Source organism: Siniperca chuatsi, linkage group LG21 (genome assembly GCF_020085105.1).
Source record: "Siniperca chuatsi isolate FFG_IHB_CAS linkage group LG21, ASM2008510v1, whole genome shotgun sequence".
Taxonomy (NCBI): domain Eukaryota; kingdom Metazoa; phylum Chordata; class Actinopteri; order Centrarchiformes; family Sinipercidae; genus Siniperca; species Siniperca chuatsi.
In genome coordinates this window covers 10,772,707-10,832,810 of record NC_058062.1, presented here as the reverse complement: position 1 = coordinate 10,832,810, position 60,104 = coordinate 10,772,707, and the positions used below count along the sequence as shown (strand labels likewise).

General features: G+C 40.4%; 3 protein-coding genes across 12 annotated transcripts; 2 read left to right on the top strand and 1 right to left on the bottom strand.

Moving 5' to 3' along the window:
* Window positions 1-13,260: 13,260 nt before the first annotated feature.
* arhgap44a (Rho GTPase activating protein 44a) lies at window positions 13,261-41,334 on the top strand. 9 transcript variants are annotated; one of them, XM_044181784.1, is made up of 23 exons: window positions 13,261-13,587; window positions 23,606-23,645; window positions 24,831-24,950; window positions 25,100-25,176; window positions 25,359-25,470; window positions 25,676-25,752; window positions 25,869-25,983; window positions 26,164-26,232; window positions 26,436-26,517; window positions 26,950-27,077; window positions 27,636-27,747; window positions 28,233-28,314; window positions 28,485-28,565; window positions 29,157-29,270; window positions 29,382-29,473; window positions 30,474-30,657; window positions 31,634-31,651; window positions 31,751-31,939; window positions 33,106-33,618; window positions 35,740-35,885; window positions 35,993-36,067; window positions 37,032-37,083; window positions 38,144-38,275. In XM_044181784.1, exons 1-22 carry the CDS (start codon window positions 13,535-13,537, stop codon window positions 37,037-37,039), a joined length of 2,487 nt encoding a protein of 828 aa, XP_044037719.1. In that variant the 5' UTR covers window positions 13,261-13,534; the 3' UTR covers window positions 37,040-37,083; window positions 38,144-38,275. The 9 variants fall into 9 exon arrangements, 8 of the variants coding, with proteins under 8 accessions (XP_044037719.1, XP_044037715.1, XP_044037716.1 ...); XM_044181780.1 differs by having other exon boundaries at window positions 35,993-36,394; XR_006376255.1 differs by having other exon boundaries at window positions 35,993-37,083.
* A 2,150-nt stretch (window positions 41,335-43,484) lies between these two features.
* Window positions 43,485-44,459, bottom strand: LOC122869130 (RING finger protein 222). Its single transcript, XM_044181786.1, has one exon. The coding sequence runs from the start codon at window positions 44,256-44,258 to the stop codon at window positions 43,635-43,637; it is 624 nt and encodes a 207-aa protein (XP_044037721.1). The 5' UTR covers window positions 44,259-44,459; the 3' UTR covers window positions 43,485-43,634.
* A 1,839-nt stretch (window positions 44,460-46,298) lies between these two features.
* ndel1b (nudE neurodevelopment protein 1-like 1b) lies at window positions 46,299-56,178 on the top strand. 2 transcript variants are annotated; one of them, XM_044181862.1, is made up of 9 exons: window positions 46,305-46,461; window positions 49,305-49,401; window positions 51,495-51,648; window positions 52,236-52,384; window positions 53,395-53,531; window positions 53,641-53,808; window positions 53,900-53,991; window positions 54,167-54,312; window positions 54,470-56,178. In XM_044181862.1, the coding sequence occupies exons 2-9, from the start codon at window positions 49,316-49,318 to the stop codon at window positions 54,558-54,560; spliced, it is 1,023 nt and encodes a 340-aa protein (XP_044037797.1). In that variant the 5' UTR covers window positions 46,305-46,461; window positions 49,305-49,315; the 3' UTR covers window positions 54,561-56,178. The 2 variants fall into 2 exon arrangements, with proteins under 2 accessions (XP_044037798.1, XP_044037797.1); XM_044181863.1 differs by lacking the exon at window positions 49,305-49,401 and having other exon boundaries at window positions 46,299-46,461.
* Window positions 56,179-60,104: the final 3,926 nt, after the last annotated feature.

The window sequence follows — 60,104 nt, the reverse complement described above, 5'->3', positions numbered from 1 at the left end:
CTGCCAGTGGAGCTGAAGAATCCCTCCATCCTGAACAGATTACAGCTGTTTTAATGTCAAACACTGGATGGCATTACAAACCAAGTCCTTGTCAGAGGTAAAAATGTGTCACAGTTCAGGAGCTGTTACTTATTACAGTAAAACTAAACAGTTGTTTGAAATGTAAGAACTTAAAATCATTCAGTCAGTCTCAAAATATAGTGGATACTCTTCAGGCTGTTTTTATATTAACTTCTATTTCATTGAAAGCCCCAAGTTCTCCTCTGTCCCAAATGACCTGTCAAGTAATTTGGGCTTGATAGCATATACCTGTGATTAAAATTCTGGCGGACCCTTGAATCACAACATATGTAGATATTAAACAAATACATAAAGGATAGTGCTCTCTCCGTGCTCTCTCCGTGCTCTTAAAAATATACACAAAGTATCCCACGCTCAAATTTGCATGAAAACTTTCACATGTTTACTTGTTTGCATGTTTACAACTTTACATGTGTTCTTCTATCATTTGAACTGTATTCAAACGTCAGCTTTAGACACCAGCAGACAAAACAAGTGACATGAGTGAAAATATGTGTCACGGATCAGCTGTTTCTTTAACAGCTTCACACTTTTCCTGTTACTGTGCATGGTCCAGTGAGTCCGAGTTAATTGGCCTCATAATCCTTCCTAATTGCCTTTTGTAATCATTCCAAACAACACTAACATGCCGTTCTACATAAACAAATCATTATCAGCATATTTTAGGGTTTTATAAAAATTAATAATTTACTCTTTAGGGATGCGGTGGTGCAGCCACATGATGATGTGAGATTATGAATTCTCAAATACCACCAGAAGTTTGGTCTGTGTGTGTTGGCACCTCCTCTTGATGCAGGGTCAAAGGCCTCCAGTCCCACTGCACCCCTGAGCTAGCAGACGATTAGCAGGATTAGCCCAGAGCTGCCATGTCAGTCAGAGTTTCACCAGAGACAACCCTGCCCCCTTCATAAGCCCCTTATCTCATCTCTCAGACACTGCTATATATGATATATGTGGTGTGTGTGTGTGTGTGTGTGTGTGTGTGTGTGTGTGTGTGTGTGTGTGTGTGTGTGTGTGTGTGTGTGTGTGTGTGTTTTCTAATCCTAACCACTGCATTTCCACAGTGCATGAGTCCAAAATAACCTGTTTGCGAAAATGTGTGCATCAAGGGGTTTGGTTAGAGCTACACAGTCAAGGTTTGCCCTCTCCGCTCTGTGGACAGACCATGTTTGTCTTTGCACTGTCTACTTGTAACTCTCTGGGTGGAAGTTGAATGGTTGAGTTCAAGTGTTGTTAGAGTATTTACTTTATATTTACGCTAAAGTCCGAAAAACTCTTTCTTGTGTTGGGCAAATGGAAGACGATAAAGCCACTTATAGGTGGCCATATCTTTGACAGATAGTCTTCCACAACACTTTATTCCACACGCAGAGCTCCCAGTATGAGACAACTATCAGTAAATATAACTATGAGGAAATCACTACACATCTGTCTTGAAAGAGTTACAATATGTTTGTCTAACTTGGCCTTTTTATGTCAAAGTATTATTCACAACTGTTCTTGCCAAGTGCAACCACACTAGAACACACTTATGGAGTACAGCCAGATGAACAGAGTAATAATGGTATGAACAAGTGATGTCTCCTTAATAGTTCTAATAATATTATGTCTGGAAATGCTGCGATTGACAGAACTTTGAATGTAAGTCTGAATTAAACAAATCAGTTTATCATTACATCACATCATCCTTAAACAATCTAGTATCTTTTGTGAAAACATTCTTACAGGAGTAATATTATCATCCTACTAGAGACTTTTTTCACAAGCTAGTTGCTGACTTTTCTGCTTTTTGATGTTGGGCAGGTATGATACAATAGGTTAATCTTAAATCTTAGGTTGAGAGCTTTCTTGCTGAAAACAGCAAAATGATTTAACCCAATATTAAAACGATTAAGGGCCCCATGATTAAAACGTATCAAAGCATATAATATAGTTTCCTTTCTTAAAAATATTCAGAGATATTTTATCATACAGCACATCAATATTGCAAATTATTTATAAATTAAGGTTAAAGTCATTATTAAAGCACTTGTACGACTTCAATGAAGGTGCTGTAAAAAGCAACTGGTCATTTGAAAGACGATTTTTAAATTGATTTATTGATTGATGTGATTTCCCATTTGATGTTCACACACGCTATAAAAAGGGGGCATGGGCCTTATTTTTGCCTTTTTCTGAGGTTTCAATTTTGTCTGCATGGAGGGGATTGACAGACTTCAAAGTAGAGCACAGTCATGGAAGGATGAGACTTAGAGTAAGAACAAGACACCTGCGGGAGGATACACACACACACACACACACATGTGCACTCTATGTTATCTCACAAGGACTCATGAGAGGTAAACCGAACACACTAAAGAGAGTGCTTGACTTGTTCTACACATCCTCAATACGATTACACTAACTCAACCATGTTAACACACTCCTCTTCTGCAGCCTAAACAGATAACATACACAGCATCCAGCTCATACATGAAAGCCAGACAGTTAAACTAAACCCTGCATCAGGACACACACTGATACTGTATTCAGGCATGTCTGTGAGTTTCATCTTCCGCACCATGTAGCTACAGTATAAACAAATGCAACCTGATCTAAACCTTGTGTATTTGAGTTGTCAGTCTGCCATTATGGTGCCATTTTCTAATTTAACTTTCACACCACAGAAGGCTGTTGTTGCTTCAGAAGAAAGCCTGAAGCTGTGTCTTTCTACCTAACAACAACATTTGGCGTCCCACACATATGCCAGCACAATATAGCTATAATGGCGTGGTAACAATGTGAGCTTGCTTATCACCTTGTCCTGTCAACATGTTTTCAAAACTCACTTTTAAGCATTCCTGCAAATGTGTGAATGAAATGGGAAACAGGTGATACAGGGCCTTTTGTGTATTCTTGTGTGAATGTGTGTGAATGTTGTTCCAATCTATGGTGTTATCTAATGTGCATATATAGTCAAATGCACAAATAAACATCACGTTGCACTGAAGTCACTGTTGGAGCAACCTCCAGATGTCAGAGATCTGAGCCCATTACAGGGTAAAGAGGACTGGTGGATGATCTCATCTTCCCCTCCATCCAAGAAAGAACAAACAAATGCAAATAACAGTAGGACCGACCGAGGTCTTACACATGCAAAGCTCTTAATCTAATGACAGGGTTATTAGGTGAGCCGAGAAGCAGATCAAGACACTGCTCTTGCTCCTTAAGTCCTCCTTCAAGGTCTTCAACTCTGGCTAAGGCCATTTAAAATGTCTATAAATTCTTTGGAGCTGTGCTAAAAAACATTTTATCTTCTGTTAAGGAATAACTGTAGCCTGAGCGGATTTCCTCACTTGATCCTGTTGAAAAGGTCTTATCCCTCACTGCTGTCCTCCTGGACACGGGAGCAGCCCTGTGGCAGGTTAGAGGGCTCAAGCAGACTTTCTGGTCCTGCCAAGTCTTGCACAAGCTAAAAACTCCTGTAATGCTGTTAGATCTTTTATCATAGGTGAGTGTAAAACAGTGGATCTACTATGTTAACAGAATTAAAGATGCACTGACTTTCATAGTTTTGGCATTTGCATCTGAATGCAATGCCTCGAAAACATTCAGCAGGATCTGTTTCCTTTCCTCAAACTGCTTATGTGGCACATCAATTTACTTTAAAAGCATTCATCCAGTCCTCAAAAGACTATGAACTCAACAACAAACAGATATCAACAAGCACTTACAAAAAAAAGGTATTGAGATAACTGAAGCTGTCTCAAAAGTAATTTCAAAAGTATCAAAACAGCTTGCGTATTCCTGTATTCATATGAGTTGTCTGAGCTGTCTTTTTCACAATTCACAGATGGTTCACAAGTTTATTATCAAAGTTGCACTAGATGCATCAGATATGATACAACTTTATCACCCAATTTTCAGGTCTGATTTTTTTAGTTTTATCTGCTTCCTTTTTCAAAAGAAACACATGTACTTTCTGGTAATCATTTTCAAAGTTAAATAATTAAACTGTGGTAAAAGTGGTCCATCTCGGAGCATGGGGGTAACAGTAACTTCGTGTCATAGGAAGACATTTCAGTCAAATATTAGTGTTCTGCCATTATATGCTTTTTAGCTATTCTGTCTTGTACTTCTGATTGTATTTCTGATTCTGAAAAAAAAAGAGTTTTCCCTCGGGGATCAATAATGTATTTCTGATTTCTGATTCTGATACATCATAATGGTATAATGTGATTTAGGTTCTACAGTAAAGACGTGACAGTCAGGTGATTTTTAAATGTCAGGAGTTTTCAGGTGCCATCTTGAGAGAGAAGCAAATCCTAGTTTACAGCTGTCAGTTTCTGAGTCTGACTTTACTGCTTTAGGTGTTACTTCTCCTGAGAGACGGTAATCACTGCCAAAGTAGCTCACAAGGACATGGCCTGATTATCAATAGAAAGCTATGGGTTTAGAAAATGAAATGTCTTAGATATCTGGTGGAGTTGTGTTATGTACCGAAATATACTGTAACTTTTATTCATCCCTTCGTTGTCTTTCTTTACAACCTTATTCAGAAAGACAATGTGTGTTTTTCAACCCCCCACCACTGCTTTATTGTCATATATACAGATAATAACTTCAAAAGATAACATGGCCTGACCATTTGACCATTTCCAAAAACAGATCCTACCAGTCAAAGAAAACATGTTGACTGGTAGTGTTCAAAAGGTTGCTGGGAACATTCACTGGCAATGGCGGCAACAAGATACCCTCAAGTCGAAGGCTTGGAGGCTGGGCGTCCCTCAGGGAGTATATCCTGGATAAAAATGTAGCCCATTATTCAAGCTGAGAACAGGTGCTTTCAACAAAGAACCCTGCATCATTATGGCCCTGTGGGAAATGAGGGAAAATATCAAGGTCCAGGAATTTACGATGTGGCCTTTAGAAAGTAAAGCAGATCAGATGCCTGGGTTGTGAGTCAGAGAAGCCATTTATAGAATAAAGATGGAAAAACATGGAAAGCTTCTTCAAATTAAGCAGTAATGGAAGAGAGTTTTCTTAACCAGCATTCAGCAGGTTAATTGGACACACACATGAAAATTATGAGTTGGTCAAAAAGCTATTTTGAATCTGCCATGTATGATGGATTGCATTCATTATTGTAATGATCATGTATGACACATAAACACATAAAACATTGTGCGATTATTTTATATTTTAACATCTAATCCAAATGATATAAATAAAAACACTTTGAATACTAATGGAGTTCTCGCCAAGCTCTCTAAATCCTCTCATCTACTTTTTTTATTCTACTTAGAAGCATAAAACAAAGAGAGCTGAACATACTGCAGCACAGTTCATAAACCATTTTCTTCAGGTTTGTGTCTTAATTATTTGATTTTTTTATTCTCAGCCAGTGTTTATTGTTCAGTGGAGAGACCTTGCATGTCAGCAATACTCTGAGGTCACAGGAAAGCAGGAGCTGAGGCCAAGAAAAATTTCTCACTGAAGCGCCGTCTGGGTGGAGGTTCTCTAAAGACGCATTATGCTCCACATTTCCACCACATCTCCTTCACCATGCTTTTGTTTCAACATTCCTGACATGCTTCTTCTCTCACTTCTCTTTCATTTCACTCATCTCTCCAGATTACTAGTATTTACCAATCTCACTTCCCTATTCGGATATCTTGAGCATCTCTTGAGCAAAGTTAGAAGAACCAGGTGCAGACCATCGCCTTTAAAGCTTCCTCACCCAGGGTAACATATACAGATACTCTGCCTCTTGCCACCCATGGTGTTGATCAAGCTCTGCTCTCTAGCTCCATGCTCACTATAGCCTTCATCAAGGGCCTAGGCTCCTGTCAGACCAGAGCAGGGCCCCTTTGATCTGGGCTGAGATGACAAGGCTGTGTGGTCCCAGTGCCCCAGGCCTCCTCTGTCACCAGAGGCAGACTATGACATGGTCACTTAGGGGAGGGCCGAGGTAAGACACACATGATCTCCAATCTATCTGTATGACTGGGTGGAGGGAACATGGCTAAAGACCAAGGGCCCCAAGCTGAGGCAGGGAACCCAATGTGTTTGCATTAAAATACTTTTTGAGGTCATCAAATGTGTATTTACAAATATTATATAATATATGTATTTAATCCGATTTTGAAAGTGCAAACCAATAAAACCTTTGTAAGTATGATATAACAGCAACAATATATTCTAATATCAGGTAGAATGAGTTGAACAAAACAAATAACACAAACAGTGAACTACTAATGATAGATTACTATGAAAGCCAGGCACTGTCAAAAGAGTGCCCAAAATATAGCAATTAAAATGTGTTCATTGATTGGATTAGTAAATAATCTGTCAGGAATATTTAAATTTCCCAAACAGGTTGCAGTGTAATATTCATGATGCTCATTGTTCCTTATGTATAAGGAAAGGTGGTCTGTTGACATTTGGTACAAACCTAAATTATGAACATATTATCTGATGAAAAACAACTACAGTGGAGAGCCTTAGAAGTGGAATTTAACTAAAAGTTAAAGATCTTTGTGTGCACAGTTACACACAGTTAGTATTCAAGTACATCTTGTTCCTGTCTCAACCATGTAAAGCATTTTGTAACTTTGTTTTGAAAAGTGCTGTATAAATAAAGTTTTTTGTTATTTAGTATATTATTATTATGAGTATCTATAGAAACAGGCAGGTTTACTGGTCTCCCTGAAGAGGAAAGACTTTGTTTGTTCTGTTATTTAGGTTAATATTGAAGATGAAGTTGTTCTATTGTTCATTATATGATAATTTAAGGGCTACTCTTTTTAGTAAAATGTTCATTTCTGATTAGTTCTTCTGGATTGATGTTTATAAAAAAAACTGAGCTATGTTTTGGAGGGGAACAAAATTATTTGTTTGCAATGTAATATTATATGAAGAAGTTATGTTCATGTCTGACAAATGTTTCACCACTGCAACCCATGTGGGATAGGCACTTCTGTGTGCATGACAATAAATAACAGAACTAACTAACTATAGTTGTACTAAACTGCATGTAGTGGAGTGGATATTGTTTGTAATTCCTTGTGAACAGTAAACAATCCTTGGAGGCTCAGTGTGCAAAGTTCAAAGTTTAAAGCTTAGTAAGAATGCAATCGCTGCTCTGATTTAAAGTTACTAACTCAAGACATTTCCAGCAAAGCACTTAAATAATTCAGTAATAGCTCAAACACATGCTGTTTGTCTCTGAACTACACTCATTAGAAATGTACAAAGTCTTTTTTCAGTCTTCTAGTTGTATTTTCAATCAGTCACGCAGTTGTCGTATTCGTTAGATTTATTCTCTGTGGAAAGCCAGCTGAAATGAAGTAAAGCTGGTCTGTGGGCAAGTACTCAACCCCCTGAGGAAGACACAAGACAAACATGATAAGAGGCTGTTGGTAAAATTACAGACTGCAGGCAGCCCTTAATGGAGTTCAGCTCAGGGTTGAGGGAAGTCAGGTCAGTCAGTCATCGAAGCTCCTACGCTGACGTTGATGCCTCCTACATTCCTGAACACCAATGTCAACAGGAAAAGAGGCTGATTATGACATTAAGTTCAAGCTTTTGAACACAAATCCTGAGACGTTTAACATGCAAACTTAACTTTATTGTACTTCATGTCCACAACAAACACTCATTTTAATGATATTATACTGATCCCACATTAACAAAGCATAAAGAAGTTGTATGAAGCCAATACAAACAGTGCATTGACGATTATGAACTCTCTCTGCACAGCTAACCACGCTCATTAGCATTGGATAAACACACTGCTGCTAGAAACCTGTTTAGTGCATGCATATTTCATAAGGGTTGTGACAGTCCATTGAAAATTCAACCCCTTCCAGATTTACAGTACATACTACAGCAGTAAGGGTGGGCAAATGCCATAAACCACATAAACCACATAAATTTGGTATACATTTTTCTGAGGTTCCTGAGGTCACGATCAAGATTTTGAGCAGTTTTGCCAAATGTACACTACACAGGTCTTAACTCAGGGATGCAGAGCTCTCTGAACATTTGATTTATCGACCCATTTAGTGTTCAGTTTGTCTCTAAAGCTTTAAGTTAGAACAAGTGCTGTGGGATCCAGCCCTCTAATTCAGTTTTCAAGCCCGCTGAAAGGATATGGTATTTGCGTGCTCCATGTCCATTTAACTTTTCCCATGGTCTATGAGCAATCAGCTATAATATCCTGTCTGTAAATCTCTCTATCATTCTAGTGGCTGCCAGCCCGGCGAGGGGTTGGCTTGTCCCTCAGGTTGCTCGCCTCACATCATAAATCCTGGACCATCTGAGCTCAATCTGTCTTTCAGATCCATGAAATGCCAAGGCTACCTCAAGGCCTTGGTTTCCACAAGTGTTGGTCTCATATCAAATGTGCAGTGTGTGGGTATTTCCAGCTACACCTGCAACAATATTAAGATGTGGAGTTAACACACATACAGTAACAATATTACTGAATATCATTAACCTTTTTCAATTGTTGGAACACTGATTAGTGTTACAGTGAGCTGTTAATTTATAATCTTTGCATTGCATTTTTTGTCGTAGTATTGTGAATTGCCATCTTGAGTGAGGTCATCTTAAAATACAAGCATCACACAGGTACAGTAACATCTATACATCTATAGGGAGTGTATAAAAAAAATATAAAACTATATTTTAAAAAGTCTATTTTTAAAAATATATAGAAAAAAGTATATAGAATAAAGACGGTGTAGTCCCTCATTCGTCCAGGAGTGTTCTATCGTAGAAAAGGTTTCAGTCGTAGTCATCTGGACACTGTTTTCAGAATCAAGACGTTTCGGCTCCCATCCGGATCCCAATTGAGAATGACTTCCGGATGGGAGCCAAACGTCTTGATTCTGAAAACAGTGTCCAGATGACTATGACTGAAACCTTTTCTACGATATATAGAATAAATCAATGCCACTTATCACAGCATTTATAGCTTAAGCTAGTTTGCAATGCCTGTTCCTGGATCGGCCTTTATAATATATAATAAAATACAATAAATATAATCATATAGTAAAAACCATAACCATAAAACACAATGACAGGTACCTGATCATTCATGATGACTGATCCCTCTTTAAAAGTGTATCAACTTGAGTTTAAAAGGATCCATTTTAAGCTCTGTTCTACATATCGATCCCCCAAACAGAAAAAGGCATTTTTTCTCACAGACATCTGTTCTCTATTCATGCTCTCTTTCAAGCAAAACCTACCATTTATTACGTGTGTGTGCTTGCGTGTATGTACACGCTCTGTCTCTGAACACAAATATATTCACAATTCACTGCAGCTGTAGCTCACCACACCCCAGCAAACAGTTATTGAGTTGGTATTCAAGAAGAGGTGGCAGAGAGTAGCATGCTAGGAACGTAGTATTATCATAAGACTCAATGCATCAATGAGTTTGCCACAGGCTAATACCTGTCATTCTTGTGAACTCCTTACTGTTTATATGCTAAAGGCTGATAAACATAATGAAGGCTCTTTATGTAATGTAGAGTTGTTATAACTGACACTCGGGCCATGAAACTCACACCATGAGGAGTTTAGTGAGGTCATACTGAAGGTTAACTCTGTCAAGGTTAACTCTGTTTCACAGTGCCCATGGATATACTGTATTAGATTAGACCATGTAAATGATACATCTATGAGGGAATAGCTTTCCCCAAACCATCAGATTAGTTAAATTAGTTGACATTTTTTACAACTTCTCTAAAACAACTTCTTACTTGATCTGATGTGTTGTATATATACTGTTAGCACATCTTTAAATTGCTGTTGGTGTCCCATGTTCTACTTCCTTCTTTATTTGTACTTTTGTATCACAATGGCAATGTATCTCAAAGCAATAAAAATAAAGTTGACTTGACCATAGATGTACTTGGTTTATAGAGCACGACAGTGCTTCAGTGGTTCAGCTTTAGCTGCACAGGTTATAACAGTGTTCACATCATGTGATTGTTTATCTTTGTTTGCCTTATGGTGAAGCAGCAGCACCTTCCAGCCTTCAAACCCAAAGCATACTGCAATAGGTTTCTGACAGATTTGGAGAATATTTGAGAATGATTTAATCTTAGTTGTATCTTCAGGGTAAATTGAAGGTAATAAAAATGTTTTCCGTTGTCTTTAACAATCTAATTGCTCCTTCTTTCTACATATTGAGCTCTCAGCTACTATTACCACCTATTACAGTAAGTGTGCATCCTAGAAGTGATGAAAGGTGTGCTGTGGAAGGTGACACCTTGATAGCTGACATGAAAGCACCATCTTCTCAGTTGAACGTCCAGACCTTATGAATAGAACCCATGAGTTATCCTGTTAAAGTGTTGAAGCCACCGTCGTCTTCTCCTTTGTCCAGAGAATGAAGCAGTTTCATGTTTTATTTACATCTCTTGGTTGTTTATTTGCAGATGCTGAGTGTCCAACATGCCATCAGTGTTTAGTGCTCAGCTCATGTCTCTCAACTCCAGGCGGACTTGCCGGCAGACCTGCATTTAGTGTCTGAAAGGTGTTTGTGATAACCATAATTTTCTTTTGATGCATGTTAAAAGCCCCCGTAGTTTAGACCTGTAATATCTTTCCCCCTCAGATGTCACAGCGTTTTCATTAGGCCTGGCGCTGGGCTTGCTGGGGCTCATTATGGCCCTAGATAACCCTTTAAAGACACACCACAAAGTCTGGCCTCAGTGCTCAGGCTTTCCTAAAAGGCTGGCGTTAATGCCTATGGTGAGCTTTGTCTCTCCACACCCAGCCTTCAAGAGACAAGAACTTTATCAACTACAAAGAGAAGCATACCTCTATGCTTGTTGCAAGTTGTCTGACTCAAATTGTAACATCAGTGATTGATCCCTGATTATATTGGATGTGGATTTAACATACATTTATATGGATTAAAAGCAGGACTATGAGTTATAGCCAGAGGGTGTACAACTCGTGGTGCTTGCCTGTTGCCTTGCACACACCTCCTTGATGAATGTGTCACACTTTTCTTTAATGACAGACCAAAGGCTTGTAGCAACCCACCCCTCACACCCAGACTGAAGGATCTGGGTAATACAATGCTGCGTGTCTGAAGACAAAACACAAGCATAATGTATGTGGCGATCCCACCAATCTTCCCCTCTGTTGACTGGGCAGCTTTTAACCTGAGCGCATAACGTGCCATTAGGTCCTTCCTAATGCCCTACCCTTGTTTGTTTTGAGCAAAGCTAACACTTGATGCACCAACATTTTGTTTCCACCAAGACCTAACCCATCTAATGGCTGCATGCAAAGGTCTTGTAAGTTTTGCTCTGCAGGAATGACTGTAATACCACACCTCAGTGCTGGAACCATGGGGCATCTGTCTGACCAGGTCACTGTCAAAGTGCAGCCCACATATCAGTATCAGCAATGGCTCATCAGGTGGGGAGGGTATGACTTGAGAGAAGGCTTCATTAGGTGAACTGGGGAGCCAATTAGTCCCCTGCTACCCAGTAGAGGAGCATTAGAGTGAGAGGAAGAACATTTAGTCATCCCACTCACTGACAGGAACGGCAGGAGACCAGATGAAGAATTGTCGTTCAGATGTATTTCTTGTTGTGCTCTCAAGAGATGCACCCTACAAACTGATTTTAAACATGGGAAGTTTTTAATGATATTTATGAGTTGAAATCCACCTCACAATTCCCTTGTAGTTTGACTTTATGTTCACCCCTGCTGTTTCTCTACACGAGGGCATATTGATCAGTGTGGAGGGATTACCAGTGAGAGAGTTTCTGAAACAGGCCAGCGGATGTGAAGAATCATCCCTGCTGATTCAGAAGTGTCCAGAGACACACTAGAGCAGTTGGTTTTGGGGGTTGGGATTAGAGTCGGGAAGACCCCTGCAGATTCTTTCAAAAATGTTCCTGTGTTTTTTTTTTTTTTTTTTTGGGGTGGACTGGCCAGTTCGTCTCAGTGGGGACTAATGAAAACAAATGATCTGACAAGGTCGAAAGGTTGAGATCAAGGCTGAAGGATCCTCCGGCCCCCTCTCAATTTCCAACTTGTGAGATTAATGAGGGCAGAGAACAGCCATTTCTCTGTATCATTTACTCCCTTAGGCCTCTGAATCCTATGACAGTGGTGTGCCCACCTGTTGGCCTATTAAGGCCGTATGACACTGAGCCAGAAGGCAGCACTCCTGACTCGGGGCTGTAACTGCTCTGTCCTGTTCACAGCACAGACAGGAGCATGTTGTGTGGTCATGGCTCTACTCAAAGCCTCCAAGTCTTGTGTCAATTTTCAAGCTGCTTTGGAATTTGCCGTGTGACTAGAAGATGCTTTTAAATTTCACAGATGTTGAAAATACTTTGATGTACTCAGTAGATAAAATACACCAAGACAAGCACAGTCATTGCATTTTATGTGGCATGTCACTTGTGTTTGAACATATTTCATGGTAACAGACATGATGCCAAAGCTGGTGCTTCACACTGTAGTGTGATTTATAAGACAAGACTGCTCCCTTCTGGACAGCTAACCTAAAAGCAGCACAGAGTCCACATCTAATCACAACAAAGTCAGAACTTACCAACACTTTTAACTCTATGAAAGGAAAAAACTAAAATGAAGGACCCTTTCATACTTCACATTTTCAGCAATACACACGCACCAACATACAATTATGATAAGAAAGAAAAATGTATTTAAAAATGTATTTAATATTCTTATTATAATAAATGGTCACATTAAGAACACTACAACTTTAACCAAAGTATAGAATATTTAATTTGTTCTTTAACTTGTTCTATGAAATTAAGAATTAGTTAAGTACCACTTTGTATCCTTTAGCTGCATTGGCACATAAAAGACACTAGATGGAGGTGTTAGCTAGACTGACTCGCAGCAATGACGGTTTTAGTGTACACTTGTATAATTTTACAGGGGCGTGAAATGATAGAATAGCAAATTATAACACATTAGTGTAATCACAGAAAACATATAAAAAGAAAAATGCCTCTCTATGCAGGTATAAGTATTAAACATAATTTTTTTAATTATTTCCCTTTTGATGACCATTTATGACCACAGAAAACACGCCTCATAGACCTCTGGGAACTGGCAAGATTGGCTTCTTTATTGAGCATTAGCCTTGATTTACTACATTTCCCACACTGCATTGCTGCGCAGCCGCTACTTGTCACGGCTGTCGCTATCTGCCTGTGAGTGCCCGCGGTGAATTGGTCCAGCATCCCTGCGCAGGCATTGGGGCAAATGTAGATGAAAAAAATATCATTTGAAAATATGTAATCGTGGAATAAGTTTTCGGCGTTGGCAGTTTGCGATGAGGGAAGGAAAATATGGCAGATTGGATTTTGTGTTGCGCCTCTGTGGAACACGGACCGTTATATTGAGAGAAATAATGCGGAATATTTCCCCCTGTAGGTGTTAACGCAGAAAATACAAGATGAAGAAGCAATTTAATCGGATGCGACAGCTCGCCAACCAAACGGTGGGAAGGTAAGCAAACCCTTTCCGTGCGCTGTTCTCGCCTGGCCAAGTCAAAGGGAAGAGAAACCCCCTGTATGGCCCCAATAGGATGTGAATCACATACATGCAAATATGATTTCTGTTATATGTTATCAGGAGGAATATATGGAAAAGACAATGGTCAGTGCAATCGTACTAATTCAGAGGAACAAAAGAATACCTCATGTTCAAAACGCCTTTGGTGCTCCTATGCGTAATGTCCATAGGAGGAGGCTACCGCATAGGCAGCGTGTAGGCGCATTGCCCCATGTACAATCTGCCCACGGAAATACCTTAAATATAGACTTTCGCAGAAAGTCACGGAAACGACCCTCTCTTTAAGACAAGGTATCACCCCTGGATTATGTAAAACAAGCAATTGTGAAGTTATGGTGTGATTAAATATACCTCCTGTCACAGAACCTATCAGTAGGTGAAAGTGATGCAGACGGATGCGGTGTGGGCTGCGACGTGAGGGAAAATGGAAAAAGGCGCAATGTTTTCATTACGCAGTAATATCAGCTGTGAGGAGGAAAGCACCTTCTAGGCGTGGGTTATCAAGTGCGTGAATTCCTGAAGGTCGTATTCCGCATCTGGCATTTATCTAAAACACTTTTTGTTTTAATTTTGTTTGTATTTGCCCTGCAGCTGGTTGGCTCTGAACCCCCCTGCCGTTTGCTCACCTCACAGGGAGGCAGAGCAGCTTGACAAGCAGCACTGAACCAGGAGGTGTTCTCTGCTTGGGGGGTGTGGGTCATTATTTTTACAAGGCTGTGTGAGTGGCATGCACTCAGAAGGGAGGGGACACACCTTGCAGGCTCTGTTTGTGCTATCATTGTCAGTTGCCCCTTGGTTCAGCCTGCCTTTTCTAGCTCCAGTCTTTTTATAATCATTTCTGTGTGACTCATTAGTGTGTGTGCGTGTCTTTGTTCACTTATACAGCCTTATTTGACTGCACTCCCCACATGCCGGTGCTGATGTGAGTATAATATTCTTCTCACACTCTGCTGTTTTCTGAAGCTTAAGCGCAGCAACAGCAACCTGCTGGGGTGGTCTGTCTGAGGTGTACCACCAAGCCATAATGAGCAACAGCATTCCCCCTGAACAGCCCTGGCCCCCTGCTAATGGTACCTATTGTTCACAGCCAGGACTGCCACTCTCAAACCCTCATATCAAAGCATAATCAGAAATCCACAGCTCTACACTGTCCGTTGCCTCATACTAAGTGGAGCTTCTGTTAGATGACATTTGATTTATGCTTTGGATCAGGGCAAGGTGTATCAGGTCTGACCCTCTGGTGATCTTGAGCAGCGTCAAACACTGGTGGTGTCATACAGGGAGAGATGAGAAAAAAGGGATAGTCAAAGCTGTACCATCTCTAACAACCTGGGCCAGCTAGGCAAGTTGAATGCCAAGGAATGAAGCAAGACCACACATCATTACACACAATCATGGTACCATAAGGTGCAGCAAAAGTGTTTTTATGTTGCTAAGAAAATAACAATCTGCAGGAGTATGTGCTCCCTAAAGGTCAGCCTGCTGTTTATTGCCATCTTGTTTTGCATGTGTTTGAAGACTTTGACACTTTCTCCTGTATTGATTGAGTTAAAGAGGTGTTGTGCTGAGGCATGGTTCATGTATGTGGCTAGTTTTGAATGGCTCTTTTTTATGTTTGCATCCTAACCATGGTAATGTCCCTTGATAGTACCACCCATAGAGGACAAATGTGTGAGTGTGTGTGAGTATATTATGTTGTGACATTGTGTTTGGATCCATGTGTCCTTGCACACACGTCTTGGTGTGTTAGTGCAGGATCAGCAGGTGGGGTCAGACAAATGTGTGTATGTGCAGATAAATGAGGCATCTTAATGTAAACACATTCACACACCAAACATTCCTGTCATGCTACAATTCTACCACTCTCCCTGTCCTTGCTTCACACAGCACTTGAGTTCATTTTCTGCGAGGGAGGGAGATTTTAATGGTTGCTGAACACACTCCATGGAGATGGTGTGTAGATAACAAGAATCGGTGTGCGTATTAGCAGGAGTATGTCTCCATTAATTATTATTATTAACGAGTAAGCTTTTATATCTGCAGACCTTTAATCTACTCAGCTCTTTCTGGCATGTATTATCATGTCTGTAATGGCGAGGCTTTCAGCATTGACAGTATTGCCTGGAGTATTTTTTATGTGTGTCTTATATGTAATGGAGATTGAAGGTCTTCTTTTTCAGTGGGGGGTTGGCGATCAGGTGTGCTGTGTCAGCATTCCTCTGGCTCTCCGAGGCTGCTGCTGCTGCCGCCGCTTGCCTGGGTGAGATCCATGTCATGATATTACCAGCTAGACCAATCACCTCTCTGGAGCAAGACTTCACACTGGAGGATGTGCAGCCATGCATACGCTATAGCTAAAAGAAATGTGTTATGGTACAGTGGAAGAGACAAAAGGGTGTCGCAGAAATTATGCCTGATTTTTTTTTTGTTTATTTTTGTTATTTTCTTATGTTTTTATTAACTTAAGCTATCATTTTTGGTAGTTGGTAGTTCAGCCTTTATTGAGGCCTCATTTACAAGTATTTGAGTTTGTCTTTAATATGCATTAGAATTTTTGATGCTCTCACACACACCAAACAAGCCAGGAAAAGCTTACTTCGGTTCAGCCAGCTTCCACCCTCCATTTCTCTTGACCTATTTCTCTATTCCCAACTCACTGCCCTATCTAGGTCTAGGACAGCCTGGTAAAATATGCCATGATACAAGTCTGTAAGTCTGTATGTCATGCTGTATAATAAGTGAATTTCACACATGAAAGAAAGGGGGAAAACAGCTTTTTTTCCATTTTATACCTGAAAAGGGCACCACTGTCTCCAGCCCTAACCTCCTGACAAACTGCCTCTCAACCCCCACCCATCTTCACACTCTGCATCACTCACCTGTATGATGTTCACCAATATCACTAGTGTCTGGTAATAGCATTCTTCTTGCTCATGCCTTTAGGGTAGGCTTTAGCTCACCACTCCACAGTGCAATTACCAGAAAATGGCTGCCATTTGTGGTCTGGCAGATGAGTTGTAGATGCTTTCTCTCTCCCGCATTGTCTCTCACTCTTACTCTATTTCTCTTTCTCTTCCATCTGACAATGTGACGCAGTAGGTGAATGCGTTACCAGTGAGCTTGCATGCTGGCCTCTCATAGATTAGATAGAAGACAAGTGTCCAAAGAAGAGTGAAACATAGGGAGAGAAAGACAGACACAAGGCAAACATTATGAAATGTCTCTGTGCATGTTTGTGTATACTTTACTTTGCATGTTAATGTGTATGCACTTTGAGTACTTGCAGTACTCCTTTACTCTAATGCTGACAAAAGGACAGAAAAGAAAAGATTATGCTGAATCATCAATGTATCCCTTAACATATTAATCTCATAAACACACTTCTGTTAGCATAAAAAATAACCTCTTTGCCTGTTTTTACGTTTAATGCAGCATATGCACATGCACCTCTTGGCAAAAATGTGTGCGGGACTCTAAAAGAGCATATGGTAGCTGACAGGTAACATGACATGTAAGAGGCATCCCTGTTGCATGCCAATGTGACATCTCCTTCTCTCCTCTCTCTTTCCCTCCACCTCGTTGCCTTGATTTACTGGCTTATCAGATGAGGACACACTGTGGAGATCTTAGAGCGAGTGGCCTTCACAGGGCAGATGATTCACTGCTCTTCTGGGTTCACTTTTGTATAGTTTCTGGCTAATCACATTTGCTAAATCTTGACTGGAAAGTACACTCTCAGCATATTATTTAACAAGTCAAGGCCCTTTTTGGCAGGAGTTTTATGTAGTTTTGAGGCAGTAGCCATCAGCAAGCAGAAATTAGTCATTACTTGTGTTTCAGATCATGTATCTTTATTTAAAGCACAAGCTATTGTTGTAATTGTATAGTGCCATTCAGTGCTAGTATCAGATGTCCATGTTGATAACCCTCCCATAACCCCGTCAGTGCCTCTCAGAGACAGCTTACTACAGGGTAGAGTTAGTGATAAAGAGCCTTTGTCAAGGGGCCATTTTGGCCATCAAAAGAGAGATGATGTAATATCAGACTGAAGCGCTGTTTCTCCCTTTCTATGTCGCTGATTCCCTCAAAAAACTAACCTCTTAAAGATCCCCCATTCTGGTGAGCCACTACAATCTCAGCAATAGTGTATTATAAAAGCACGTATGGAAGAAACAACATGGCACACAAACAGCTTTGGACGGCTGCTCGCTCCCAACAGACTCTCATTTGCACTTTACTTTTTGTCTTTATTGACCTGCTGCATATTAAAGTGGGTTTGATCACGACCACCCTGTATCACGGGTGTCGAGGTTGACCCAGTCTGTTGCTCATGATCTCATCTCCAACAGGAAGTGACCTCAGGGCCTGACTGAAATGCAGCAAATGAATCAGATGCAATTCAAGCTGTGAGGCATTCAGGAAAAAGACAGGGTCTAAAGAGGATTTAATGCACTACACATAGATACTGTAAGCCTTCCTTTTGACAAATAACTTTCCAAGTGGTACTGTTAAAGTAACATAATGTCCCATTCTTTTATTTCACTAACATTTTTGTTCATCATTAGGTTAAATTTATGTTTATTAGATTGAATTGTATATATATATATATATACAATTCAATCTAATAAACATACATTTTATTATATTTATATATATATATAAAAAATAAAAGCTTTACTGATTTTCTCACTGAACATATAACATAGGGGTCTGTGCACTGCTTATAAGTCTAATTGATTTTTAGTGGTGTACAACCCAAGGCCTTAGCTACTGTACATTCATTTAGCTACTGCATTATTCTAAGAATAACAGCTATAAGTAAGAGTAGCTACAGTAGAGTGGCATTGTTGTTAGAAATAACTAAGTTCTCCTAAGGAGCCGGGTGACTCCCTATCAGCATGCCCACTTCCTTCCATTCAGGAATGCCAATAGGCTCAAAACAGGAAGCACTAATCCACTAATAACAATTTTCGGTTTTGTTTACCTCTCGTTGATTTTACAATAGAGTTTCTTTTTTACATGTAAAATTTTGCTTCTCAATTATAGAAGATGATTCTCCATCTCCATTTTCTATACAGTAGATGTGAAATTTTACGTTTGCTTTGGTTTCCTAGAAACGCTCATTTGGTATTAGCTGTTTCATCACATTCATTTGGCTTTGCCAATCCACTTGAATGACGGCTTGTGACAATGTTTTCATTTATGGCCTGGGTGGCAATATAGCACTTTATTGTCTATTTGGTGCTCTCTGCTGGACATTTGACATTGTTTAGGTGCAGCGTGTGTGTGCTCGGGCAGTGTAAAAACACAGTTCAGTCACAGAGCAGAGTACTTCTTGTGGAGATTATTCACCATAAATAAAGTTATTAGAGATAACTCACTGCTTGTGTTTCCAGTGAAACATTGCTGAATGCTGCAGGGTCTCTCTCTCTCTCTCTCTTTCTCTCTCATTCACTCCCTCTCTGGACATGTGTGTGTTTCTTGTGTACGCATGTGCACACTTGTGTGCATGTGTGTATACACTCCTCTCACAGTTATTCTTGCATACTTAACAGAACTGTGACCTAGTTTGCTGGACAACTACAGTAAGTGGGTTTTTCTGTTTTAGTAACCTTGTATCCAGCCCGCCGCCTTGTCATCTGGGAGGAAACGGAGTGAGCCTCTAGATGCATTTGCACAGCAAAGGTCTGGGGAAAAAAAACATTAAATGGAGAAAGATTCAGAGAGAATCTCTACCATGAACACTGCTGTGTGTGTGTGTGTGTGTGTGTGTGTGTGTGTGTGTGTGTGTGTGTGTGTGTGTGTGTGTGTGTGTGTGTGTGTGTGTGTGTGTGTGTGTGTGTTTGTGTATGTATGTGTGTGTTTGTGTGTGTGGCTGACTGTGGATCCCATGCCAGTGCTCCAGGCCGTGTGGTGCCCTGTTGAGGCCCAGGGCCACCATTCTGCTCCACTACCCTCCCCTTGCAGCAGAGAACCTAGCATCTAGCACAGCTCCTCCAGGCCCCAGAGTAAGAGCTTTTAGCTTAGCCAGGCTAACAGTGTGAGCAAACCAGAGTTTGACCACTTTCTTTTTGTTCAGACAAATCTTGTTGACCTGTAAACTGAAAATGTTGTGGCTGACGGTTGGCTAGCTACGGGTATTATTTTATTCACATTTTGAAGATGTCCACATGGATTATTCAGGCTTTCATAAACTATGCACAGCGCAGGGGGGCTGAGCCCAAGGGTTTCTAACATTAACATAGAAATATTTATTATATACATACATATAGACATATTTGTATGGAATGTGCAGCCGAAGTAGTCAGCTGGGTATTTGGTACATTTTACTTCCAACTTTATGGAATTACAATGACTTGGAATGTCTAAGGTCCCTGGGAAAATATGCAAAATAAAATTACATTTCTCTTTGGCCAGCTTTAAATACACAAGCCCAAATGTCCTCAACAGATTCAGACCCTCCTTCTTATCAACACTTTGTTCATGTTAATACCAGAGGTGGAAGGGAGTTATTCAAAGTCTGTCAGTTGATCTCTCTGTGTAAATATTGTCTCAACTAATTCATCTTCCTTTAGTTTCTGCATGTTTGTACTGCACAGATTTGTAGTTCTTTCAGATTTGTCAGCTTTTGAAAGTATTTTGTATGTGTTGGTCTGGAAGCTTTTGATACATTTCAGCATTTTGACTTTAGTTAATTAATCTGTATATTTATAGATGTGTGTGCACATGTGTGTGTGTCTGTGAGTGTGTATCCATGTTTGTATTTGTTAGCAGCTCCAGGTAAAGGAATGCCTGCGAAGTGGCAGATGGTTGACAATGAGCACACCGCCCACACGGCTGCCAACTCTCCCACGTGTTTACTTTCCTCCCAGGACTCATTCTGCACACTATTTGCTGAGAGGAATTTCTCTCCTCACCTCCAAAATCTCGAGCGAGTTAGCTTTACATCAGGTTCTATAGGACCAAGCAACCCCAGTCCCCCCTGTATTCCAGCGTATGCAATGCTATTTTGCCCCTGTGTCTTCGCAGGCCGATTATGTACGATACTGCTTTCCTAAGAGGAAATACCACTGTCTGAAAACAAACAAGCTCAAAGAACAAGACGGTCTGCTGTCTTTGAAGATAGGCTACAATCTGTTTGAAGTCTAGGTTATAATGGCCACATCAGTGAGAATGCCAGATGTCTGTGTTTATATTCCCTTGTTTTAAACAGCAAATGCAACTAACTAAGTGTGTTTTTCACCCACCCTTTTGGTTTGCATTGTATCTACATTCCCTCCGTCAAGTCAAGCCTTCAAGAATAACACTCAGACACTCACACAAACACACACTGGAGACAAACAGAGAGAGTGATATGAATAGGATGGTCCCCCACTATTAAAACTTTCTAGCATACGCAGCTGTCATATTGTTGAGAAAGTTTGATGGTTTAACTTATCAGTAGAGCTCCTGACAGCCAGGCAAGAGAGCCTTACAGGTTGTCCATGTATCTCTGCCAGCTCTTGTCCCATCTGTGCTCTTGGGCCCCTATTAGGGTCCCTCAGCTGCCAGATTCTCCCAAGGGACACTTCAACAAGCCAATCTGAGGCCAGAAAGACATTGACAAGCTCACAGCCACATCCCAGACCTCCAGGCTACACACTTGGCATGGAATACATGTGACAATCTTTCCCGCAAGGTCTTTTATAGAACATGGAGTTTTAGAGATTTTTAAGAGTGTTGCTGCAAAACCGAGCCAAACTTTAGTGCACTGCTTGGGTTATTTTTATCCCCCTTTGTCGTGTAATCAGCAATCTGCAATCACACATATTCTTACAAATCATGCCAGAAATCTCTCGCTCTGCTATCATTCTCTGTTTCTTTCTTAGTCAACCATGTACACACACATTTTCCTGTATTTTTCCTCCTAGCTCAGTGCGCTGTTTCCCAATAGGCTGGCTGTGATTAGATCCATTGGTACATGGTTTGACCCAGTTCCCATGGCTCTATGCTCACATCTTGGCACTGAGACCGGGGATGCCAATAACCAAAATCATTAAAGCTGGCAACAATGTATGGAACATGTACTGTATACTCAACTACATGTCAACATTAAACAGACACACTTCAGTTCTCTTCTCTTCTGTCATTTTTAGACTGTGATTTTCTGACTTCTGATTTTCAACACAATGGTACTGGGCAACGCAGAACTGCAATGCTGTGTATTTAACAGACTTGGTGACGAGGCATCATACATGAAAAGAGCATTTTAGTTATGTGCTGCTGATGTATTCTTGTCTGGCTGATGAATAATAGAACACAAACCAAAGTATTTTCCATTCTCTTGGTCAACAGTGAGATAAATTAAGATTTTGTTTTTAAATAAATTATACAAAAAAAGCTATTATTCACAATTGGCATTGGCATGGTTGGGGCACAATAGCAGGAAGAGGTTGTGCAGACAGGAAGGGGAAGTGCTGAAAGAGTATGTGCACCACTGGGTGGTTGCTGGGGGTCTGCAGGTCTGGTTTTGACTCATTTTAGGGGGTCAGACTGTCTGCCCAAGCAGTCCCTCCCTTGTCAGCCTACAACCCTTTATGAGCAGGAAGTACATGTTATCCTCCCCCCTGATTAGATAGTCCTGATAGGTGCTGGATTGTTGCTTTAGATGTGTGCATTGTTGTGTGTTGTAGGTGTCGAGGTTTGTTTAAAGGAAAACAACCCAAATTAATATAAAATATATGTACTCTTAGGAGACAATCTGCTTATTTTATCTTTTTTTGAAAGATTATAAAAGACATATTGAGCTCCTTTGGGAAATCTCCTTGCTGAAAAAGGACCTAAGTCTTAAAATATAAGCTGTCTGAACTGAGCTGACACCATATATTTATGATATCCAGTGGTTTGCGTTTTTCTGAGCTTATGGCTCATTCAGTACTCCGGATGAGTAGTTTTATCTGCTTCAGCGGCAGTGCAGCTCTGCCCTTTCCTTCAGTCTTTGGCTAAGTCCCCAGTCTGCTGGATTCACAGTGGGATGCGATGCTCCTCAGTGGGAACTGCATATTTGAATCAGGGGCTTTTGCTCGCTGCTCTCCCGCTTGTTTCACTCATGCTGGTGTTAGAATACGCCAGTGAGGTTGCAGCATGAATAGTTTGCCTGATAATTAATATGTTGTTCTTATGTATTGTCTAAGATCATGACTCACAGAGACAGCCACACAAACACATGCACTCACATGCACACTCACATATGCTCCAAAGGGACAGGTGCTTGGATGCGGCCCACCCATTTTAGAGCATTGCCACACTGATGATGTGTAAAAAAAAAAAAATCAGTGGATGAGTCTACATCCAATGCAAGACAGCTGGGACTTTTGGGACTATTTCACAACTGTGAAACATTTTGACAAAGACACACCAATATGAAATACATATGGATACATGTGAGACTTGTAGAGTGCCTCAAATCACAGTAACAAACTCCACCTACATACAGCTAGCATGTCATCATGAACTTATAAAAAGTGTTTTATTATGAGATGTTATTTCTTCACATGTGCTCCAGTTAGAATATTTCAGCTTTCTCCCATGTGTGTCATAAGAAATCTAAAAAAAAAGGCATATGACAATAATAGGATATGGATACTTCAGACTCCTGATTTTTTATGTCTTTTAGAATGAACATGTTTTCTGCTCTCACTTTAGAGTACGAAACCTAGCTTACAGGCTGTGCAGCTTGTTGAGTGACCTGAAGGAGTATATAGGAACAAGTTCAATCTTTGTGACGTAACAGACATTTCCTGACTTTACAGTGCACAAACCTGCATTCATTGACAGAGCTGTTACATCCAGTGGAAATAGATGTGCGCAATGTTGCTAATGTACCGTTGTTTGTTTAAAAATACTAGCATCAGCTAATGTTCATGTTGTCTCCCCTGGATATCCTAACGGTTTTACACTTTTATCTTTCCAGGGCAGAAAAAACGGAGGTGTTAAGCGAGGACCTTCTACAGGTGAGCGGTGGAGTTAGAGTGTGTGCGTAGGCGGGTATTACTAATATTTTGGGGACATAAATCCGTTTACACAGTCAAATTGTGGGGACTCCCCTTCATTATGGGGGTAAAATGCAAGTCCCCAGGGACTTTTAGGGTGAAGACTTGGTTTAAGGTTAGGGTAAGGGTTAGGTTTAGGCAAGTAGTGGTAATAGTTAGCGTAAGTCTCCAGGGAAGTCATTGCAATGTCCCCAAAAGTGATGAAAACACAAATGTGTGTGTGTGTGTGTGTGTGTGTGTGTGTGTGTGTGAGAGAGAGTGTGTGTGTTTGTGTGTGTGTGTGTGTGTGTGTGTGTGTGTGAGCCAGGAGGGCGATCACAACACCTGCGAACAAGGTGATTGATTACTGTAAATGAAGGTCTCTTAGCAATTAGTCCTGTCATTGTTCATGCTGTGTTATATTAACAGGTGTAAATAATTGTGATTATGATGGCTTTTTGATTAGTTTGACTATGAGGGAGATCAGTAGTTACAGTATTTTTGTCTTGTGGCCCCTTAAAGCGAAGCAAGGTCTCATCACAGGTTACATATGTCTGTTTGCAGTTCAATTAAAGAGGCAATTAAAGAGATTATTCCATCTCAGGTTGTTTCATTTGGAACAGGTACACTCCAGTATTTCACAAAAAAACAAATGTAAGAGAAAGTCAGAAAATGAAACAAGTTTTTTAGCAAATTTTGTTTTTCCTCTTTCTTATTCCTTTAATCATCTCACAACCTCTCATGGGCACACTCAGTCTGAGTCTGCAACTAATGATTATTTTCATTTTCTAATTTTTTTTTTTTAAGTTAATGAACTGTCTAACATAGTGACAAATGTCCATCACAACTTGGCACAACCCAAGACGATGCCTTTAAATTGCTTATTTTGAGTGACCAGCAATTTCTTTTTAATTTGTTGTCATTTTTAAGTACAATTGAATGCAATGAATCATAATAATAACAGGCCTGCCTTAAGGAATATAACCTTTGTCTGAGCACATAACTTGTGTACTGCCAATCTATGCCATGAAGGCAGTAGCAGGTGCTGATTTATGATGCTGCATGAGAGATGACAGATGTGTTGTTATAGTACAGTGTTGTCAGTGGTGTGTCTATGGTAATACATGAGTGCATGTGTGGGTTTCTGATGTGTGTGTGTTCTTCCAGGTGGAGAAGCGTCTGGATCTGGTCAAACAGGTGACACACAGCACTCACAAGAAGCTGACTGCTTGCCTGCAGGGTCAGCAGGGGACTGAGATGGAGAAGAGATCTGTCAAGTCACCTTCTGTGAGTACCTGCATCCATCATTCTCTTAGACACTGACAAGTGGTGTGATGTGATGTGTGTTGATTCAACATAACATTATTCATAATCTTGTACGATTCTTACTGAAGCTCTAATAATATTAGTATTATTATTATTCTCTCTACTATCAGAAAAAACTACCACTCACGATCCTGGCACAGTGTATGGTAGAAGGGGCTGCAGTGTTGGGGGATGACTCTCTCCTGGGGTAAGTTTATAGTAGTTAGCAGGCCTTTGCTCACACACTTCCCTAGCGTACACACACACACACACACACACAGAGTCTTTAAGTCTTTAATTATTGATTTGGCTATTGAAGTTGACTCTGTCCTCATTACCCTTGTCTGCATTTTAATTGCATTTGATTGCCTTGACTTTGTGACCAAACAGAAAGATGCTGAACCTGTGTGGTGAGACAGAAGAGAAGTTGGCCCAGGAGCTCATCCAGTTTGAGTTCCAGATAGAGAGAGATGTGGTGGAGCCTCTCTATGTGCTCGCTGAGGTAAGCTGGCACTGCTGTTACTTAATGCACCAATTAAGACATAACACCTTCCTGATATGAATTACAGGGCCACACTGTCACTTTTTTGTATATCTGATGTTATTAACTTGAAATTACAAGCAGAATATGGTCTTCATTTACATAAAAGTGATGCACTTTTATTCTCTGAGCTGACTTTAATCCTCCACTTAATTTTCTTTTGTAGGTGGACATTCCCAACATCCAGAAACAGAGGAAGCACTTAGCTAAACTTGTCTTGGACATGGACTCCGCTCGGACAAGGTAAAGGACATCCACATTTAAGAGATTTATTTTTTTAAATATAGGGTTAAGTTTAAATGTCTGTGCAGGAAGCATGACATATCCAATGCAGTGGCTTTTTTTTGTCATGTCCATAGATATCAGCAGTCGTCCAAGTCATCCAGTCACCCGAGCACGCTGCAGCCCGGCGCCAAGGCCGAATCCCTCAGAGAGGAGATGGAGGAGGCAGCCAATCGGATGGAGATTTGTAGGGTGAGTCACCAATCAGATCCACTTGAATATTATTCTCTCCTCCAGCTCCTTTGCTCTCCATTTGATTTATATCCCTCCTGCATGTATATGAGACACATGTGGACCACAATGCCAGGAATTACAGTTATATGTAGGTGAGATCATTTTTATGGGATGGTTTCTGTCTATTTTCTTTTTCAGGACCAGTTGTCAGCAGATATGTACAGTTTTGTGGCCAAAGAAATAGACTATGCAAACTATTTTCAGACAGTAAGTATATGTTATCATCAAAGTTGTAATCCCAGTAGGAAAATACAGTAAATATTATAGTTTTATTTCTTTTCTTCAAATAAAATATGTTTTCCCCTATATTAGCACATTGTAGATTATCTAATAACATAACTTCATTATATTATACACTTTTGGCATGGATTGTTTGTTATAATCTCTTCTCCTGCCGTTCCCTTTCATAGCTGATAGAAACACAGGCAGAATATCACAGGAAGTCATTAGAGATTCTTCAAAGTGTCCTGCCCCAGATTAAAGCTCACCAAGGTGAGTCTTGCACTGTGTGTGTGTGTGTAGAGATCTGCTCCAATTCTGCACCTGAGGCAATATCAAGATGAGAAGTATTGGAGTTGATAGACCTGACGTGTCACATAACAATCTCATTAAGCTATAATTATTCACCTTCATATTTAAGATAAACCAAACAGAGAGCTTAAACATCACATTTCCCTAATACAGTAAATACCAGAAATAGAGACGTGGCACCAGTGAAACACTGAATTGTAATCTAACTATTAAAGTCACAGTAAATTGCAGTCAGGGTTTAATTAATGTATGTTGTCATTAGAGGTTCTCACAAAAAGTGTCTCCAAACTTTATATACAGTCATTGGTCTAAAGTCGTCCAGCAGAAGATGCAGCTAAAGTGCGTAGGTTTTTTGTGTCTGTGTGTGATTCAATATGCTGTTTTGTGTTGCAGAGGCATGGGTGGAGAAGCCGTCGTTTGGCAAGTCTCTGGAGGAACACCTGAATATTAGTGGGAGAGAGATTGCCTTCCCCATCGAAGCTTGTGTCACCATGCTGTTAGAGTGTGGCATGCAAGAGGAGGTAAAGGGTACACACACACACACACACACACACACACACACACGGCCATCTTAAAGAACAGAGCTGCTGTTACTTCCAATAGTCAGTAAATAGTTTAAAGCTGACTTTATCTTACCTTGTCAGACTGGAAAGCTTATACTGGCTCTTATCTTCTTGCCCTTAAAATTGAAATTAAATTAAATTAAGGAAGAAGAGAGAGGGCAAGAAGCAACATCTTTGCAACAGGGAACAACATCGTTTGTGGGTTTTTAATGTTGAGTAAAATAAACAGTACCATGGCTGTGAGATTGAGGTTACTAATCATCTTTTACATGGTTTTGTTTGTGGTAATTAGATCAATTAAAGTCATATGGTTTGCTTTTGAAAGTAGGTGACAGTAAAATAAGTATAGCCTACAAAACATGTAAAACCACCAGTATGTTACTGTGTTATTTATCATCGACTGATGACGATCGACCGAAACAATAGAGACTATTACTTCTGTACAGCATTCATGCACAGGTAATGTTAGATCTGATAATTACACATGATTATGTGTTTCCTGTGTGTGGGCTGCAGGGCCTCTTCAGAGTGGCTCCGTCAGCCTCCAAGCTAAAGAAGCTGAAAGCATCCCTAGACTGTGGAGTTCTGGATGTGCAGGAGTACTCCTCCGACCCACACGCCATCGCAGGTGAACTACACCCACACAAATGCCTTGTTCAAAGACCATTTTCATAACAACAACCCCTACACTCTGTCATTGTAAGTCAGAAAAAAACATTGTAAAATACATCTATGTTAAAGGAAAATATTTTTACTCCACAACAGTTATTTTATGATGTGGAAATGTAATTTGCACTGTAAAAAGGTTTTTAGATTGATTTTGGCCCTAGTTGGCAGTTCAGTTACGAAGCAGTCTCCATCAGCTCTGCCCTCAGTGCTCATTTCATGAAGGCTTTTTGTTCTGATATTGCTGTCCATTTCACACATTAGCATGAAATCTGTGTTGAGCAATCTGAATCTGGCAGCTGCACTAGCTGCAAGGGCCTGCTGGAGGGGAGTGGAGATATGGGGCATGGCCTCTCCAGTACTCTGAAGAGAGAAAACAACCCTCCCCTCCTCTAACAAAAAAAGCTAACCAGTTTTTGCTCTCTCCCTGTTTTTTCTCACCCAAAGGGGCTCTGAAATCATACCTCCGTGAGCTCCCTGAGCCACTGATGACCACTGAACTTTATGATGAATGGATTCAGGCCTCCAAGTGAGTTGCTGTTTTCTTATTAAAAGCATTTTCTTGAATTATGCCATTAGCCACAATGAAAAATGGAAAATAGTCCAAAGTCCTTATACAAGGGGTATTAACTGCCAAAATGAAAACATTTATTAAGAAGTGGAGCAACAGTAAAACATAATGATTTTTTATTTCCCCAGCATTCAAGATATGGACAAGAGACTACAGGCATTAATGGCAGCATGTGAAAAACTCCCTATAGACAACTTGAACAATTTCAGGTCAGTCACTTTCCCATATCTTCTGTCCTATTATTTGAACATGTTCCCATGTGACCCTACTACTATAAAAAAAAAGAAAAGCATTAAGATGCCATAGCAGGAAAGTAAGATTTTGTTTACACGCCTGTCCAAGTCAGCATGATGTTTGTCAATATGAAAACCTTGGCAACATTTCACTGGCCTGCCAAGCTCTCTAATAAGACAAAAAGAGTCAAAGTGTCATTGATGCAAATTACCCTAAACCAGGCCCAGACAGTATAATCAAATTACAAAACCCTAGTACCATCAGTTTCAGCTGTGCATTTTCATTTCAACAAGCACCACCTACAGGCAAGGAAAGTAACAGCAGCAGCAGGTTTGAAAAGCAAAAATTCAGATATCACCACCTACATGTGAATAAAATAATAATAACACTGATCTTATTGAGCAGCAGGAGTAAGTTTGTGAATCAGTTACAATATGTGGGAAAAAGTAATTTATCATGACAATCATTAGCTCTGAGTTAGTAGATGTGTGTAGCTTAACAAGATGTCTGACAAAAAAGAGTAAATAAGGTATAAATGTATGCACTCTTTTATTTAAATCCCACAGATATCTTGTCAAATTCTTAGCCAAGCTAAGCGAGTACCAAGATGCAAACAAGATGACTCCTGGTAACATGGCTATTGTTCTCGGCCCTAACTTGCTTTGGACACACACTGAACCGTATGTATTTTTAACTATTTTACATGTATGGAATTCTTTTTGCACGGTTTGAATTTTTACCTAAACTTATCATATTAGTATTATACTGAAGTTCAGTTCTCTTCTTTCCAGGAACATGACTGAGATGATGACCACCATGTCCCTACAGATAGTTGGCATCATTGAGCCCATTATCCAGCATGCTGACTGGTTCTTCCCTGGAGGTGGGGATCACATACTATGTATGTAATATTGTAGTCAGGCTGGGCACCATATCAACTTTTATTGATCTTCCATTTCTGTAATTGTATAATGGGATTTTATTTTAAATATTGTAGGTTATGACCAACAATTTTGCCAGTTTTGTTGAAATTAACATATCAAAGCAGTTGTGAAGTCAGACTTCGTTTTGAAACACTTAACTTAATATATATATAGTTATATTAATTATGTGATATAATATTACTATACTTATTATTTGACTTTGACCTTTATTGTGATATATATAAACATCAGAAGTCTTGTGGTTATTGTGATTTTTTTTTCTTTTGCTCAGCCCTGTATGAATATGATGATGCCTTGTCAGTTCACATAAACATTACAAGAAACACAACACATCAACAACACCTACAATAAAATACACCACACAGTCATACAACAAACCAGATATAACACAACAAAAACATGTGAAGCATAATAAACTGTTCATGAGTACTGTACACATCATGATATCTGAGCATGATGTGTTTGAAGCTGCAACATTGTGTAACACCTAACTTAGGGCAGCAGTTCATGCTGTATTTGCTGTTTAAAGAATGTGTCTTCCCTATAATGGATCACTTCCTATTTGCACAAGTCTCATAAAGTACAAACATGGAGTTAAGTCTAGTCATATTCGTGATATTATTCATCATATTTTGTGGAGTAAAAGCTTGCAACAAAGCAGAATGTTACTCTCTCCAAAATAAGCATTAAGCGTTAAAGACCATTATAACTGTATTATTATACTGTATTAGACTGTATTTAGTGTGTAGGAATGCAGTTTTATGTCAGGATTTTATCTGTTTTGGATACTAGGCTATAACTCCCATTCTTAAAACTGGTAGACTGCAAATTACTTGTGTGCACTCAACACAGACCAACACATACACACACACAACACCACTGTAACTACTACTGCAAAAAGTATACTGTATGCTGATGGTGTGTCCGGTCCTCCCTCAGAGATTGAGTTCAACTTGACAGGCAGCTATGGCAGCCCGATCCACACCAACCACAACTCCAACTACAGCTCCATGCCCTCACCAGACATGGACCAATCTGAGCGCAAGCAGCCGCACGACCAGAGCCGACGCCCACTGAGCGTCGCCACTGACAACATGATGCTGGAGTTTTACAAGAAGGATGGGTATGATGCCAAGTGCATCCTTCTGCTACCTCTCACTCTCTCACTCTCTTTCTCCTTTCCTCCCACCCACGCCTCCTCTCAGGCATCTGATATTTAATTCTTGTATTTGAGGCCGGCAAACATGCACATTAAAAATCCATTACCTTGGTAAAGTTTTTCGCTCCAGTGACTCATATGCCTCCATATGCCACAGAGAGGCAAGGATTGTACTGGATATCTCACCTGTCGATAATTCTTGTGCACACAACTACATCCCCTAGTATCAGCATCATCATCAGGAGAAGAGAAGGCTTGAAAACTACTCTCGTTTGAATATGTGGGGCTGAATTGCCTTGAGTGGCATTGTCTCTATGGCAACGGGTTTCTGACGGAGGACTGCTGGTTATCTCTTTTTTTCTCAGGGAAATATTTCTTCAGTGCTATCTTACCATCCTCCCACACCTGGCTCCTCCTTCACAGTCTGGCTAGCACGTCACCTGGCCTGAGTCATTCATCCAGCCGGTGGAAAATCACTGGCAGAATTAGAAACGATGCTTTCACCAAAATATCCCCATCAAATTAAGGAAACGGCTGTAATGTTCTAGGCATCAATCTAAATCTGTGCATCCCATAATCAGCAACTATCACTACAGAGTGATAGAAAATAGCTTTTATCTATTTAGAGTAATGAGCAGCTTAGGAAAAAGAGTCTGCCCTGTCTGTGCGTTTGTGCGTTTCTAAGACCAAACAGGTTTAATTAGCAAAAACAAGCCTTTAATTGCCACTCAGTAGATAAGTGCAGGCTAGTTATGTGACCTGACCTTCGCTCCTGACCTCTGAAACATCACTTCTGCTCCTCCCTGCCACTGTGGATCTCATCTCCCCATCATATACATCATATTGAGTTACTGAGTGGTTTAAGTCTGGTATTGTGAACCATGTCTGCATTACTTCTGACCTCATATCCCTTTTGCCTCTGTTCCCCCTACTAATGCAGCATTAGGAAGATACAAAGGTACCGTATTCTGCCTTTTTCCCTCTTCTTTCCTTTCTACTCCCTCTCACCTCTTTCTTCATCATCATAATTTACTCTGTATATGTGTTTTGTCTCTAGCATGGGTGTCCGGGTTATGGATACCTCCTGGGTGTCCCGTAAGGGTTCATCCACGCTGGTACGCAAGGCCTCCTCCACCCCTCCAGGCATACAAGGCACCGGCTCTCCCGCAGACACACTCATCCCCGAGCAGCCTGGAGAGCTCGCCACCTCCCCATCCGCGACACCCCCACCTGGAGAAAGGGTTTGGTAAGTCACAGTGGAGACGCTGTCCCCCTCTTTTTCGTGCATCCACTCCTGTTCATTTTTATTATCACTGCCATCATTATCACCATCATTAACTTCCTCAGCTCTGTGTGATCAAGATCCTTGGCTGTGTTAATCATACTCCCATTTTTTGCAACACCTCTGTTATTTTTTTGTTAGTGTTATCTGTCAACACCTTCATGTCTCATTATGTTATTATTATGACTACTCACTCTCCACATTTCTTCACTTCTCCCTGTGGTTTGTCAGGTTGATATCACTGTGGGTAAAATTTTCAAAAGGATAATGTTATTCTTTGACTCTAACTCTGAAGGGTTTTAGTTCTAATACTGTTTGGAAGTTCTGTTTATGTACATGGCACTAAGCTTCAATCTGCAAGTCCTTTGCAAGCATGCTAATATTTCCAATATCCCATTGGTGTGGCTTGGCTTTCTCAGCTTTGGCAGTGAATTATTTCTTTTTCTGTTGACAATGATTTCACCATTTTTTGAAATGATTATCATAGTTAAACACATGAATAATCAACTCATGGTCGCTGGCTCTGCCTGTGTGGCAGACAAGAGATAATATGGCTTCTGGCTCGACTGGCTTTCCCCTCCTCTCCTGTGGCTCTTTCTGCCGATGAAAGGGTTTTGTGTCTGTTTCACACTGCCCTGGGCTGACTGCAGGACCTGCAATGCAAACAAGTCATATACTGTATGATTAGGGCAGATAGTATTTCCATATGCAGTAGATAGGAGATATTCAGTCATCAGCTCAGCTTGATAATATTGTAAACTGCAGACCAGCACTTTCACTGCAGAGACAGATCCTCACAGCTCCATGCAGTGTGCAGACACAAGGTGATCACAGAGGGAGTCCTCCACACTGTATTTTTTCATTTGGCAATAAAACTTTCTTTTCCTTTGCTTTTTCTTTGTGCTTGTCTTTGTATTTGCACTAAGCTGACTGTGTGCTGAGCTTGGTGCCCACCACCCACCCTAAAATGCAATTATTTTCTTATTTTTATTCTGTTTTTGGCTACAGAACAACTAACACACTAACACCATAATCATCAAAACAGCTTATCCTATATCGCTCCAATGCGTGTCCCTGTTCAATCACTAGAGCTGTTTCTTTTGTGCTGTCTATTCTCTTAATATCTACAGCTCAGACAACGTCTCGCCCAATCGGCCGGACACCTCTCATGCCCACCCACCCCCAGGGGAGGACCGGCCACCCCCCCCTTACCCCACCTCCTCTTGCCACACTGCCGCCCACCACTTCTATCCCAAACCCCCACCCTGCGCTCGCCCCGTGGCACCGGGTCCAGAGTCCCAGCCCCCTGGCTCACCCCCGCCCCCACTGCGCTGGTCTGGCTTCACTCCCCCCGCCCCGCCCCCTTCCTCCTCTTCTTCCTCCTCCTCCTCGTCACTTGACATCAATTCGAACCCCAAACCCAGCTGTCTGCACTTCCCTAAGCACAGCCCGCCTGGTGACATGTCGCATGCTCCCCCACCAGACACTAATGCTTCACCACTCTACATCAAAACCCCCTTGGTACTAACCCGCCATGACCAGTCCCTTGGCAACCCCCCTAGCCTCCCTTCATCCGCGCCCCCGCCCCCACCGTGGGCTGCCTGTCCATGTGCCCGAGAGAGAGGACCCCCCAGGCTGACTAGGTAAATACAACACACCCATGGCCACTATGGATGCACCACAGAGTGGCAGCTGTATCTCTCCTCTCCTCTAGCTCGCTAGCTTGCTTTTTTCCCCCTTCCCCTTCAAATTACATACCTCAGATTCTGTAACATTCAGGTTGTCCGGGGATGCCTCGCATGGCGGTTGCCTAGCAACTAAGGATGTTACTGGCTTATAGAGTGCTCGGTTTCATGCTGGTATTGAGTAGACGATAAATACATGGACAAAGCTGCATATGGCTATCAAATAGCATATGAATGTATTTATTCTACAGTTTGCAGTATTTTTTTTACTAACCAGCAGAAGGAAAACATCACGTTTTTAAGGAAGTAAAGATTTTATAGTATTGTAGTACCTTGTTTCGATTATGTCCTGGTGCAGTATATAATACCTTTATTAAGTATAAGCATCTTCCAGCTAGTCCCAAAGTGCTGAGTTTGTATAGAGTGACTGTGGCAGTTTCCTGACTCATAGGTCTTTGGTGTTACAACCATACAGGACAGCGTGATTCATTACTGCAAATCTTTGTCAGCTGTCAGAACAAGCTCGCTTGATAACGTTCATTTCTGTGATTTGATAACTCCATGACTTCCCATTCAGATGGCTTATTTTTTGGGGGGACACTGCTTAAAGGGACTGCAGGAGATCCCAGTTAATTAGATGTCAGATAATCCAAAATGTGACATCTGTGTGACAAAATGTGCTCTTTGTGGGTCTTGTATTTGCAATTATTGAGTATATCCTCATAGCAGACATTAATTACAGATATTCTTTCATCTTACAGTGAGAAGAGAATACAGTAATTGTGATGTAAATTAAGACGCAAAGAAATAAAAATAAACATATGTCAAATATCAATATCAAATGTTCCCATTACTGGTGTCTTATAACATAATTTTAACATAACTGGAGCTTGCTAAAACACCAAGATAGTTAATGCTGAGCTTAGTAAATCTATGTAGGTATTTGGGCACCATCACACAAGATGAAGATGAATAAGGTGGGTCCTTGATTAAGTGCATTCTATTGGCTGCATCTATGCTTACAGTATATAAAGTAGGTTTAGATTTAGTTGGTTATATCTTACATGCAGCATATCTGCACCTTCTTCACTACTGTCTGTACTGTAATAAAAAGATAAACCTACTGAACAAAGTTAATTGATGAGTTTCTGCCAAAAGAAGCATTCATGGTACTTCTTTATATTTGCTGGATATAAATATATACACCATGTGTTCACTAATGCAGGAAAGAATTCTTCAAGCTCAGTGGGTTTTGGTCAGGAATCCATCCTGAGATTGAAATCTTGTGAGTTCAGTTCAGATCCCAGCTGGGCTGTAGTTGAGTCAACATCATGGATTTCTTTTTAAATTACTATAAGCTCCTATATCTACAGAGAGGAAAGGAATTTAAAGTTTTGATTTTCTTAGAATAACTCAGAATACAACACGACTGACATGTGACATATCTATCCAATTGACTGCTTTTTACCGTTTTTTTATTCTATTAAAACTGAAATGTGTTATTATTTCTATAATGAATATATCATTATTATATCCATCTGGATTCATCTGGATATAATGATAGTGGTGAAATACTGATCTGGTTTGTCAGGCAACACCTGTCTGACTGGCATGCCAATGCCATTGAACTTAATTATTTGAGTAAAAAGAAAAAGTTCACATTCCCAATCCCTGATTGGTCAATGACATTTTCATCAATGAAAAAGACAAGAACTTCAAAAATGCAGCGCTAGATGTTCTGTCATCTTTGATGTAGTTTGAACATGCAAAAAGATTGTGTCTAAAACTGTTATTTAAGAGGTGGTTAAAAAGATGTGACACTGTTTGGTCTGTAAACACTTGCTTACCTTGATGTAACCTCGCTTATTTTCTGGGTTTCAGAAAACTTAGTAATGTTGGTAACAGTGTACTTAAACGTAGTCAAACACTCATAAGTGATAATGATGATGATGATGTGGTGGTGGTGGTGGTGGCTGTTGTAGCATTGAGGTAATGTACCTGAGGACAGTTGAAGACACTGTTTACAAACATACTTTGTCTGATACTATTCCAACACTAATGTCTGCCTGTCTTTTTCAGTTCATTGAAGAGTAAAGAGCTCTCCCCTGTAATTGGACACAAAGCCATCCAGGTGGCAGGTCCAACAGTCCCCCCCAGCAGTAGTCCTCAGAGCAGCATCCAGTCCCCCCACTCCACAGAGCACAGTCCACACACCCTGCGCAAAGGTCAGCACCTCTCTCAATCTGAGCTTACATTGGCTTTCTTCAGTTTAAGAGAATGCATTTTAATGTTTAAAAGGAGACAGTGATATGACTGTGTTGTGTGTTTCCAGGTTCCAAGAAGTTGGCCCCTGTGCCTCCCAAGGTCCCTTACGGCCAGTCTGGCGGGATGTCCGACCAGTCTACAGGTCAGCCGTCACCGGTCAGCCTGTCCCCCACACCTCCTAGCACCCCCTCCCCTTATGGACTGGTCTGCCCTCCAGGCCAAGTACCCCCATCCTCCCCTGGGCAGACCCCATTGGGGGCACCCCACTCCCTTTCGTCCCCACCCTCCCTGACTGGAACACTTACCAAGTCGCGGCCCGCCCCTAAGCCCAGGCAGAGACCCAGTCTGCCCCCTCCTCAGCCACCCACAGCCCCCCCGGGGCTCACTGGCCCAGCCATGGCCCCAGTTCCCCAGCCCCTGGAGCAGGGCCTCCTGGATGGACTGTCTCCTGGGGAGAGCATGTCTACAGGTAAACATCACCCCTTGGCAACAACACCCCCGCCGCCAACACAGGTGGGGCTGCAGCGGCCCTCTCTCAGACTCGCTGTTGCTCTGTCCAACGGAGACGGTGGACGAGTGTAGGACTCTGTAGGACTGTAGATGTAAAAGATACTTTTCCCCTTTATTGACTGTTCCCAAACGAATGTCTGAATGAATAAAAGTTGCCTTTAGACACAGATGCCTGAGAATGATACAATGTAAATATTAGCATTTCTGTGCTACTGTAGTGAGCATATCTCCTGACCTATGTATTCATTGCTTGTGTTATGTGATGATGTTTCTGGGTAATGTGTGGAAACATCAGAGAAGCATAGCTCGTCCTGCTTGTATGGAAGTTGCCATTAGATTCATCATGTGCTCTCTGTTTATCTGTGTTACCCAGACCCTCACTTGACAGAGGTAGGTCAGAGGCTAACACAGTTCACACCAGTCCAGTCTCTCTTACTGCGTAGCAGGCATGGAAACCAAGGCAGACAAACCCCTAATTATATCTACAGTATGATGTTCTGATGATGAGGTGTTCTGTCATTATATATCAATCATTCTGTCACTTTGTTATATTTATCATTCTCTTGTTCCCCCTGCTACTATTGTGTACCTTGCAGCTGTGTGAGGCCAGGGATTCAGTGTGGGCTAAGTGTGAGGGGGACTTTTAGGGTAAGCCAGACCGTCCCTGCCCCATGCGCTCCATCTCACTGCCTGGCCTCGTGCTGTGGCTGCCTCTGGGGTCTCCTGCAGCCTGTCTCAAACATACCTACCAGTAGCTCTCAATCAGAACATTTTCCCTATTTCCTCTTAGCAGGTTGACATTATTGACTCTTCGCATGGTGTTGTAGTTCAAGCAATAATGCATGGCTTAAGGACTTCCCAGAGTGCACCACACTGCGCTCACATTGCAGATGCCGTTGCTTACAAAAGTCCATCTTAAGGCCCCCCTCTTTTCCTTCCCCGTTCCCAGCCCTATGCCAGCAGACACCCTCCTCTAACGTGCCTGCCACCGGTATTGGGGGGCCACAGGTAACCCCCACCCCTCCTTTGGCAGGTTCATTGCTTTTTATAACCTCTGCTCCCTCTTACTACACTGCCACGCTCCATCTCATTCCTACACAGCAGTAGTCACCAGTCTCTGCTTGGACCTGCTGCTTTCAGTAAATGCAGCAGCACATTAGAATACCGATATGTAAAGCATATACAGTATCTGGTCCTCGTGAGATTTCCATTGTTACTTCAAGCCCACTTGGTGTCTTGGTGCCATTTTTCCACCGAGTTCCACACACATCTTGTTGCCTCTGTGTTGGTTTATCTGGCATTGTTGTAAACGTGTACAGTAATGTGTCATTGTGCAGTCATTTTGACCTGTTATTGTATTTTATCTGACAAAATATCTGTTGTTGTTGTTGTCTCAAAAGACACAAAAAGCTGTGAGATGCCACACTAGTTGCTACGTTTGTTCAGGTGTGACTAGCAACACACTGAAAACCTCCCTATGTAGAATGTGAAGCACATGTAATCTACTGATTACTTAAATCAGGACAGACATCATATGCCACTTACCATGAGTTCAGACTCAAAAAGATTAATATTATTTCTGCTCTCTTCCGTTTTTACACCTCATTATCATCATCATATGCCCTCTTCTCCTCCTCCTCTTGCTCATCATCACCATTTTCACCATTCTGCTCATCATACTCACCTTCCCCACCATGCTCACCATTAGATATCTTCAATTATGAAATCCCCTCCATCAATGTCAATCTGGACAGCCTCATCGATGAGTTCAGCGGTGCCCCTTGCAGGAGGTCCGTGGCAGTGACAGACTCTCCAGAGGGGGACGCTGTGCCTGAGGAGGAGCCCCAGAGCACCACTCTATGACCTATGACCCTAAGGCATCACAGCTTACCAGCACCCCTATGGCTGTACATACTTTTAACTGTCGCCACCAAGGCCTGATGGAAACACACATTGGCCTCACCAATGCCCACCTGAAACCAGAACTCGAACACATCTGCTACAAGCTGCAAAGAAACTGATATCTTACAACTGCTCGCTAGTACATAAATGTGACTACAAAAAAACCCACCACAATGCCATAGTGGAGGAACAGTTGCCTTTAGGAGGAAAGACTGGAATATAGATGAGTATTACATTAATTAAAAAGATTTTTTTTTCCTGCTTTGCTTTGTTCATCTTTGTTGTTTGATGCAGTGGTCTGTGTTTCTGTGAGTTTTTCAATTTCTTTTTGCCTTATTGGAACATGCAATCAAATTGCAATATGATATTTACAAGTTGTACAACTTTTGGTTAGGGAGACTCCTGACAAGCCTGACATGGTTAGGAGCAAAGCCCATCCTCAGGGTGAATCAGAGAGACTGAGTGAGAGAGTAGTCTGGTTATATTGCTCACAGGGTATTCAAGCTTTGTGCACATTAGGAAAATGCTGAGCCCTGGAGACACGTTTTGCATGCAGTTTAATGCTTATTGTCACACCAAGTCTTTACTTCCCCTCTTCTATCACATATTACAACTGTTGTTCTTTATCTTACATTTACCTTAATACAGGTAAACTCACTTTAACTCACTTTATACCAGCACAGTACGAGAAGAATGTTACTGTAAATTAACTGTTTTGAACTTGCTCTTATTCAGTTTTGAAGAAAGCACCATGATGTGTTTGCATGACAAACCAATATGAACAAACTGCTTCGGATCAAGGGCCTCAGAATGGCAGTGTTTTATTTTGTGTGAGTGTTTCTGTTGTTGTTGTCCTTGGAGAGTAAATTTAGACCACCCATGTACTGTTACAGTTTGATGATAATGGATGGATGACTACACTGCCTTTAGGTTTGTATGATTCTCTCTCTTAACCTTGTTTCAAGTGCTTCAGGTTCAGTGACCTTTGACCCCTAGTGTAAATACAAAGACTGTACATAAATTGATGTATATAAATCTGAGAGGAAAAGTATATGTAAAATGCATATCTTGAATATATATAATAATAATATATGTGCTGATATTTATCATGTGTAGAAAATGTAATGATTAAAAATGTTATTTTTGTCCCTGCACACAATGAACAGGTTTACTGAAGATTCATAATGTTTCTCTTTAACACCTGGTAACAACGATGCTGCAGCAGAAATGCAGAATGTTATTTCTGCTAGAAATCAATTGTGGTCTTTTAAATTCTGTCTCCTGAGCTTTAACTTCAAACATGCTAGAGCACTAATGAGTTGCACACTAATGCCCTATCTTTTCTTTTTCTTTTTAATCAGTTATTCAACAAATTCCTGTGCAAATAATTTGATTACTTTGAGCACACTTGGACCATTTAATGAATTCATAATGAGGATAAATGTAGTTCTAAGCTTATATTGTTGGACTGACTATAGCGAAGTAAAAATATGTGCTCATTCTATTAGAAAAGCGTAGTCAAATCTAACGCACCTGAAGTATCACTTCCAAAGCTGAAAATTGTTGTGTCATTTGTTGTTATACTCCCCACAGAAAATTAATTAGAGGTATTTAAAATTAATCAGATAACAGATGTTGCAGTGTCACATTTTTAATTCCATACAAAATGTCTTAGGACAATAATTTTGTCAATTAAAGTGCAATTACAGTGTTTACTGATCCACCTCAGCCCAAAAAGTGATCAAAGTCACCCTTCCCAAACATACTGAAAAAAAGCCATTCATTTTATTGCAAAGTAATTGATTTTTTTTAAGTTTGTTTTATGTGTGAGTTTACTTCTGACATAATGAATTCTAGATTAACCTCTCTCCAAAAGTGATCTGTATGCCTCAGTGTGTGTTCTCAATGGACTATGTTTATGAAGATTATGGTGACGTTGATAATTATATTGATAGTTGTGGTGATTATACTGTATGACAACAATTGCAAGTGCCCTCACATTGGTTGTTATTTTGGAACTATAGGCATAATTAATGTGTACTAGAGGTTTTATTTTCTGTGCTGGATCCATACATTTAAATAAGGAGGCAGGGGTATCTCTCTCTCTGTGCAGACTGAATGTGACTCACTCAGATTTCAAACGGTAGGCTACCTGATTTTGTATAACTTGTATTTGGATGAAAGTTAATTAGGGCCTGTTGGCATGTATTATTATCAGTGCAGGGCGGTATTACTGTAATGCTTTTGTGCATCATAACTGGAATTTACAGTCACCTAAAAGCATGCATTCATTTTCATTAGGTGTGATTATTATGCTGCTGAAAAGAAAGAAAAAAAAACATCTGTACCCTCCCCCAAAACACAAGTCATAATTTCATCACATACAGTAAATCTAGTAAATTAACTTTTCAGCTGTTTTCAAGAGCATATCCCATAGAAGCCACCTTTTGCACCAAATGGTACACTGTTACATAGTTTTGTCAAGCATTTTTACTTCTGTGGAACTACATTTGTCTCAGCTCATCTCACCACCACGTATGTCAGTCTAAAGTAAAGCTCAATTTGTTTACATTTTGTGTGTGTGGGGGGGGGATTTAAATGAGAAAAAAAGGAAAATCTGAAGAAGTGTCATGCATGTGCTTAGATAGTCTTTTGATAATCCACATTTTGTGTCAATCACTGTCATTTTAGGGATGGTAAGAGGGGTAAAATGTAAAGATGGACTCAAGAGAATGTGGATCACAATAAATGGTCCTTTGTGGGTTTTTTAGCAATACGGTAAAGGAGTGGATGTTGCCTGTGGATGTACTGCCTCCTTCTGCTTTCACTACCAGTGTACAAACAAAACCTGCCGCTTGTCAAGCCCACCATGCCCACCCCTTCCTCCTCTGCTTAGCATATCAAGTGGAACACAGTGTGTACTGTGAAGCCTACCTGCAATCCTTATCAGAATGTCAGAAATAAATATATATATTAAACTCTACATTTGTAATAATCTCACCTGGTCCATGTGGGTTTTATTTCAGTGTTTGTTTCTAGAAAAATATCCATTTTAAAATTGGACAGCTGATGTTGCTTGATGACAGAACTATTATTTAAGACTTTTCTCTGCCCATGAATTGTCACTGTTGAAGGAAACATGCCCTGGAGGCAGTGGTGGAAAGTAACTAAGTACAATTTTTAGGTATTTGTACTTTACTTGCATTTTATTCAACTCTATACTTCTACTCCAGTACATTTTAGAGGAAAATGTACTTTTTACTCAACTACAATCATCTGCCAGCTATATTTAGTAGTAACTCTTCAGATTAAGATTTTTAAGAGCATATAAAATACAACATTTTGTGAAAAAGTAGACCAGTGGTTGACCTCTTACAAAAATAAGTGTCTAGTTGGGGCTTATCGTCATGTTTCACATGGTTTCATTTAAATAACTGTTCGAGACTCAGAGAGGTAAAAGTATCCAATATTTCACAAAATAACCAAGATTAGAGAAAAGTCCCAAAAGAAATAAAAACAGATTTGTGCATCAGAATTTAGTTTTGTATTCTTTCCTCTCCCATGAATCATCTCACAACCTCTCAGATTTATCTTGTGGCTCCACATCAACCAGCTACAACAGTAACATGCTGCTTATGTGTTGATGCATCAGTATTAACAATATAATAATATCATATATTATAATATATCAGTCACAGGGAGCATTTTACTGCACAACCAGTACTTTTACTTTGATACTAAGTACATTTTGCTGATAATACTTCTGTACTTAGGTTTTTAATGCAGGACTTTTACTTATAATGGAGTATTTTTACATTGTAAAGGATCTGAGTACTTCTTCTACCACTACCTGGTGTTATCAGGTAACACCAGGTAGTGGTGGAACCTCAAAGAAGAAGCCTCTTCGTGTGTGTAACCTGTAGGACTGGCCCAGCAGGATGGCTGAAGGCTTGCCACAGGAGGAAACTAGGAGTGTACACGTTTGTCAGGATGGTCATGATACTGACAAAGCCCATTCTGAAAACTAGCACTTCATTTATTGTGAATCTACATTCCACGTTGCATAATGCAGGTCTCTCCGTCTCAATCTGGTTTCTTAAAGAGTCAGTGGTAATCTAATGCTACAGTCCTTCAGTGTATCTCCTTACAGCAATCAACCAGGCACATCTCACCCCTACCTGCTAGTCTATCTCCTTCAAACTGCCACAGGTACATCAATTATTTCTTACTGAAAGTTTTAAAGGTGGCTCTGTTTACACCTTCTTTGTAAACACTACAAGGGGGATCCAGTCACGTTGTTGTATGTTACCTTTTTATGGCAGAACTGCTCATCACTGAGGGGTCTCTATCTGCATATTAAACATGTTTTTACATTTGATCAGCATGTGTAAAATTAAAGTTTAAAATGGAAATTGTGTGAGAATGTTTTTTTAAATGTCTGACATCTTTCCTTGTGATGTAAGGAGGAGAGTAGGTCTGTCAACATGATACCCCATGACTGTTTTAACAGGTCTTTACTATAACATTTTGCCTGCTCACTAAGCCAAGCTCATGTCTCGCTGACAAAATGTAACCCCTTTTTTTTAGGACATATGCAGACACACGAAATAATCCTGCAGTAGCTCTGCAATTTATAGTTTTTGCCCACAAAGTTGTTGTCTGCTGTTTGGAAACAACAGGGTAACACAGCAATGACTTGAGCTGCTTTAACAGCAATGGGATTATAGTGTTAATTTTTTTACTGCATTTTTTTTTCAGGCAAACATTTATTAAACACTTACTGTTGAAATTATAATTATAATTTCAAAACGTCCACTCTCCTTGGATTTAGAAACTTTTGGATGTGCTTTGAAATTGTTAAAATGTCCTGCATGTCTCTCCTCATAAAACAGGTAGAACATGTCACAGACAGGAATGCAAAACAAAAGACTTTGCTGTCAAGGCTTTCCTAACCTTTACTTTGCTGTTGCTTGGTAATGCCCATTAAGGACATGGGCATGCCTTTAAACTTCCTGACTTGTCTTTAAAATCAGGAAAGAAAATGACAATAGGCTACCTGATCACATCTTAAAACCACGTTGCAAACTAAAGTATACCTTAATACTAAATTATACATTTTCAGTGGATTGATTATTCACTTAAATGCACCTGATTATTATGATCAGTAAAACAAATAAACAGTTTCACACACTCCATTGCATAGTAGATAAGCTTCTTGATTCCCTGGATGACAAGATGTTTGATGTCAATTCATCATTCAATATTGGCACTTCATAATCCAGACATATATCACTGGGCTATGCCAACAAAATCCAGGGTAAAGTTGCAGCCACCAGTGCGAATACAGTAAATACTGACAACAAAACGAACAGGCATCGTGCAGCTGTGCAAATCCTGCGCCTTCGCCTGCGCTGGGGTCGAACCACAGTCATCACAACGCTGAGCGCGTCGTCTTCAGTCATGGGTCGCCCTTGAGCGCTTATGGTAAAGATCTGAGATGCATTATGGCTGGGGCTGATCAACCTCTGTCGACGGACTCGTTCAGACATCCACCTAAAGCAGTGAGCAATCCAATTAACTCCCCTCGGTAAACTGCCCCAGTAGGCACGCCGTGCGCTCTGCTCTCCCAGTGCCAGAGGGAGAGGCACCTTTAGTGTCTGCGCTTCATCTGGATCATTGTCCGTCGCGAGGGACACCAGCGCTTCCTTTTGTTTCTTGATGAATGTAAGATGTCGGCAGATAGGGCAAGCAATAGTGTCTCTGATGTTCCCATCGCTGTTGATGCTGACCAGCGTTTTGACCAGACAATCATGGCAGAATACATGTCCGCAGCTCAGAGTCCTCTCCGTGCCCGACAGACACTCATAGCATACTGGACACTCTCGTGCGTCCTCCTGGCTATCTTCCTTGTAAAATGCCATAGAAGGAAAAATAACTACTGTAGCAAAAGAGCTGAGAAATTATTTAGACTACAAGTAGATTCCTCGGTAAATGTAGTGTGAAGTTTTTTTTTTCTCTCAGCGCATGACTTTCTTTACTATTGGCTATGGGTGGAGACGAGAGCTGCGCCTTGTAAAACAGGGCCTGCCACCTGTGGCTGCAGTGACTTGACTGATTGTCCCCTGGAGGCATTATTGAGAGTTCAAGTGGCCAAGCTGGTTCACATTTCAAGTTCTTTATATGGCGCTATATGCTCACTGACATCCTTTGAAATAGCAAAATTAGCACATCTGACCAATTGGTGATCAAAGCTGCAGTTTACATAATGCAGTAATGACAAAGCAATGCAAAAAGCCATTCACTGGGACTGTTCATACTACCTACATTTAAAATGGAGATTTGCTCAAATGAATAAGGCTAATAATAATTGTATTTGCGTGAGTGTGGACCAATTCGGCTAGTAAGGGAATTTGGTATATAAGCGCGAGTCATATTTTCTTGTTTACAAAATGATTTAAAACATCCTCATTGAGACATACTGTTGGAATGTGTCCTGTTCAGCCTGTAGTTGATCTTTTTTTAAATAATATATGTTTTATTTCAGCAAGACTAAAGAAATGAATCATCATCTGAATTGAATTAATAATTGTGCTTTCATCCAAAAATATCAGTGTACAGTTGTAATAATATGGTCTTTTAGGGAACAACAGAGAGTAATATGCAGGGGACCTTAAAAAGCTGAATGAGCAGCATCATGGAGGGAACCTCAGTGCTGACTGGCCTTGATAATGTGGCTAGTGCAGGCTGCATTCTCCTTGGCCTGACTTATGCCCTCCATTTTGGAAACTGTGCTTAGTGGCAACTTTCTTGGGATACTGAGTACATGTGTCAGTGCTGTGTGTCTGTATGTAAAGCTCAGTTAATTATGTTCCAGAATGACTTTTGAATTGGAGCTGTGAAGGTTTTTAAGTTAGCTGCATTTTCTAAATGGCTAAACTGAAATTTTATGGAGGTTAGGTATTTTGGAAACTGATATTAAACACATTACAGGGTCAAATTGCAATTATTGTGTTTACCTTTGATTTGGTTTACTGCAGTGTTACAGGAAAGTACTGATACTGAAATGAATTAATGTATTTGGTTATTAAACATAAATGACTGAATGTTAACATTATGAAATTAGTTTTTCAGTGTAATTTTATTTGATAAATATTGTGTTAATGCTAACTAATTATTTGATGCAACAAATGCAAAAAGTTGGTAAAAATTAAAACAAGTGACTATTACAGCTGATGCAACCCAGTGTTCACAGCAATTCTCTCAAATTTTACTCAATTCAATCAAGTCTGATGTAATTCATATGCTGACTTTAATAAAGTTGGTTGAACTCATTTTCTTTGCCTTTTCATGTAGGCCCTATTCAACTTTTAGAAAAATGTTCACTAGCTCCTGCTTTTTTTGAGTTACCTTAAAGTAATACTTTTTAATATGATTTCAAATGAATCAAATTCATAATGTAGGCCTATACATATAAGGCTATTTATTGGGTTTTGATCCAGTGTCTTCTGTGAGATAAATTTCTCAAATGGGGGGCTATATGGCATAAATTCTATTCTATTATATTGTCAGTGTCCAGACAACTTACAGACTGTATGTAAAATACGCTATAGGTAGATGGTTGAAATCCAGTAACATTAAAAAACTAATTAACAGAGAAACAAGGCATAAAGTAGTCCAATTAGGCTAATAAACTATTATAGGTACCATCAAAGCAATTACACATCTATTCAGGAATATTATTTTGTCTTGATGCCCCCTGTCCCTGTGTGGTGGTTTATTATCTGGCAATCATATGCCACCTTGTGGCCACTGTAGTGAAAACTGTGTAGCTACAAATCTACAGTCTTAAAAAAAAAAGAGGTGCGGCTGATTCTAACACATCTATTTCCATAGAAGCCCTGCCCAGTTATGACGTAATTACGAGTTACGTCAGCACGTACGTCTATGTCAGGATTTACGTCGGTTCCGGGAGACGCGTTGGCAATTTCCTAAACACAGAGTCACTTTAGTATCATCTGAGGCTAGGGCCGGGGAGAGGAGTGTGTGTGTATGTTGGATGTAACACCGGCTGGAAGGTGACCTGCTGAAACAGAAGACTGTTGGACACCGATTTGACATGAGCAGGTACCGAATTTAACTGTGAAGATGTTCCGTTTTGATGTGTTTAGTGTTTGACCTGAGCTGTCGTGTTCAGCCGCGGCGTCTGTGTGAATACCGAGATGACAGCTCGAGCTCGGTTGATTTATGCTTCATATGGTATTTATTTAAAAAAAAAAAAAAATGTATCTGGTATTTTATGTTTTCTTTTAACAACATGAAGCGTAACTTACTGTTTGACATTTACCTAAGCTTCTGTACTGTCTGTCAAACCATGCAGTATCTATATCGCATATATCCACACATTGACAGCAGCGTTTATTAGCTACCTAAATTACAACCTGCCGCTGTTCAGACGAATCTAGCCTGATAAATTTAAGTTTGTTTATTTTCAGGACTGCTTTAGTTTATGATTTTCGCAAAAATGTGCAGATTGGCTGTAAATGACTGTTATTTGTGATGCATTTCACTTGCAATTTTTATAGTAAAACCTCCTTTTGTTGTTTTTTATGATCGCTTTGATAAAATGTATGCTTATTCTGAACCTCTTGCATTTCCTCCTGCACACAATAGGCCAAAATATAGGCCCAGGTCAGGGGAACACTACCACCACACCCTGTAAATTTGTAGGTCTGATTATCGTTTACATTACAACAGACCAATAAGACTATAGAGAGGTATTTTCACCCGTCTCATAGGCCCCAGTATAAAAATGTGACTACATCAGTGTCAGCACTTGAGCTCTTACTAAGCACCTAGTCATCTGAGACAAATGAGGATGTAGAGACAAGAATCAGGGAAAGGAAACTCTCTTCACTACCTTCCCCTGTCTGTAACTTCCAGATGGCTCCACAGTAAGTGGAGTGTCACCATCACCATCTCTGCTGGCTATGGGCCCGGAGTGTCCAGGTATTGTTACAGCAGACAAATAGATCCATGGGGTCAGGATGCTGAAATGAGAGATAGCAGGAGCTGTCATTTGTTCTGACAGAGTCTCAGCACTTGACCTGTTACGTGATGTCACTTAACCTTTTCGTCTCATTTTAAGTGATGTATTATGTTACCAGTACAGTGCCAGTCTGTCCTCATCTCTCCTAAATATGTGAAATAGCTTTGGTAGGGGTGTATCTCTATTGCCCCATTTGATTTAAGCATCCTGTCATTGGTCAGTGGCTGATAAATAGCCATGCCTTTTTTTTTGAGGGGATGATTATCCTGATAAGACCTTTAATCGGAATCACCATGGAAACACTTTCCTGTCGCTCATGCCTTGTGGAGACCCACAAGGACCAATGGAAAGCACCAGATCCCATTCAGGCCATTCAGCATTATAACAAATAGAGATCTGCTATGTTTGCTAGATTACCTGATAATTCTGGTGTCTGTATATAATTAGAGGAAATTCTTTGGGTTGTTCCCTGGAGTGATTTGAAGGTTCTCCTCGGTCATATGATACAACTAACATATTATGTCAGTAGCAGCCTGGGAACATTTCCTTCTCTCCACCCTTTATGGTATTTTGGTCTCCAGTTTCCTTTGTGATTTCCAAAGTAGTGTACATGAGGGGCTTGTAGCGAGTAAATTGTTGATGACGCCATGTCAGAGGAATGTTTAAAGGGAAGAGCAGGCGGTCTGGCCTCTGAGTCTAGACCACCTTCTTCTTGGCAAGGAAAATAACTCATCCTCCTCCTTGCCTAAACCAGGCGAGTCTGGTCAGAATATAATAATAATAATAATAATAATAATAATAATAGCTACAGTAACATATACCATTAGAGTTTCTCATTTATATAACCACTTTTTGTACAGACAGTTTTAACAATAATCAAACCAAATTCCTCAAGCCGTATAAATAACTGCGTAGTTTGCTTGACTTTCAGTCCAGCTGAGGGGTTTCCTGTGCTACATCCACTGGTTGTCTGACCTATCTGCAGGAAATCCTGATAATCTCTGTTTTGGATTTTGAATATTCCTGGAGCTACAGCAATGGGGGTGTCGTGTGCAGCAGCTGTATTTCCCCCACACAGAACACACACGGCGGTGTGTTTAATAATTTCCTGAAACCTGCCTTGTCGGTCCTCATAGATCACAGAGTGAGGCAGAGTTTATTAGCTCACCAGAAAAGAGGAACAACCGTCTAGTAAAGTGTTATTTCTGCAAGCAGGACGGAAGATGAAAAACTTTTAACACTTGGTCAAAACTTCAGAACTAGGCAACAGACAACTAACAGACAACTTTGATCTATTTGGCATTAGCCACACTTAATTAACAGGATAATTAAGTTAATGAATTAGTTATGTTGACATTGTATGAGTTGAGCTGTAAGGTTAGAAATTTAATGAGGAGGATGCACACTTTTACTGGGCACTGGACACATATCATCAAGACTATTCAGTCATAGAAAGGCTTGCCATGTTGTCTACTCAGTCAGTTTATCGAAACGCAGCTTCTAAAAGATTTTGGGTACTGTAGTCAGTGATTCATGAGTAATTACGGACGACATGACCTCAGAACAGCAGGGTGACATGGCCAGGCCGATCTGGCTTTGTTTGTCACTTTCGAGTAAAGACGGGTCTGTTCTGTTATATTCTCCAGTGAGGAATGAGGGAAATTTTATCTTGATTTGCCTGGTTGTTCAGCTCTGAGATAAGAAGGGAATGCATTGTGCCAGACTCTACATGCCAAAGGATGCAAGTAGTGAAAGTGTTGTACCATGTTTGAGTATGTTGCATGTATTTTTTATTTTTTTTACTATCCAATGCCTGTCCTGCTTTTAATCTCATGAGCACTAGCCTTGCATCATTTCCATATGTACTTTAAGCTAATGGAAATGGCTGTGAGGCTAATAAATATGTCCCTTTAATCTCCAGGGTGTCCTGACATGGACAAAGAGATGATTCCCAAATTTTCGTCAAAGGATGAGGAAGTTGATTACTGGAAGTCCCAAGCCCTCAAATATAAAAAAAAGTAAGCAATGTGATTTACTTTTTAAATGACAAGTTAACATATCTGAATTTCTTTGCTGTGTGAACTGTATAACTTCTTTATCCATGTTTAACATCTTGTTATGATCAGTCATGACATACTGTGTACATATGGCTAAAGGATAGATGTTCTGTTGTGTCCTCAGCTTTTTGTACATGGACAGTATTACTGTTTGCCTACTAAACTCATTCTTGCAAATTGGGTTATGTAACCATGTGTCATGTTTTATTTTGTGATCTGTGTTGCAAAAACGTTGAACCAAATATCAGATAGCAGCAATCCCCCATATGAAATAAACACTCACAGCTCTAAATAGCAGAAAGCCTACTTTGTTTAAAAAGTTGTAGTTGCTCACTCTTATGTAACAGGCAGATGCTAATCTGATCACATAATAATGTTCTAATTATCTTTAATCAGATGTTTTCAAAAGTTTTGTGGATGCGTCTCTGTTTAAAGTTTCAACAATAAAACCCTGTGTTTAGCCTTATAAGGCAAATGACCAGACAAGCTTTATGAAATCAGTGCCCACAAACAGCTGTGGCTTGCTCAGGAGGAAGTGACTACATCTTTGACTTCTTACACAGAAACTACAGCCTACGTTAGGATAGGCAGCAGTTGTGCATGTGAGTGTCGTTTAAATTGAACTTTGTTGAACTCAGCCTGTCTTTCTTTTCTATTTGTGGAGTTGGGCCCCATCATACTCTCAAAGGAAGTGTGAAACTGCACAGAGAGGGTTAAAGTCCTTGTGGTTTTCTAAGAAATTCCTGCTGTGGATACATAGGGGGGAAAAAAACTTCAACTCATGGAAAAAATAACACCAAGTATATAGTTCACTATGGCATGTTTCACACATGTTTTTGTGCATAGGTTTTCTCAGGATTACTTTTACAGTAAACCACTCACATGGCATCATGCAGTGTTTATTAGTTACCTATTGAAAAGTTATCTCCCTGACGTGATATTTTTAAACTTGCCTTTTACCATTTTGTTGTGACCAGGCTCATACAGTTTATTATTATCACTAAAACATTTAATAATGTGAAATGCACTTGTATTTCCTGCATTCACACATTAAATATTAATGTTCACACATTCTGTGTTATTTATTGCTGTTCTATGTCACACATACACTATTGGTCATTTTAAACCATGAAATGCGTGAGAGAGGACAAGTCTGACTGTTAAACAGGGAAGTTCTAGGACCCGGTGTGCTGGTGAAACAGCCACTGTGACGCTGGTATGTGTGGAACGACCCCGGCACAACAACTGATTCATGGATTCCAGAGTTCTGTGAGGCCATTATCCCAGCACCAGTCACCTGATCTCAGAACAGCGTTAACCACGGTGTCATCGTGTGCGTGCACACCCTTGACAGGCCAAAAAAACTAGGGAGCATTTAGATTATATAAACTCAATTACCATCAAATTTATTTTACCTTCCTATTCCACATTGAAATGTTTACTCAAATGAATCTACACACGTCAGAACGTAGTTATGAGTTATTGTGTGTTTGTGTATTGTGTTTTTTAGATTCTCTACATGGGTTCAGCCCTGAGAAGCATGTCCGGTTTCACACATCCGGTTTCTCAGCCCATGTCCCCATACTGTTTCTGTGCCCTCTCATTTTCTCCTCACCTCTGACCTTTTAACCTTTCTCTCACAGCTGAGGATGCACGACAGCAGGCCTTCTTTTCAGAGCTACTTCTGAACAACCTACTGTCACAGTTCAGCTGTCTTTTTTTAGAGCTGTATATGTAGAACGCTTAACTCGACAATGCTAAGCCATGCACTGTTTCCTGTTTGGCAGAGTCAGGATTGAACGTTAAAAATCTACAAATATCTGACTGGCTTTTCATGCAGGTTTATTTCTGGCTATTGGAGATAAAGCTACTAGAACATGCCTGAGCCTGGCTCATCCTACAGGACAAAAGCCAGTCAGTTTTCTAGAGCTCATGCCCGCGGCCATTCAGCCAGTCAGCTATACAGAATTGAATGGTGGACGGTGAACAGGGTAGCTGGTAATTGACAATGATTGTTTATGTTTCCCCACTGTGTCTGTGTGTGTACCATCCAGTTGCCATGATGCCCAGGAGGAGCTGCAGGAGTTCCAGGAAGGGAGCCGGGAGCTGGAAGCAGAGTTGGAGGCACAGCTTGGCCAGGCCGAACACCGCCTTCGAGACCTCCAAAGTGAAAACGAGAGACTGAAGAACGAGATGGCCAACCTCAAGGTAACTGGGCCATGCGACTTGCCATGTAGCTTATTTTGGGATTCAACTTGCTTTTATGGTCTATGGTTTAGGACTCCAATAAACTAATATGTGGTTACTTAAGAGGTTATCTGATCTCTGTTGCATCCTGAGGACAAGGTCCTATGTCTTATTTGTATGTTAGGTCTTAATAAGGCATGCTCTTAGGTAATCCTCCAGCACTCCTTAATTGGATGTCAGGATAAAGAGGAAGAAAATAGAAAACTACAAGGACAAGTCTGGTCCTTAATCACTGCAGGCATGAATGGTAGTCAAGAGGTTTTTTTTGCGTGCTTGTATGGTGATCATTACCATAGTTACATAGGAAATTACAGTAGCCACTGTACACAGAGCAGAAAAGTATTGTGATTTTTCACATGGCCCAACATGTGAGCATGCTTGCAGCAGCTAATGCTAAAAACTAACTGTGTGAATGATCCAGAGATGCCTCAGCAAAAGGACATTAAAGTGGATTTTTTTCCTGGAACAATCTGTTTGATGTCCTTGTTTCTCTACACACACTCACTCTTAAGCTCTTTTCTCTTCTTCACTCTATCCATCTCTATCAGGAGAAGCTGGAGCAGCAGTATGCCCAGAGTTATAAACAGATTTCTATGCTAGAGGATGACCTAGGCCAGACACGCAGCATCAAGGAGCAGCTCCACAAATACGTTCGAGAGCTTGAGCAGGCCAACGATGACCTGGAGAGAGCCAAAAGGTCAGACTGACACAGTACATTTTTGTTAATATATATCTCGTAAAACACATGTAACACAAAAGCTTACAGTAGACTCTTAGATTTATTTGATTTATAACACATTTAAGTTATATTGGTGCAGCTGCCCTTGTTTACTTGTTGGTAGGTTATCAGAATTTGGAGAAGACAAGTTAACAAGTCACCAAGTCAAGATTATTTTTTGATCATGATTTGAACATAAATGGGCAATATCCCATGTACTTTTGTGAGACTAATAATTCACAGACCACAGAGCGTAAGCATTTAAAAAGTGCAGAATGAGAGTTGCATTTTTATTTTATGACATTCTGGCGATTGATCGTTCGCTAAGCCCCGCCCTCCTTAATTACTATTGCTATGCCTGTAAGCTTTCTGTTCTTGCCCGGGACATCAATGAGAACTGTGGCAGATTTACCGTCTAAATTCTTTGTAATTTGAAATTTAAACAATGGGTGTAAGTGAAAGCAGGCTTCTCATTTCTAGCCGGTGACTGTCAGTTTTGCTGGTTGAAATGGCAGCCATCACTGGGAGATTTTTATCAGCTGTGGCTAGCTAGCTAATTAAGCTAACATTAGCTCAATGAGCTGATTTGAAAAGCAACAGACTTTGACCAAATACTAACTAGCTAAGTTACACAGTGTAAGTGCTAACACTAGTTGTGAACAGGGCTTTTTTTAACGTAACCCGCAACCTCACAAACTTATGTTAGTAGTTAATGATGTGCTTCTTGGCCTTGAAAGTATCTAACTTTAATGCTCTGTTACTACTGTAGGTAACTTAGTAAGCTAGTTAGCTGTAAAGCTAAACACATAGTACCTAGTTACGGTTGCTAAGCAATGATTGGATAATCGCTGTTCGATGGAGGTGTTTAATTGTTTTGTGGGGCCCTGGGGAGATGATGTATTCTAACTGTATTTAGATTTTCTGTCAACCGGACCTTCTGTAATGTTCATAAAATGCTTTAATAGCTGTGCCCCTCAACCTCTGTGCAGGGCAACAATAGTGTCTCTTGAGGACTTTGAGGGCCGTTTAAACCAGGCCATTGAGAGAAATGCCTTCCTGGAAAGTGAGCTGGATGAGAAAGAGTCTCTTCTAGTATCTGTGCAGCGGCTGAAAGATGAAGCACGAGGTAAAGACAAAGTACAGAAGAATCCATACTGCCCTTTTGCAGGCAATATGTCACATGTGTAAGAGTTAGTGGAGGAGTATTTCATGAGTTTGACTCTTATCTTCTGCAGACCTGAGACAGGAGCTGGCAGTACGGGAGCGGACTACAGACAGGATGTCAGCACCCAGCTCACCCACCTTAGACATCGACAAGATGGATTCTGCAGTACAGGCCTCTTTATCCCTCCCAGCCACACCTATGGGAAAGAGCATAGAGCACCCCTTCATCAACTCAAAAGGTCAGGATAAATTACTCACACTCTTTATTGCACACGTGAAATAGGAAATTAATTGATTTGTATACTAATATTGACTTGTGTGCTTGTGCAGCATTGACCAATGGCTGTGGCAACTCATCCCTCACTCCTTCTGCTAGAATCTCAGCTCTTAATATTGTTGGTGATCTCCTGAGGAAAGTTGGGGTGGGTATCATTCCCTTTAATTTAGCACATAATTACATTATCTTGTTTGTATGGAGGATTTGTTCTCTGTATGCAAACTCAAACAGTGCTGTATGAACAGTGTTTCGTCCAGGACAAACAGAAAGATGTTTATGATGAGGCTAAATACATATTGTATTTGCTGTTTTGTGACTAGGCTTTGGAGTCCAAACTTGCCGCCTGTAGGAACTTTGCCAAAGACCAAGCAGCAAGAAAAAATGTCTCCAAAGACAACAGCACACTCATCAATAGCAATGCCACCAAGTTCTCTCACTCTCTACATACCACTTACTTCGACAAAACGTGAGTCTTTTAGCAAGTGGTTTTGTTCTTCCCCTTGCTACTTGTCTTACTGTGCAGAAAATTATTTGTGTGTTATACCAGGTTTTATGCATATTTGTTTTTGCCCTGTATCTTTGTCTGTTTGCTAATATTGTACATGTCCATGTGGCAACTGCAGGACTGTTAATGGATTGGACCCCAGCTCCTTGACCTCCATGACAACATCCAGAACTGTGTCTCCACCAGGCATGCTGCCTCTGAGTGTGTGAGGTGTCCCCACACCACATAAACCTCTACTGAAACTCCTATCCACCCAACACAATGTGGGAACAGAGAGGACACTTGAAAGACCATTGCATTGTGTGTGAGTGTATGAGTGTGTGTGTGTGTGCATGCATGCAAGAGTTTGAAAGGGAGAGTGATGTGTGTGTTTGCCTGTTTGGGATTGTGCATTTTTGAACGTAATGGTTGAAAGAGAAGTTTGATTATACATTGAACTTGCCTCCAGTTGCAGCTCTAAATGCGTCTGTGAGTAGGTGCACAGTGATGTGTGCGTACGTTCCTACCACATACTTGCATGTGCCTAAAGCTGTACTGTACTGTACTCATATGAATGTCACTGCAAATGCATTGCTCTGTAGATGTCAACTCTGAAGTGGCACCGTTATACTCTTAGTTCCACTGTTCATCTGAAAACTACTATCCCTGACAAAAGGTCCTTAACAGACCACAGCTTCCTCACAACTTTCTTTTCCTCCTGTTTTTTCACTTAAAGTACACAGTTAAACTAATTTCAATTTAGAATGTATTATATTTAAAAAGGGATATGTTCATATTAACTAATTTATTCACAGTATGCTTTAAAATGCAATGTTTCTTATTTGCTATTTTCTTGCATGTGTGCATATGTAATGTGGGGCTGGGAGAGGTAAAGTTGGACCCCATATTCATGACTGAAGTGAATGTTGATCGTTCAAAGCCATGTAGCCTTAGTACAGTCGTTCCTCTTGTTACTGGCTACTTGCTGTAATTCATTTTGAAGTAGTCTCCATGTTAAAGTTTGGGAATATCAGCTGGTTCTGTCCTCTGGGTTAAACCTGCACTTAAACAAACTGCTCCTCGCAGGTTTCGCTGTTTTCCTCTGTGGACATCCATTGACATTTCGAGGGAACAGTTTTGCCTTTTTTTTTATGTTTAATGTATAGATTTTTTTTGTTCTTGTGACAGGCTCATTTACCTCATTCTGATGTAATGGAAAATATCCACGGTGAATTCGTAATATGAGTAGGTGGATTTGGCTTTATATAACTCACACATAAAGATACACAAAGCAAAACAAAACTGACTCAAGGATCCCTTTTGAGACTGTTTGTTAAATTTGGCTGCCGTATGTGAATTCATGGTCCATTGTGGCATTTGTGTCATGCAGCATATTTGCCAATTATCTGTTATTGTGTGAACTTAATGTTAATTTGACTTGACTCATAGATTTTTAGCAGGTTGGATATTGGCAATGCATTCATATTACATACCAAAATTATGTCTAAATCCATTTTGCCCACATATATCGCCCTCTCATAGACCTTTGTGTCACCATCTTGACATGTTGAAGCATAATTTGAAGCCTTTAGTATTCGTTTTTATTTGATAATATAAGATGTCATTATGGGCACTCTGTGAGCCTGTTACTAAAATGTGTTCTACAGTCAGTGTATATAGCTTGTAAGGATGGTAATTTTGCCTACCACATTTGTACATACTGACTTTAAGGTCCTATTTATTTCAGATTCTGTATGGCATGTTCAGATAATTAATGGTTAAAGCCATTGTATTATGATATAAAATTGTTTGTCAAAACTGTTTAAGTAAATAAAGATTGAGATGACATGTTGTTTAGTTTGGGTCATATGCTGTAATTAAAGATGATACAGCACAAGGTCCACTTAAAAGCTTTCAGTGACATCTTGTGGCCTTCATCGGTGGATGGAGTTTGCTCAGATGTCATTCCATGTTATTACGATTGTACAATGTTTAAACTAAAATTTCCAGTAAATGGACCTCAAGCTAAAATTTTTGTTAAACTACTATTTCCAAGGTCCAAAAAATGTCCTCAAACTGTACAGCTGTGCTCTGATTTGGAGTAAGTTGAGCTTTTGGCAATTATATTAATCATGTTCTCTCACCTGGCCTTGGCAGAATGCTCTTATCTCCTCTGCACTGGAGGTCTGGCCCTCCCTCAGCCTGATGCAGGCACACACCTGCTCGCCCAGCCTCTCATCTTTCACTCCAACCACCTGGGAAACAGACAGAGAAATAGAACAAGTAGTACCTCATTATTATAACATGAAATATATTCTCATGAAATGTTTTTTTTGTTGTTCTTTTTTTTTTTACAATAAAAAGAACTTCTATATTTGTCCCCACATTTAGAGAGACAGTCTCATTTCTGCTGCCCTCCAGTGGTTCTGAGTCTCACCTGCACCTCCTGTACCTTGGGATGTGTATAGAGAAAGTGCTCTATCTCAGTGGGGTAGATGTTCACCCCTCCTCGGATGATCATGTCCTTTATGCGTCCTTCGATGCGGCAGTATCCCAGACTGTTAAGACTGGCCGTGTCACTGTGTAGAAGACAATCAAACAACATGTAACATGTACACAATATTTCCCCATGTGAGCATCAATCCCTGTAACATGCATCTGTATTTTCTCTTTTAGATAAGCATCCAGTATACATTCTACATACAGTATCTTACCCAGTCCTGTACCAGTGGGCTTGGCAGATAGCCTGTCTGGTTTTCTCAGGATCGTCCCAGTACCCATGCATCACACAGCTGCCTCGGATCATCAGCTCTCCTGAGGCCCCAAGAGGGACAATCTCCCCAGTAGTAGGGTCCACCACTTTAGCCTATTGTAAAGACCCACAGGCATAAGTCGCAGTGTTGTTACAGTGATATGTAGATTAAGGTTTGTGCAAAAAATAAGGCATACCTCAGTGTGGCTCATGATGCATCCAACAGTTTTTAACTTTAGCTCCTCGTTGTCTTGTGGGAATCCCATAAATGTAACAGGGCTATTCTCAGTGGTTCCATAACAAATCTATTAAAACATGATGTACACATTTTCTTATATACTGAAGAAGCTATGCTATGTTTTAGCATAGCACAGCATTATTTAAAATGGTATAGGATATGTAACTGCTCACCGTTATCTCTTTCATGTTCATGTCTGTTTTCAATTTTCTCATAATCTCAGGAGGGCATGGAGAACCTCCCATGATACCTAAAACACAGCAGCACACAGACAGTTTTTTTTATGTTTAATGTATAGAATTTTTTTGTTCTTGTGACAGGCTCATTTACCTCATTCTGATGTAATGGAAAATATCCACAGTGAATTTGGTTAAATTTGGTTGCTGTACGTGAAATCATGGTCCATTGTGGCATTTGTGTCATGCAGCATATTTGCCAATTATCTGTTATTGTGTGAACTTAATGTTAATTTGACTTGACTCATAGATTTTTAGCAGGATATTGGCAATGCATTCATATTACATACCAAAAGTCATTTGGGTGATGAGCAGCGTGCCATACTTTTCACTCTGAATAGCCTCTAGGTTGGCTCAGATTTTGTAGCCAGAGGACAGGAAGACCAGTGTGATACCGTGCACCGCCATACTCATCCCTCCCAGCACAGAGCCAAAGCAGTGGTACATGGGTACAGGCACACACACTCGCACCTGAGGCTGATGGGAATATGTAAGATTACTTTAAACTGTTTGTATTTTCTTCAAATCAACAGACAAATATGGACTTACTCTCCATCCATAACCAATTCGGAGACCCATGAAGTAGGCATTATTTACAATATTGTGGTGGGAGAGAGTGGCTCCCTTTGGACTCCCTGTAGTCCCCGGAAACAAATCAACAAGCAGCATGACTTGATCTGAATCATTGTTAGATCTATGCTACACCATAATGTCAGTCCAAGTGAGACAACACGTGTGCCAGTGTGAAAGGTGCAATACTGAAGGTTACTGATGTGAACTTAATGTTGATGGGTTCATCAAAGGACAGCTTGCTCTGCAGTTCCATCAGCTCTTCGTGGTGCTGACTCTCCGCTGCTTGTATCGCATCCTCTACTTGGAGCATCCCCGACTGTCTGCTATCTGTCACAATCACCATCCGCAAATCTGGCACCCTGACAGACCCAAGACAGGATCTTTATATTACATCCATAAAGCCATTAATTATAGATTGTGTCCTTTGTGAAGTATTTACGGTCTCTTACTCCCATAATGACAACAGAGGAAGAACATGTATTAAATCTGACTTTTGACATTGGCTCTGTCAAACCCGGAGCTTTTGATCATGCCTACTGGCGTTGTGTCGATCTCTGGGCAGATCTCCCTGAGCATCTCACAGAAATTTTGGGTTTTAAAGCAGGTAGGGCAGACCACAGCTTTACACTGGACCTGCATATGACAAATCAGTTCTGTTGAATTTATATTCTTACATAGCTGTGTGTAAGGATTATTTTTACTATGAAAATAGTATGTTGTCAGCTGTCAGTTGTCATGCTTTTGTATCACACTTTAGTTCAGTAGTATGGTAAGTACGTGGTTATGTAAGTAGGCTAATGCCCATTTGCACAACTCGCCATACCTTTTTTAGAGTAAACTCCACTTCCTTCACCTGATAGGCCGGGTTCAATGACACATGCAATGATAACAACAGTTTAAAGTCAAGTGTATTTATACAGCACCTCACCACACATTTTTTTCAAAGGGCTTTACAGTACATACCATATCGTACATGTTATATTCTGTGCTACATGGCTGTATACCATATTACATCATGCTGTACATGGAACATAATATCAGTTAACAGATCATAATGACCTGGCAAACATACAGTATAACTAAATATTAGCTCCCCAGGGCCCCTGAAAGGGTTCAACGCCCTGCTCACTGACACCTGATAGCAGGGTGTTTGGTAACACAGGACAGGGGCTTTAATTCATCCATTCATCCAGCTGAAGTTAGACTGTATGTCTAACCACAAGGCTACACTGTAAATGTCATTTTAAATGTATAAACAGTTCCAAAACTGACCAGTATAATTCCAGCTTTGGCTGAAGCAAACTGGAAAAGGATCCACTCATATTTGTTGGGTCCCCAAACTCCTAGTCGGTTGCCTTGCTTCAGGCCCAAAGCAAGCAGACCTGCAGACATCTTGTCAAACTGCATCAATAAATGTCACAAAAATATTAGATAATGCTTACCACCAGTAGTATAAATTCTGTCATTTTACAATATAGCTTTCTAGCTTTTATACCTGCGTTAGAGCTTGATAGATTTCTTACACTGTGATTTAGAGAAGGTTGGTGATTTATATTGTCAAACTAAATTTGAGTCATGGACTAAACTAAAAATAGTTTTAAAGAGGCACATTTTGTGTCTACCACATGTGATTTCATCAGGTACCAAAAGGTCAAACTATTCTATTAACTTAAAAAGTTAACACTGATAGAAAAGGTACAAACAAGATTTAGCAGTTGATCTCACTAATTAGCTCCCACAATTCACAGTGTTTGTAATTGAAATAGGAGACTCACTGGTATAACATGAATAGTGTTTAAGAGGTGATACATGCATGATGGCTCCTGAAAGCAGAAGCTCAAAATCTGAGACACACATCTTGCTGAAACTGTGCAAAGGTTTTCCGGATGCCATACTGCAAGAAGACCACAGCTTCAGATTTTCAGAGAGATGGAGGAGGTGCCATGGACATAGCTGCTGGTCAGAGAGGGTTTAT

What these genes read in the sequence shown, in the direction of transcription:
- arhgap44a (XM_044181777.1), top strand. Translation starts at nt 13,535, where the DNA reads ATGAAGAAGCAATTTAATCGGATGCGACAGCTCGCCAACCAAACGGTG. An exon ending in GACAACTTGAACAATTTCAG is followed by an intron (nt 28,566 to 29,156) that starts GTCAGTCACTTT and finishes TAAATCCCACAG; the next exon opens with ATATCTTGTCAAATTCTTAG. An exon ending in TGACTGGTTCTTCCCTGGAG is followed by an intron (nt 29,474 to 30,473) that starts GTGGGGATCACA and finishes GTCCTCCCTCAG; the next exon opens with AGATTGAGTTCAACTTGACA.
- LOC122869130 (XM_044181786.1), bottom strand. Translation starts at nt 44,258, where the DNA reads ATGGCATTTTACAAGGAAGATAGCCAGGAGGACGCACGAGAGTGTCCA.
- ndel1b (XM_044181862.1), top strand. Translation starts at nt 49,316, where the DNA reads ATGGACAAAGAGATGATTCCCAAATTTTCGTCAAAGGATGAGGAAGTT. An exon ending in GCCCTCAAATATAAAAAAAA is followed by an intron (nt 49,402 to 51,494) that starts GTAAGCAATGTG and finishes TGTACCATCCAG; the next exon opens with TTGCCATGATGCCCAGGAGG. An exon ending in GCTGAAAGATGAAGCACGAG is followed by an intron (nt 53,532 to 53,640) that starts GTAAAGACAAAG and finishes TATCTTCTGCAG; the next exon opens with ACCTGAGACAGGAGCTGGCA.